Source organism: Mobula birostris, chromosome 13 (assembly GCF_030028105.1).
Source record: "Mobula birostris isolate sMobBir1 chromosome 13, sMobBir1.hap1, whole genome shotgun sequence".
Lineage (NCBI taxonomy): Eukaryota > Metazoa > Chordata > Chondrichthyes > Myliobatiformes > Myliobatidae > Mobula > Mobula birostris.
Window position 1 is genome coordinate 71,322,902 of NC_092382.1, and position 72,089 is coordinate 71,394,990.

The 72,089-nt window shown below is 45.2% G+C and overlaps 1 protein-coding gene, 1 long non-coding RNA gene and 1 pseudogene across 5 annotated transcripts; 2 read left to right on the forward strand and 1 right to left on the reverse strand.

Moving 5' to 3' along the window:
- The first annotated feature begins 7,204 nt into the window (after nucleotides 1-7,204).
- On the forward strand, nucleotides 7,205-16,217 carry LOC140207678 (uncharacterized). The gene is made up of 3 exons (XR_011888617.1): nucleotides 7,205-7,314; nucleotides 10,307-10,474; nucleotides 16,072-16,217. It is a non-coding gene; the product is annotated as an uncharacterized lncRNA (long non-coding RNA).
- Nucleotides 16,218-19,988: 3,771 nt separating this feature from the next.
- On the forward strand, nucleotides 19,989-20,207 carry LOC140208736 (U2 spliceosomal RNA; annotated as a pseudogene).
- A 248-nt stretch (nucleotides 20,208-20,455) lies between these two features.
- Nucleotides 20,456-47,789, reverse strand: LOC140206966 (NACHT, LRR and PYD domains-containing protein 3-like). Of its 4 annotated transcripts, none has more exons than XM_072275263.1 (13): nucleotides 47,517-47,789; nucleotides 36,835-36,990; nucleotides 33,094-33,195; nucleotides 28,874-29,040; nucleotides 27,089-27,260; nucleotides 26,925-26,990; nucleotides 24,116-25,871; nucleotides 23,462-23,548; nucleotides 23,136-23,306; nucleotides 22,810-22,980; nucleotides 22,480-22,650; nucleotides 22,157-22,324; nucleotides 20,456-21,992 (listed from the first exon to the last, which is right to left on the reverse strand). In XM_072275263.1, exons 3-13 carry the CDS (start codon nucleotides 33,101-33,103, stop codon nucleotides 21,905-21,907), a joined length of 3,027 nt encoding a protein of 1,008 aa, XP_072131364.1. In that variant the 5' UTR covers nucleotides 33,104-33,195; nucleotides 36,835-36,990; nucleotides 47,517-47,789; the 3' UTR covers nucleotides 20,456-21,904. The 4 variants fall into 4 exon arrangements, with proteins under 4 accessions (XP_072131364.1, XP_072131365.1, XP_072131363.1 ...); XM_072275264.1 differs by having other exon boundaries at nucleotides 47,464-47,789; XM_072275262.1 differs by lacking the exons at nucleotides 33,094-33,195; nucleotides 36,835-36,990; nucleotides 47,517-47,789 and having other exon boundaries at nucleotides 28,874-30,602.
- Nucleotides 47,790-72,089: the final 24,300 nt, after the last annotated feature.

Consider the following 72,089-nt stretch of genomic DNA (forward strand, 5'->3'; position numbering starts at 1 on the left):
CAACAGTAGTAATAGGGGCTTTATATATCATATAATCTAATTATTAAAATTAGCACCAAAACTAAATTTCTCTAAAACATTGAATAAATATTTCCACTCGACTCGGTCGAACGCTTTTTCAGCATCCAAAGATACAACGCACTGTGGAGTTTTAAAAGAGGATGAATATATAATGTTAATTAGTCTCGGAACATCTGAAAAAGAATAGCGATCCTTTATAAAGCCTATTTGATCTTTAAAAATAATTTTACTCAAAATATTCTCCAACCGATTGGCCATTGTCTTTGACAAAATCTTAGCATCGACATTTAGTAATGAAATAGGTCTATATAAAGCACAGTCAGTGGGATCTTTATCTTTTTTAAGAATTAAAGAAATAGAAGCCTCATAAAAAGTAGAGGGTAAGTCACCTTTCACAAAAGAATCCTTAAACATTTCCAACATATACGGAGAAAGCAACTTTCCCAATTTTTTATAAGGTTCTACAGGATAGCCATCAAGTCCCGGGGACTTACCAGACTGCATTGAAAAAATAGCTTTATGAATTCCGGCTTCAGTGATTTGAGCATCAAGAATTTTTTGATCCTCAGCCGAGAATTTAGGAAAAAACAATCTTTTGTAAAAAAAAACATTCATTTCAGAGGTATCTACCGGACATTGACATTTATAAAGTTCAGCATAAAAATCTTGAAAAATCTTATTAATTTCTTCATATTTCTGAGCCAAGGTACCATCTTTCCTACGAATTTTCATGATTTGCCTTTTGGCTGCAGCCATTTTTAATTGAGATGCAAGCAGTTTATTATTTTTATCTCCAAACATATCACATTGGCTCTTTAACTTAAGCAAATATCCTTCAATGGGATGAGTTAATAACAGGTTATATTGTGATTGAAGTTCCAACCTTTGTTTAAATAAATCAGTATTGGGGGAAATTGCTTAGATATTATTTAAATCTTTAATTTGTTTTGAAATTCTATCTAATTCTGTTTTCATCTGTTTTTTTTATGTTTAGCTGAATAAGAAATGATCTGACCACGTAAAAATGCTTTAAATGTATCCCATATAATTAATTTAGACATACCCCCATATCATTAAAAAGAAAAAAAAATATTTTATCTGGGTTTCAATGAAACTGACAAAGTCGGAGTTTTACAATAATGTCTGAGACGTGCGCCAGGGTGGGCGGGCAAGAGTGACATCATCAAATTCAAAAGACAAACTCAGAGGCGCATGATCAGATATAGCAATAGCGTCATATTCGCAAGTTTTAACACTAGGCAAGAAGATAGTGTTTATTTTTTATGAACAATTGAGTAGAAAGAATATTTTCTGTTATCGGAATGGAGATACCTCCGCAATGCAATCAACCCAAAATCAATCAAAAAGAAATTAATAAATGAAGCGGATAGATTTGGAAGTCGCTGATGTTTTAGCTCTTATCAATCATAGGAGCAGCAGTTAAAATCTCCACCCATTATCAGCATGTATTCATTTGAATCAGGCAGTAAAGCTAATACCTTTTTAAAAAAAGGATCATCTAAGTTAAGACCATACAAATTAACCAAAACAACTTTTCTGTTACAGATCGTTCCTTTAACAATTAAAAATCTACCATTAGAATCTGATTCAACATCCTCTTGAATAAATACATTAGGTTTCATGAAAATAGACACGCCTTTTGTTTTTCTCTGAGAAGTAGAGTGGAATTGCAAACCATTCCACCATCCAAAAAATCTATTTTGAACTCCGGCCCTGATATGTGTCTCTTGAGCAAAAATTTTATCAGGTTGGAATCGGTTAGTAATTTTAACTGTCTTTTTTCGTTTAATAGGATGATTCCAACCACGTACATTCCAACTTAATATATTAATCCGTTTAAATACCATGCTATAATTTTATTCTACTTTGTACATGCGCAGAGCACACACCAATACTGGATGATCAAAAATGGCGGTGATGAAAAATACAACCACATAAAAAACACGCATGCTCTGGAACCGCCCAATGGGAAAAAACTACTAACTCTAAACCCACCCACTCACACCCAGAAGCCCGAAAAAGGCAAGCGATCTGCAATACCGTTCAAAGCTACTGACCACTCTGTCTGTGTTTTCTTTCCCTCCCCCCAGTTAGTAAAAAAGTAGAGTGACTTTGTAAAAAAAACAATAAAGTCTCAGCAAAGAAAGGTTTTTACATTCCATCAACTAATAAACAAGAAAGAACCAAAATAATGTTATCTCTTAGCGAGAAAAAACAGCACCATCTTTAAGTTTAATACTAATTCCCTAAAAAAGCTTTCAATTCAATTGTAAAATGTTATAATAAAACAGAAGGAAAATTAATAGTGTATTTTACCCAGCTGAATTTTAAAAAAAGACTGATTAATAATATCATAAGTAATTAAACTCTCCCAAATATATATAAAGCCTTATTAGTAGGAAATAAAACTACCGATTAGCTGATTAAAAAAAGAAACAAACCAAATATTACATTAAAGGAACAAATCCCCTTATCTTCTTCTCACAGTCAAATGCTCAGATGATCATTTAGACAGTCATACTTGAGCCGTAAATCTTCTTTCCAAAGGAAAACCAACAATATGCAATAATGAACAACTCTCCTTGTCTTCTTTAATTTGTCTCGCAACAAAATATACAAATGAACTTCATAAATCTTCTTTCCAAAATGCGAATAATATACAGATAGCCAAACAGCTTTTCAGATAGTTCATTCAGCAGCGGCGTCAGTAACTGCGGCGGGGAAAGCCTGAACAAAGTCCCGTGCAGCTTTTGGATCAAAAAAAGTACGAGGAGGAGAATTAGCAGGAAAAACTTTAATTCTTGTCTGATACCTCAGAGAGGGAAAGAGTTTTTTTTTTATCATATGTCTGCTTCATTACCAGTGCAAATTTTGATCTTTGCTCCATTATCTCTCTTGGGTAATCTTCGTAAAAGCGGAGATCAGTTTCCATAAATCTAAAAACTCTCTGTTTTCTTGCCTGTCGCATTATTTGATCTTTAATTTTAAAGTGATGAAAGCAAACCAGAACAGATCTTGGTTTATGAGAATCCTTCAATTTCGAAGTAAATGCCTTGTGTGCCCTTTCTATAGCAGGCGGCTTTGTTAGAATGGTAGGAAATAAAGTGTGGAAAAGCTTACCAAAGTAAGTCGTAAATCTCCATCTTCAGCTCCTTCCTGCAGCCCAACAGTTCGTATATTCTTTCGGCGAGCCCTAGTTTCCAGGTCTATAATCTTATTTTGATATCTTTCCAAACGAGTTGTAGCTTCAGGCAACTTTTGCTTAGTTATCTTCAATTCCTCTTCATGTGTAATAACTTGAGTTTCCAGGTCTTTAAGATTTCCCAGAAATGGCTTCATTTCATTACTATTCTTTTCCAGCTGGTCTTTAAATGATCCATTCTGATTCTTAATTGAATTCAGTGTCCGAACGATATCTTCAGCCCACGATGGCATTTCATCAGATCTTTGCTTTTGCACCTTTCCTTTCCCATTACCTTTATCACTAGGTTCAGGTAAATTCTTCCCACTTCTTGCAGACATAGACATATTGTTTCCCCCTCAAGAATCAGCAAATAAAAAAATTTAAATTCAAAGTTTAAACTAGGGAGAGAGAAAGAAAACTAAGAGCAGCACAAAATTACTGCTGCTCCATTTGCAGACGGGGCGGTCATCACCTGCAGGAAATTCATGCAGGTGTACAGGATGATGAGAGGCATTGCTCGTGTGGAGAGGCTTTTCCCCAGGGCTGAAACGCCTAACACGAGGGTGCATAGGTTGAAGCTCCTTGGTAGTCGGTACAGAGGAGATGTCAGAGCTAAGTTTTTACACAAAGAGTGGTGTGTGTGTGGAAAGCACAGCCAGCGATGGTGGTAGAGGTGGATACAATAGGGTCTTTTAAGAGACTCTTAGATAGGTACATGGAGATTAGGAAAATAGAGGGTTATGCGGTAGGGTAATTCTAGAGTCTTTTAAGAGGCTCTTAGATAGGTACATAGAGATTAGGAAAATAGAGGGTTATGCGGTAGGGTAATTCTAGACAGTTTCTAGAGCAAGTTACATGGTCGTCACAACACTGTGGGCCGAAGGGCCTGTAACGTGCTGTAGATTTCTATGATTCTATGAAATTCAAGGGAAATCTCCTGTCCCACGGAGTGGTGACTAGCTGCAACCTGTCATCACAGGAAGAGTGAGAGGTGAGCGGCAGGGATAGATTTTGATATACTGATATGGAATAGAAATATGGGCAGGGACCAGATGGGCTGAGTGGCCTCTCTAGTGTACATTGTGAGTGTGGTAGAGACAGGAAGTACCTGAGACACGAGATCTGATACAGAACTGATTGATCTTTCACAGATCCACAACATTAAACACCAGTCCAGTTTAAGGCTAACATCAGCCGAACAGACTCCTCCAATGCTCAAGTGACCAGGGTTCAGTCCTGGGTGCGATGAGCAGCCGCAAGAACTGCAGAATCTGACAGTAACAGTCCCTCATGAACCTGCAGCTGCCTTCAGTCACCAGATCTATACGTTGCAACAGTACAGTGACCTGATATGCGACAAAACAATAACTGTAACAAAGCATTATGGCTGCAGAGAAAGTGCAGTGCAGATAGACATATGGTGTAGGGTCACGTCGAGTAACATTGTACGGTCGAGTCCATTTTATCATTCATTCGGCTTATAACCGCAGACAGGAGGCCGTCCTTAAGCCTGGTGATACGCGCTTTAAGGCTTTTGTATCCCTTCCCCGATGGGGGAGCGGGTTTGCAGCAAGAATGTCCGGGTTGTGAGGATCTTTGTGTACACGACCTGCTTTTCCGATGCAGGGGAAGTGCAGGAAGAGTCCATGGAGGGGAGGCCTGTTTCTCTGATGTTCTCTGCTCTCCAAAGTTCTCTGCAGTTCCTTACAGTCATGGGCAGAGCAGTAGCCATACGAAGGCGTGAAGTATCGACAAGAAGCTCAGAGACCTCGGTCTTCACCCTGCCTCGTGTAGCTGGATCCTGGACTTCCTGTCAGATCACCGGCAGGTGGTAAGAGTGGGCTCCCTCACCTCTGTATCTCTGACCCCCAGCACTCATACCCCACAGGGTTGTCTCCTTGGCTCCCTCCTTTACTCTCTGTGCACCCATGACTTGTGTCGCCACCCACAGCTCCAATCTGCTAATTAAATTCACTGACGACACTACATTGACTGGCCTAATCTCAAATAATAACGAGGCAGCCTACAGAGAAGAAATCATCACCCCGACTCAGTGGTGTCAAGAAAACAACCTCTCCCTCATGGTGACAAAAACAAAGGAGCTGGTTGTGGACTGGAGATAGGGACCAAAATTCAACATTTCGAAGTCTGTTATTGACACAAAATGCACATTTTAATATTGATTGTAACACATTGTATTTTATATATTGTTAATAACATTAAACATATTTATAGATTGTTCCTGGCAGACAACCGTATAATTTGTGTTCCGTGTGTTATCTGAATGTACTTGCCTGCGATGCTGCCACAAGTCAGTGTTTCTCTGTACCTGTACCTTCCCGTACTTGTGCACTTGGCAATAAATTCAACAGGACCTGAGAAATCTCAGTGAGATTTGATTAGTGATGATCATCTTGGCAGCTCGGTAGGTCGAATGTATGAGACGGTACACTGTTAAATGCAAAACCCTGAACAGTGTTGATGATCAGAGGGATCTTAGACTCCAATTTCAATGCTCCCTGAAAGAGACTGCACAGATTGATCGGGTGGTTATGAAGGCAAATGACGCGGTTGTCTTTATTAGTTGAAGCACTGAGTTGAAAAGTCGGGAAGTTGTGTTGCGGCTGTTGCGAGCCTGCGGTCGGACTGTGACTGTGTCTTTAAGAGCGCCGGAGTGAGGAGGCGGGACTATGACGTCAGTCACAGGCTGACGGCGCTAACTGTGGATTTAACCATGAGAGAGAGAAAGAGAGAAAGAGAGAGAGAGAGAGAGAGAGAGAGAGACAGAGAGAGAGAGAGAGAGAGAGAGAGAGAGAGAGAGAGAGAGAGAGAGAGAGAGAGAGAGAGAGAGAGAGAGAGAGAGAGAGAGAGAGAGACAGAGACAGAGACAGACACTGGAAAAGCTGATAGCTTCAGTTTGTCACAGCTGAGGCTTGGAACTCTCCTATGCCCACAAGAGTGGGTTGATCATCGGTACACGGAACCACAACGAATGTGTGTGGCTGTCACTTCATAATATCCATTGGAGTGGATTTTAGAATATCTTGAGGGACCGCTTGTGTTAACCCGTGCCTGGGTATGTTGTGTGGTAACCGCTGGAAAACGGTATTCCTGTGACAGGTCACTTTCGCTGATAACTTGTATATGTACGGATTCAACGGATAAGAACTTCGACGACGGTTATTTTGATGTAATGGTCTTTTCTCTACGTTTCACCCTGGATTACAAATATCTCTCTCCCATCATTTATTCCGTGGATTACTGAACTTTCCTACTTTACCGTCTCAAGACTCAAAGGTTTGTTCCCTCAGGCTCGATAGTTTGGGAGTTATATTTACACATATATACACATAACACTGTTAACTTTCATTTATTTCGTTAAGTTACTACATTATAAGTAGATACTAGTAAGGATAGTGGTTTTAAGATCAAAACCAGACTCCAGTGTGAACTCTATTGCTGCTGGTTCATTGCTAAAACGTTACAGTTCGTAACACAGCTCTATAAAAGTAGTTAGACCACATCTGTAGTGTTTCATACAGTTCTGGTCATCCCCATTCTCGGAAGGATGTCGGGGCTTTGGAGAAGGCGCGGAAGAGGTTTGCCAGGATACTGCCTGGATTAGAGAGCATAAACTATAACGGGAGGTTGGACAAACTTGGGTTGTTTTTTCCAGAGCGGCGCAGGCTGGGGTGAGACTTGATGGACGTTTATAAGATTACGAGAGGACTGGTAGAGTTGACAGATGATATATTTTCTCGGGGGTTAAAGTGTCGAATACATTTAAGGATTTAAGGTGAGTAGTTGGTAGCTGGAGTCCCGGTCTGGGGTGGTAGACCGAACAAGTCACATGATCCCGTTTACACCCCCCCCCCCCGTTTAACCGCAGATGGGCAGCATCTGCGCGACTGTTTCCGAGGCCTCGCCCTCCAGATGATATAATACTCACTTCGCGCAAGCTCACAGTGGCCGGGTGGGCTTCCTTTCCGTTCAGTGGTGAAGCCGCTCATTGGCGGGTTCTGGAGAGGGATCCTCGCCTCCTGGGTCGGAATCACTGTCCGCGGGCCGAACATATCACTTTCCCATCGGTGAGTATTGAGACCGATCCCGAGCGGGGAGATCTGATGTTGTCCGTGAGCCCCGAACTGAGCACCAATTAGTACGCATGCAGCCTGGTACAGCCGCTCTGAAGTATTCTTTTTCTTTCTTCTTCTTACTTTTTAATTTACGTTATTTTTGTATTTTTTTCTCACGGTAACATGTCGAAGCTGCACTCTCTCTAACATGCTGGTAGAGAGAGTTTTATTTGGGTTTTCTTTAGCGCTGGAAATGGTTACATCCCGACACGCGGGACAGAAGCAAAGTCGCATTGTGTATTCCACGGACCAGCAAACCCCGGCCGGCTGAGCGAACAGAGCGGCGGTCACCCCTGCTGAAATCCGGAGGAAAACACACAGAGGATGCAGAGGGGGATCACAAAGCCGAGGAAAGAGGACCGGGTCGAGACAACAGAGACTTTTGGAGTCGAGGATTTCGGTGGGTAATACCGTTCCGGTTGACTGGAAGTGCACTGAGAGCGGTAAGCGTGAAGGAGTTGGGTGTTTACTGTTGTGGCTAACAACGGATGGTGCAATCCGGGGCATAGTACGATTGAGGAACGAGTTTGCAGACTGGATATTGGACTTTTTACTGTTGAACTTCGGCCACATTCCACCGTGATACAGCACTTGGCGGCACAGGAGGTCGTTCCTGCCTGGGCCCATCGAACATGCAGCTCCTCCCGTAGAGGGTCAGACACCCTGAGCCAAATAGACTGGTCCTGGACTTATTTTCCATCTGGCATAGATTGCATTTTGTTGTTTGATTGTTAGGTTTTATGTATTGCTATATTTACGCTCTATTCTTGGTTGGTGCGGCTGTAACGAAACCAAATTTCCCTCGGGATTAATAAAGTATATCTATCTATCAATTACTCACTTAGTACCCAGTTATCTGGGCTTGTCAATAATGTGTCGACTTCACTGAATCTGCATTGAACGATCCAAACCAGGAGCCCAGGCTGTCTATTTCTGAAGAATTGAAATGGAACTCCCGCCAACAGATCACGTGAGGTTGTTTACGGCAGCTCTGCCCCGCCCTCTGCATTGTGACGCAAGATCACGTGGTGTGTGGTTGGTGGTGATGCTTCCTCCATGTTTTGGGGAATCAGAAGTTGGCCACTGAGTCCCGTTAACTTCCTCCAACTTGCCTCGCTTCCTGAGGCTCCTCGGATTTGTCCTCTGAGTTTATGGCTGTTGTGTTTTCTCCCTGATTTGGGTGAATGAAAAAGTAGAACATCCCAGGTTGTGGGGATCTTTGATTTCACTGCCTGCTTTACCAAGGGTCTGGGAAGTCTTGGGGGGGGGGTGCGGGGAATGGTTTCTGTGATGTGCGGATCTGTGTCCAATAGACAATAGGTGCAGGAGTAGGCCATTCAGCCTTTCGAGCCAGCACCGCCATTCACTGTGATCATGGCTGATCATCCACAATCAGTATCCAGTTCCTGCCTTATCCCCACAACCTTTGATTCCAGTATCTTTAAGAGCTCAATCCATCTCTTTCTTGAAAGCATCCAGAGACTTGGCCTCCACAGCCTTCTGGGGCAGAGCATTCCACATATCCACCACTCTCTGGGTGAAAATGTTTTTCCTCAACTCTGTTCTAAATGGCCTACCCCTTATCCAAATTTCTCTGCCATTTCTCGCAGTCACGGGCAGAGTAGTTACCATGCAAAGCGTGAAGTGTCTGGATGGGAAACTTTCTGTGTTGTGTTGATAAAAATTTGGTGAGGGTCAAAGGGCATATGCCAAAGTTCTTGTCGTTTGTTCTAACTTAGTTATTTTAGGATATTTTACGCAGTGGTATGTGCTATTCATTCAGTATCTCTGTATTGCTGGAGGACCATCAGTGATTGTCCTTGATCCCTTCTCCCAGCTGGTTCCATCTGCTCATCTCTGCCCATCTTGTTCACCCTCTGTCCAGTCTCCAAACCTCCCACCCCCCACTCCTGCTTCAATGGTGTATATCAACAACCTGGGTCAACCTCAATCCATCCTGTATCCCACCACCTCAATGTTATATATCACCAATCTTTCTTCTAACCTTTCTGTTCATTGTGAAGTGTTCTTTTGCACCTTCGGCCTCACTGAGTTATTTCCAGAATTGTTTTTTGTTAGCTGGAATGCCAGAGAGTCATCAGGTACCGGTTCTGTTGTGCATCGGTGTGGGAGTGCTAGTTTTTGAATTGTGACTGGCTGACACACTGCAGCATTTTATTGGCAGCAAAGAGTACTGGGAGAGTTGGTGCTTGGACTATAATCCTGTGATCAGCTTTCCAGGGATATGGAACTGTTGGTGTTTTGGTTTTGACTTTGGTTAGTACTCCTGCAGATGGGGCTGGATGGTCGTCCTTCTGCAATGAAGCAGAAGTTTCGAGCAGCTGGACATTGGTTGTGGGGAAATCCCGGATTGCACTACCCAGTGTGAGATGTGGGAACGATGTGTGAGTATGTCAGGATCAGTGAGTGGCAGGTTCAGCTGTGTGACTCTGTGAGTGGGGTCCTGGGATATCACAGTTTTTGACCCGGGTAAATTGGACCTGGGGATCGAGATGGCCAGGTTTATGAGGTGTTGAGCGAGTATTTCTGGTCTGGGATCAGATGTTTGTTTCTGGAGTTCCTTTGGAAGCAATGACTGCTAATCTGAGTAAAGGATGAGTAACTTCATTGTTACAGGAGGGAGGCAGGAATATGGTGTTGGAATGACACTACTCAACCATGGTTGAGTGTCGGGGCAGACCAGATGGATCGAATCACCTAATTCTGTTCCTGTATCTTATGTCTTACCATGACAGAATGATGGCTCGTTCTTATCCCACAGCGTTTTGTGACGTGTGAGAGACAATAAAAGATTGCTCACTGAGATCATTATATTTACTTTCAATGTTTAAATTTCAGCGAGTTTTGTTCTTAGAAACATGAAGCAGAAATGTTTGGTTCTCAATTTTATTGTTAATGTGCTTCATTATCTTTCATGTTAAAGTCAGATCTGCAGTGAGAGATTTATTGGAAGAAAAACCCCAACTGGAAGCAAACCGCTTGTGAAGACGAGGAAACAGCAACAAGTGAACCAGCTCGAGGATTGAGAGCATCAACTGGAGAGAACCCATCTGACTCGGAGATTCCAGTGATTCAGTCAGGAGAAAGTTTGGTGAGTCTCATTTACTCAAACACTGGTCCTTTAGACATTACATAACCGTACAAAGGAAGATAGGAAACAGTTGGAGTGAGACTGAATGTGCCCAGAAGAAGTTATGCCTCTGTCAGACCCTGTTACAATCATTCCAGGTCTGATAATGTGTTTCCAGCAGCCCAGCCCAGCCCTTTAAAACCACTCCAATTCTGTGGAAGTTGAATCCTGATAAAGTCACTCAAAGACCGTATAAGTACAAACTCTTTATTCCAAGTACCCAGGGCTTACTCAGTTAGTCACTCAAACAGCAACAGTCTATGACTGTCCTGCCCTATCCATTAACTGACTAACAATTCCCCTTACACCACAGGTATATCCGTCCAGATACCCCCCACATGAGACAGGCTGGAGCCAAAGTTATTTACTACATGACAGCCCCTAAAGACAAATTACAAAATAGTCATAATGGCTTACACACACAGAACAGACTGAAGCTGTCCTATCTCTATGCATGAGTGCAGAAGGAGATAAGCATCCTGAAACCCCAGCTAGCGACCCTCAGGAAGAAATATGGCTCAGCATGGCTCAGCACATCTGTTGATCATCAGCAGTTTCTTTCTTAACAAAGTGTTAACCCTTTTACATACTTTATCACTCCCTCCATTTGATCATTACATGATAAACAAAATAGTAATTCTTTACAGAGAACACAACTGAGTACAGCACAGACTTATCAGTGGGTAAAAGCAGTGTACATCAGTAACTATAACAATGATATGTACAACTATTAGGCCATAATGCAATATCATGCCCCACATATTACCGAACAGGCCTTCAAAGACCACCAGTTCGACCCTTCGGTGAACCCGTGTAAATCCTGCCCTACTCTCTTGGTGCTGTCAGTTTCCTTGGCAGTGTGCTCGGAGAGGGATGTAATTTTAGACTTTTCAGGGATATAGGTGCAGCATTCTGTTTCAATAATAGCACAGGTTCTGTGAATATAATGTAATTTAATATACTGTGAATGTAATGCTTGGAGAATTTTGGCCAGTTGGCCCGTAGTTATGTACAATTCCAAATGCATAATGGGAGTCTGTGTGAACGTTTGAACATTAGTCTGTTGCTGGGATACAGGCACGAGTCAGAGTCAGAGCAATGAGCTCAGCCTTCTGGGCAGAGGCAGCTGCTTCAAAAGAGGCCTGCACAACCATCTCACCGTCCGTCACTATCACATTGTGCTCTTCCAGAGGGGTGGTACTCACGGTTGGAAGCATCCTTGCTTGTCAATTTCTAAATGGGTTGTTGTCCCCACCTGTCCCTTGGTAGGTTTTTGTTCCCATTTCTGATCTCCAGATAAAGACCACTCGCGTCCTGCTTCCCACTGAACGTAATCACCCTTAATATTAGTTCCCTTCGGGGTTGATCGGGTTCGGAAGCCGGGTCCCAATAATATGTCAAAGCTCGTTGCATTCGATTTTGGTCATTGTCAGGCCAATCCATATTATTGGTTTTAATCATGTTGGCTGACTTAGTTGGTAAGCATTGGAGCAGTAAGGCGTTAAACTGGGCGGACGGATTCCCACATTAAAGGCTTGGTCTCCTGTGAAAGTGCCGTAGCAGGCCACAAATCGCTCCCAATAGTCTGGTCCCGATTCCCCAGGCTGAGGTTTCCATTCTTGTACTTTAGTGATGTTTACGAGTTGCTGGAGAGCCCTTTCCAAAGCTTGAATAATCTGGTCTGTCTGTTCATTCTCATTATGGTTTCCTGCCTGAAACTCCTGATAGGTTTGGTATCTCAATTCTGCCTTCCATTTCCACCCCTCATCAGCTGACAGAATCATGCAGCAGAGACCGAATAAATCTTGCGGGGTCGCATTAAACACCTGTAGAGTACTGCGGACATACTGAGCAAACTGTGCTGGTCTTTCTTTCCTATGTGGGGCCTGATTCATGATCATTATCATTTCTTAAAGCTTCCAGGGTGCGTACACAGGAATCACTGAATCACTCCTGCTCGTGGATTGGGCAGCATTTGGGTGGGAAATTGTCTTTGTGGAGCCATTAACTCTGGGGTTTTATTGGATTCTTCCCTCCCTGTCTTGGAATAATCCTTTGTATTCCCTTTCTGGATCTCAGGCTATAGAGACCTCCCCTCCCCTGTCGCCGCTGTCTTACCCGAGTGGCCACTGTATCTGAGTACCCCGAGGATTGGGGTTCAGGGGCACTGGGTGCACTTGGCCCCTGGTAAGGTGGGGGTGTATGATGGGTGCCCACTCCTCATCACGGTCACTGTCCTCAAATCGGGTCGGAATGCCAGACATGGGTCCGGGATCCCTTGTTTCCCTGTCAGTTCGAACTTTAGACTGACGTTCCTGCCCTTCTCTCCTATGTAGGCCAGCCTTGGTTTGCTTACGTTGTTTTTCCTGCTCTCGTTTTCAGCGCCCATCCACCATTCACACTCCGGTTTTAGTGTCTCCCAACCTTTGGCGTTCCTTCTGCAGTACATATCTCTATCCTTTTCTCACATGCATTATTCCTCCAACTTGCTAATAATAAACTGTTCCTCTTTACATCTGCCTTTTCCTTCCATTCCCTTTTCAACAATTTCCACTTCTTTCCACAGTTCTTTTTCCATATCAAATTTACTGCTTGTTCTCGTGAGGTAATATCCCACCACAGTCTGCTTGGCAGTACCTATACTGGGATCCTATTTGTGACGCCAAATGTTGAAGTTAAATCTGAGTAAAACTTGAGAGACCAGCTTCTTATCGTCACCACAGTTTATTGTGCATTCTCCTGCAGGAGTTTGAGACCCAGTTGTCAAAGGGAAGGCACGTAAGCACTGCCACCATCTGACAAGAGGAATGAGTTAGTCAGGTTACAGCCATGTATTTATACATAGTAAGCCCCATACATTACTGTTGGTAGATGTTATTTGAACTGGTACAGCCACCATGTCTGTTGGTGCAAAACTTAACTAATTAGATAAGAGAGTTCATTAAATCAAGGTTTTAGTTACAGATGGATGTACCATCCAGTCCTTATCCGTTGTTCCCTTTGCAAGGCTCTGACTTAGTTACAGACAGATGTTCATTCCTGTCCTTATCAGTGAGTCCTCCTCCCTTTACTCCCTTTACTCAAACGACGGTACAATGTATAATGTTATCAACTAATGAGGGTACAATGTATAATGTTATCATCTCTCAGTGTGTCTCTCTGCAAGCTGCAGAGAACTGGTAATGAGCCTGTCTTAGCTAACTGCTGAAGACAGAGTTTACTTCAGTTCAACATTCCTGTTCAGTCCCAATTATTCTTTTAGCCAGAGGTTGCACAGGTTCGAAATGATTTTTTTAACATATCCTCAATTCCTCAGGAGGATTCAGGGAAAATATTTATGTCCAATACAGAAACTAGTGTTACCTGTGTGTATTGTGGTGATACAAAAGTTGCTGGAGAATTCGCAAGTGGGAAGAAGTGGAATGATATTTGGAAATCTGACTTTTTTAAAGTGTAATTTAGCAAGAAAACCACAGATGGACAATGTGCAAAAGCTCTGGTGAGAAAATCCTTCATTACAGGTTACAAGCCTGCTACATAGGATGTGTGAGAGTGCAGATGAACTCGATGGAACCCAGACGAGATCAAAGTTCCTCTCGACAGTGATTTGCTAGCTGTTAAAATGAATGTCTCTCTATATAAAATTCACTGTGCACATGTCACTGGTTAAAAAAAATGCATAGTACAAGATTTATGTGCACACTGGTCATTACAAATTAAAGGGGACATTGCTGAGAAGGTGGGGAGACCTCCAGTGTCCCTGATGCCCTCACCTACAAGATGTGCATCTGAGAGGAGGCGAGAGCGGACCATGGGAGAAAAGGATGGAAAGGAGGAATCATAGGGAGATGATCGGCAGTGGGCAAGAGAGGAAGTAAGAGGGGAGACAGAACCGAGAGGGCAGGGTGTGGGTGGAAGTAAAAGTGGAGGTAGAAGTTAAAGATATCGATGTTCATGCCGTCAGCTTGGAAGCTACACAGATGTATTATGAGGTGCTGCTCCTCCAACCTGGGAATGCTATCATCGCGTCAGTCCAACAATGATCTGGCATGTTGGAATGGGAAGGGAGAGTGGACTAACCACCGGGAAATACGTTTTATTGTGGACGGAATGAATGTGCTTGACAAGGAGGTTTTCCACTGAGGTACAGAAGGCTGCACTGGGAGTGCTGGATACAGTAGATGAACCTGGCAGACCCACAGGCGAAGTGTTCCTCACCTGGACAGACTGTTGGTGATCCTGAATGGTGCTGAAGGAAGAGGTAACTAGGAACGTGTAGCACTTCCCTCGCTTTGCAAGCATACATTCCAGGAAATAGATTAGTGGGGGGAGACGAATGGACAAGGAAGGCAGAGAGTTGTGGCGGGGTGTAGGAAAAGATGTGTTTGATGATTGAAGATAAGAAAAATTGTGGAGGTGACTGGAATATGGAGTGAAGGCGGATTTTCAGGAAATAGAGCAATTGGGTGTGAGATCGGCATCAATGGTGGTGGAAGGGAAACTGTATTCTTTGAAGAAGGAGGACATCTCTGACGACCTGGAAAGGAAAACCTCATCCTGTCAACAAATGTGGCGGAGACGAAGGAACTGAGGAAAAGAAATAGCTTTTTTACAGGTGTCAAGGTGGAAGGAGGTTTAGTCAAGATATCCGTGCAAATCGGTAGGTTTATAAACAAAAAACGTGAGGGTGTTTTATGAGCCCTGCCATCCGCCGCGGGCAGTGTCTTTCTCGGGTCAGCTGTCGCCTGAATGCACCCGGGTGGATGGTGGAGGGTTTTGCAGAGATGGTGAGTGCTGTAGAGGTCGGGGGGTTTACAGAAATGGGGTGCGGTAACTAACTTCCCACTATTGCTTGGTCTGTTATATGCCTTCTTTTTGGCTCTTATGTTAGCTTTGCCTTCTCTTTGGCCACAATTGTATCATTTTGTCTTTAGAATACTTCTTCCTCTTTGGTACATATGGTTTATCCTGTGCCTTCCGGATTGCTTCCAGAAATTCCAGCCATTCTGTCATCATCCCTGCCAGTGTTCTTTTCTAAAAAAAAAGGACAATTCTTCTCTCTGTAATTCTCTTTATTCTACGGTTATTCTGACACATCTCACTTTAGCTTCTCCTTCTCACATTTCAGGATGAATTCCCATATTTTAGGATCACTTGCCCCTGTGGTTCTTCACCTTAAGTATGCTAATTAATTCTTGTTCATTGCACATCACCCAGTTGAGAATAGCTGATCCCCAGCTGGGCTCAACCAGGAGCTGCTCTAAAAAGCCATCTTGTGGGCATTCTAGGAAACCCCCTCTGGGGATCCTGCGCCGACCTGATTTTCCCAATATATCTGCATGACTATCCCCATCACTCTTGTAACATTGCTGTTTTGGCATGCACTTTCTTTCTCCCGTTCTAAGTTGCAGACAATATACTTACTACTGTTTGGGGGTCTCCAAAAAATATCAAGATCTTTTCACCCTTGCTGTTCCTTAGTTCTATCCACGATGGCTCAACACCTTCCAACACCATGTCAACTTTCTGATGATTTGATTTAACTTTTTTACCAACAGAGCCACAGCACCCTCTCTGCCTACCTGCATGTCCTTTTTGGAAACATACAAGAATATGGGACACAAGAGATACTGCAGATGCTGGAAGTCTTAAGCCATACTCACAATGTGCTGGAGGAGCTCAGCAGGTCAGGCAGCATCTATCGATGGGAATCACCGTTTTGGCCCAGGCATCTGTAATATAAACAGGCAAAGAAAACAGAAAATAGCGTGAAAACGAAAAAAAGACAAAATTATCTTCAGGGCTTAATAAGATTTCCCAAGCTGATCTCCATGGCATAGCAAATATAACAAAGGCAATATACACCATTGTTATACCCATTATTAGCGTTTTCTTTCAGCAAAATATCTTGGTCCCATTCCAATCTGGAAACTTCACAAATAAAAATAAGAACTTAAATGACAATTTTAGAAAAGACTATTCACACTGTTACGTACCCCGTAACTGGGTTGCCAAACCAGCAGAAATGGATCGCTCAGTTGGAGTCTGGATTACTAGAACTAAGAAAGTTTTATTAAAGAAACAAGCAACACAGTAATCGAAAGGATAATAAATGCAACAGTTCAGCAATGATAAACACACATGTGCACAGAATTAAGATAACAGGATCAATCAAGCTCTATTGTTGTCTAGGGGTAAATGACCAATTTCAAAGTGACACAAAGTCCAGTTCAATGTAGTTCAGTTCGCAGTAATCGTTGCCATGGCGATGGACAACGTGGGGGGAGGGAGAGAGAGAGAGAGAGAGAGAACGGGAACGACTGATCATTCAGACACGGCTTCCACTCACAGACCGGCGATATTGCTCACAAGCAGCTTTCGGGTGGGTCCTTTGTGATGTCACCTGAGGTCACCGACTGTGACCCCTCCTCCAGATGCGGTCGATCCTCTGCAGTGAACCCGGCACCCAAGCGAGGGTGGACACACACCGGGTTCCCATGATCGTACCTTTCCACCCTGTGCGTTTAAGGCTGATCCCCCGATCAGCCGTCCAAGAGTTTCCCACCGACTCGTGAGAGGCGCACCGCTTCCAGGGTCTCGTTACCTCGGGTGTCGTGTGTGTCCTGCCTTAGCGAACCTGTCCCTTTTTATCCCCCTGCTGGGGTATCGCCTGTCCATCACTTCAAACAGATCAGGGTTCAAAGGGGGAGCCGCTCTAGACAGCTCTCTCTCCCGTCCCTTCATTACACATCTCCAAATCGCCTGTCCATCACTTCAAACAGTTCAGGGTTCAAAGGGGGAGCCGATCTTGACAATACCCAGACTGATGGCTCCTTCAGTAACATCTCCAAATGCTGCTTCATTGTGTGCCTTATCTCTCCCTCCCCTGAGGACAGGTGGCAGACCAACTGCTGATGCCACTGGTGCTAGCCCAGGCCAGCAAACATCTTAATTTATGTGTATTCTCGTCACTATATATATATACAAGTTCGCGCGGTTGCCGGGATTCCCGGCGAGGGCGGAGCGCGATGTTCGCACGTGAGCGGGGCTACCTGATCAATGATGGAGAGATTTCGGTGCTCACCAGTTTCTCGAAGATGGAGTAATTAATATTGATGTCCAGCATCCGTGCCTCCCCGTCCCATTTTGGGTGAGTAGGTGTCCGGGGCTTCCCTCCCTCTGCTGGGTTACATCTCAGTGACAGTAAAGTTGTCTCCAATCACACTCCTGCACTCAGACAGTAAAGCTCCCTTTACCAGGGATTCCCAGCTTTTCTCTGCCATGGACCTCTCCCAGTAACTGAGGGATCCCTGGACCCAGGGTGGGAACTCCTGCTTCTACACAGTCCGATCACACACTCCCGAAATCAGACACACAATGAAGCTCCCTCCGCAATGTCCAATCACACACTCCTCGGGTTTAGACACGGAGTACGGCTCCCTGCACACTGTGCCATCACACACTCCTGGGGTCAGACACAGTGAAACTCTTTCTACAGGCCCCATCACACATTACCGGTGTCAGACACTGTGAAGCTGCCTCTACACAATACCATCACACACTCCCACAATTAGATATATAGTGAAGCTCCCTCCACACTCTCCCATCTCACATTTCCGGGGTCAGACAGAGTAAAGCTCCCTCTACATTGTCCATCACATACTCCTGGGGTTCGGCCCCATCCACCCCTTGTCAATCAGCTTGCTGACGTCACTAGGGTGAAGGGTTCAATGTTCAGCTTCCTTCCCATGACCTTAATAGGAGGTTGGGATCAGTGGTTGTGGTTAGAAAATAGGAGTCACAGACCAACCCCCCACTACATTTCAATGGTTTTCCCAAACTATGCTGGAAGTGTACAACGCTATGCTTCTGGCGGGTAGCAAGTCAGAGTCCATGAGGAAGGGCATCATCACCCTCATCTACAAGCAGAAGGGGGAAAGGGAGGACATTAGGAATTGGAGACCCATCTCTCTCCTCAATGTGGACTACAAGATCCTGTCCAAGGCTATCGCCAGCAGGGTCCACTCTGCTCTGGGACAGGTGATCCACCCGGACCAAACCTGTGCTGTACCGGGCAGGAAGATCTCGGACAGCTTCGCGCTGCTGAGGGACACCATCGACTACGTGCAGGACGGGGGGTGAACGCCTGCCTGGTCAGCTTGAACCAGGAGAAAGCCTTCGACAGGATATCGCACACGTACATGGCGGACATGGTCTTCAAAATGGGATTTGGGGAGGGAATCCGGAATTGGATCAGAATGCTCGACACAGACATCCGTAGTGCAGTCCAGGTCAACGGGTGGGAAACAGACAGCTTCCCCATCAGGTCTGGAGTCAGGCCGGGTTATCTCCTCTCCCCTGTCTTGTTTGTCTGCTGCATAGAACTCTTTGCGGAAGCCATCAGGAGGGATGGGGCATAAGAGGGGTGATGCTGCCAGGCAGTGGAGGGATCCAAGTGAAAACCTCCCTGTACATGGACGATGTCACCGTCTTCTGCTCTGATCCGAGGTCAGTTCACAGGTTGATTGGCACCTGCGAACAGTTCGAGCTAGCGTCGGGGGCCAGGGTCAACCGCACGAAGAGCGAAGCCATGCTCTTCGGCAACTGGCCCGACCGATCCAGCGTCCCCTTCACCATCAGGTCCGACCACGTGAAGGTGTTGGGGATCTGGTTCGGAGGGGCTGAGGCGTGCAACAAGAACTGGCAGGAGCGGACTGCCAAGGTGAAACAGAAACTGGGACTGTGGGGAGGGCGCTCCCTGTCGATAACGGGCAAGAGCCTGGTCATCAGTTGTGAGGTGCTCTCAGGGCTGCTGTACTTGTCGCAGGTGTGGCCCGTCCGCCACTCCTACAGCTCCGAAATCACCCGAGCTGCCTTCAGATTCGTCTGGGAATCCAAGATGGAGCGGGTGAGACGGACCGTCATGCATAAGTCCCTAGACAATGGGGGCAATTACTTCCCCAATGTCGCCCTCACCCTGATGACCAGCTTCGTGTGTGGCTGCATCAGGTTGTGCGTGGATCCCAGGTATGTGGGCACCAAGTACCACTATGTGCCCAGGCTCTACCTGTTGCCCTGGTTACGAAGGATGGGTCTGGCCCCACTCCCGCGCTCGCCCAGTCAGCTGGTCGTTGCCGGCATACCTGTCCTACGGAGCAAAGTTCTTCCAGGAGAACGCCTTTGACCACAGGGCCATCAGGCAGTGGTCGGCACGTAGTGTCCTGCAAGCCCTGCGGGAGAAGGACGTGATGGACACAGTGGGGTGGTTCCCTGAGCAGACCGTCCAGTTCATCTGGCAAAATGTCTCATCGCCAGACCTCACCAACAGGCACCAGGACCTCGCCTGGCTGGCGGTGAGAGGGGCCCTCCCAGTCAGAGCCCTCTTAAAGGTTTTGTTCTTGACTAAGGTTTAAGAGTCAACGCATGATTTAATGTAAATAACTTTATTTATTGTAGAAGGACTCAGAGTGAACAAATGACTTTTTTTGCAAATAATTTTATCTTGTAATATTTCTGAATGAAGTATATTGTTCCAGAAAAAAAATCACTTATCAGTTTAATATCTGATACGTCCCTTATGTGGGGACCATATATTAAATTGATTTTTGGAACAGGGAGATGGAATAGGGGCTTGCTCCGTCCACTCCGCGCATCGACCCGGTATTGCAGCTCCTCCGGGAATGATGCACCTCCCCTCGGGGAGATTAAACAACAAATAAAGAGAAGAATTCAGTTATCCGTACGCATTAAGCTTCTTAGGCTTTTTCCCTATTTCTTCGTTGTACTTTTACAGGTAGTGTTAATGGTAAGACTCTTGGCAGTGTGCAGGATCAGAGGGCTCTTGAGGTCCGAGTCCATAGGACGCTCAAAGCACCTGCGCAGGTTGACTCTGTGGTTAAGAAGGTGTGCGGTATATTGGCCTTCATCAATCGTGGGATTGAATTTAGGAGCCGAGAGGTAATGTTGCAGCTATATAGACCCTGGTCAGACCCCACTTGGAGTACCGTGCTCAGATCTGGTCGCCTCACTACAGGAAGGATGTGGAAGCCATAGAAAGTGTGCAGAGGAGATTTACAAGAATGTTGCCTGGATTGGGGAACATGCCTTATGAGAATAGGTTGAGTGAACTCGGCCTTTTCTCCTTGGAGCTACGGAGGATGAGAGGTGGCCTGATAGAGGTGTATAAGATTATGAGAGGCTTTGATTTTGAGGGTGAGAGATAGGTCGGTGTGGAGGGGGCTTCACTCAGTGTCTGATCCCGGGAGTGTGAGCTGGGACTGTGCGGAGGAAGCTTGATTCTCTCTGGCCCCGGGTTTGTTTGCCGGGTCTGTGCAGAGGGCCCTTCAGCCCGTGTTGATTGCTTCTGTTCCCTTCTGTTTGCGACCTTGGTGGACGCGGGTCCGATATTATACAGTATATGAGCTTCCAATCTCCTTTGTTGTTTTTGACTGTGAGAGCGAGAAAGCGCGCAGGAAGGTGGGGATCAGGATAGTGCGAGTATCTGGGTGAGAGGGAGTGGCGTGTCAGCCTGGATGGGGTTGGGGAGTGAAGAGATCCTGGGGACCAGACACCACCAGAATGACATCCCTCAGCCTGGAGCTGACACGCTGCTGTACCAGTGTGAGGAGCTCAGACCCATTATTGCAGTTCACCGGGTATGGGGGCAGCAGTAACCCCAGGTCACTGTTTCTCTTCGAATGAGACTCAAGTCCGACACCAAGGCGGGAAGCTACAGCGGTTTATTGATTTCATCATCACAAAGGTAAATTAAACAATGTGTGAGCTGCTGACGTGTGGGAATAAATAAGCAACTCCTGACTCACTCGCAGTCACACACAATTAACTGATCGGCGACAACGAGTGGCCGGTTGAATAGCCAGTCCCGTTTCTCACCGTCACTCTGCATCGAGGAACCGATGGTTATAAAATCACACTTCAGAGATCGCTGCAGATCCAGTGTCACTGCCGAGGTATGTGTCAATTTAACATCATTATATCGGCCAGACTGCCGAATGCAACGTGCTTAGCAAAGGGAGCAAAATGATTCACTCCCGGGATAATCCTGCTCCGTGACACCAGAGTCCAAGAGTGATCCCCAGCCCCCAGGCTCTTCCTGTGCGTGTAATTCTCCGGGGTGTCACGTGGGGGGGGGGGTCTCGAGCACTTACATCCGGCGGAAGCAGCGCCGCTGGACAGGAGGTAGAGCTATGTCTCTGCGGGAGCACAATGAACGACCCACAGCGCGAGCGTGGAGCCAGTTCCGTTAAAACTGTTTGGAATTACACCTGGCGCGCGGCGAGTTAAAGGTAAGGGCGGGAGTTAAAGGGGAGGGTGGGGAATCGGGCAAAATGTCCCCATCCCGCGGGCGGGGCTGTTCACACATTCAGATGTTCACAGGATCACTGTCAGTCCGGGTCTGACTCCCTGCAGAGGTCTCAGTTCCTTCCTCCCGGTCTCACTGAACCAATTCTGGTCCAGCCTGAAACAGACAGAAGAATAAAGATGAAATAAACAGATTACACAACAGTGTCAGTACCAGGGGACCGGGGCTAATGTTTCAAAAACACTCACAGACAAATATCAGCAGAAAACCCGCAGATCCACTGATAGTTTATCACTTTGAACATTAACACAAACACTCACCGGATCCGCTCCAGACTCGGGAGGTTTACTATGAGCCGGCGGAGGGCGGGGACGGATCGGTCTGTCAGCGAGTTGAATACCAGGTCCAGCTCCTTCAGTGATGGATTTGTAATGAGAGCGGAGACGAGATCCTCGACACCAGAATCTGTGAGACCGACACCCCACAGCCTGGAGATGAGAGAGAGTGAGGATGAAGGACACAGAGAGGGGCAGGAGACGGTACAAATCCCCAGTGTTTATCAGTAACACAATTACTGATCTCATTAATGTTCAGTGTCAGACACTCAGTGACTAAACACAACCTCCCACAGTCTGGTACTTACCCCAGTTTCTGTATTTTACACTCCGGATTCCTCAGAGCCGCAGACACCAGTTTCACTCCTGAATCTTTCAGTTCATTAACACTCAGGTTCAGCTCCCTCAGAGATCTGTTTGTACCAAGAGCAGAGGCGAGATCCTCAGCACCAGAATCTGTGAGACCGACACGGTACAGCCTGGAGATGAGAGAGAGTGAGGGTGAAGGACAGAGAGAGAGAGAGAGAAGATGGTACAAATCCCCAGTGTTTATCAGTAACACAATTACTGATCACATTAATATTCAGTGCCAGACACCCAGTGACTGTAAACACAATATCCCACAGTCTGGTACTTACTCCAGTTTCTGTATTTTACACTCTGATTTCCTCAGAGCCACAGACACCAGTTTCACTCCTGAATCTCCCAGTTTATTAGCACTCAGGTCCAGCTCCGTCAGTGATGGGTTTGTACTGAGAGTGGAGACGAGATCCTCGGCACCAGAACCTGTGAGACCGACAGCCCCCAGCCTGGAGATGAGAGAGAGTGTGGGTGAAGGACACAGAGAGACAGGAGATGGTACAAATTCCCAGTGTTTATCAGTAACACAATTACTGATCACATTAATGTTTAGTATCAGACACCCAGTGGCTGTAAACACAATCTCCTACGATCTGGTACTTACCCCAGTTTCTGTATTTTACACTCCGGGTTCCTCAGAACTGCAGACACCAGTTTCACTCCTGAATCTCCCAGTTCATTAGCACTCAGGTCCAGCTCCGTCAGTGATGGGTTTGTACTGAGAGTGGAGACGAGATCCTCGGCACCAGAACCTGTGAGACCGACCTCATCCAACCTGGAAATGAGAGAGGGTGAGGGTGAAGGACACAAAGAGACAGGAGACGGTACAAATCCCCAGTGTTTATCAGTAACACAATTACTGATCACATTAATGTTCAGTGTCAGACACCCAGTGACAGTAAACACAATCTCCCAGACTCTGGTACTTACTCCAGTTTCTGTATTTTACACTCCGGGTTCCTCAGAGCCGCAGACACCAGTTTCACTCCTGAATCTCCCAGGTCATTCTCACCAAGTCTAAACACAAACAGAAAAATCCATGAACAAAGTGATTCATACTGTGCGCTGAGCAAATTTCTCCTACTCGGATATTTCAGGAAACATTAAACCAGTCAGTAAATCACTGATCGGAGTTCCCATCATTGTCAATGTCCCTCACTGACCAGCTCCAGGGTATTCACCGAATGTCAGTAATGTAGTCTGTCCGTGTGACCCTGTAAACTCCACATACTCTGTCTCATTCCCTGCTGGTTAGAAAAGTGTTCCTGACCTGAGAGGGTCAGGAGGGACAGGGATGAAGGGTGGGAGAATGTACCACAGTGAGGAAGATCTGTGAATGGGGAAATGTCGGTGGGAAATGACACCACCCGAGGAAAAGTATGGAAAGATAGAACCTGCAGGATGGGGAAGAGAGATCCCACTGGAAAAGGGTAATAAGTAAGAGAAATCCCACAGGACGTAGGGGGATGGCATTTGTCACAGTTCTTCACAATCATATTTACGACAGTTTACCCAACTTCATTTACATTGAAACAACACAGTGGGACAATTTCACAGCTCAGAGTGAGAAATAAATAAAGTTACCTCAACTCCTGGCACTTGTGCAGCCCGGGTCCCAGCCGCTGGATTCCTTCACACTGAATGTGGCAGCCAGCCAGATTGAGGTGTTTTATTGTATCACAGAGTCTGATGACATGAGACAGGATCGCGCAGTCAATCGGGGTCAGTGTCATTCCACTGAATGAAAGTGTTTCCACAGATTCCAGTGCGGCCTGAGCCAATGCACGATTCTGAGACTCAAACAGGTAGTGCAATGTGTTCAGGAGGCTCCTTTTACCAGCTTCACTCCATGTGTTTCCACTCCGGCGTTTAACCTCCTCCTTCACCCAGTCAATCACCCGGCAGGTTGTTTCATGAGGAAATGGACCCAGAAACTCCTCCAGGCCCCGAGCTGTCATTGGGGAGGAGAGACCAGCAACAAAACGGAGAAATACCTCAAATCGCCAATCTGTTGAGTTGTGGGCTTTTGTGAGGAATTTCAGGATATCCCCTGGATGTGGATTCAGGAACTGTGCGACTGCAGCTACAAAGTCTTGGATGGTGAGGTGTGGGAATGTGTACACCACACACCGGGCAGAATCCTCTCTCTCCAAAAGCTCCTTCAGGAATCCGGACAGGAACTGGGAAGGCTGCAGACTGTAGTTGATCAAATCTCCATCTGTAAACACAATCTTCTTCTCGAATACTCCTCTGAGGGCCATCTGACCAACCCTGAGTAACACATCACGGGGGTTCTCAATCTCACGGCCATGGTTTTTCAGGATGTTGTAAATATAGTAGGAATATAATTGGGTTATGGTCTTGGGAACTCGCTGCGGGACCCTGACTCTTTGTGTGAAGAAGGGGCCCAGTGCCAGAGCGAGGATCCAGCAGTAGGAGGGGTTGTAGCTCATGGTGTACAGGATCTCGTTCTCCTCCACGTGTTTGAAAACAGCTGCCGCCACCGTCTGATCTTCAAAATGCCTGATGAAATATTCCTTCCGTTCATCACCAACAAATCCCAGGATTTCAGCCCAGACACTGATCTCTGCCCTTTCCAATAAATGTAACACAGCGGGACGGGTGGTCACCAGCACTGAACACCCTGGGAGCAGCTTGTGCTGGATTAAACTGTACACAATGTCCGACACCTTGCACTTGAATTCAGGATCTGTGCATGTGTCCTGAGTTTCTGTGTCTCCCTGACTGTCAGCAAAATTGATTCTGTGCTTGAATTCATCCAAACTATCGAATATAAACAACAGCCTCTTTGGGTTCTTCCAGACCTGTCTCAGGATATTCCCAAAGTAGGGATACTGATGCAGAATCAGTTCTTTCAGGTTTATTCTGCAGGTAATGGAGTTTAAATCTCGGAATTTGAAACTGAAGACAAAATGGAATTGTTTGTATATTTTCCCCGTGGCCCAGTCATAAACAATCTTTTGTACCATTGTTGTTTTCCCGATCCCTGGGACTCCGGCCACTGCTGCCGAAATCCCATATTTTTTTCCATAAAAAGAACTCTTCAATTTTTGAAGAAAACTCCTCTTGAATAACTGATCCACCCGGACTTTTTCCCGCTCTCTGCGGAGATGTTTGTCTCTCCACTCCTCGTGGTCTCTGCCTCTTGCCAGAAGCTCATGTTCCACCAGTGTCCGATCTCGAACAGTAGAAATGACCGTGAGCTCAGCGTGTCGATCAACCAGCTGGAAAATCTTCACCTTCTCCCTCATCAGGATCGTGTTCACTCTCAGTGTTTCAGTTTGTTCCTGCAGAGTCTCCATATGTTTCTGTCGAACATCTGAGGATGTACAGAAATAGGTTGTCAATCCCTGAAGAACACGGAACACCAAACATATTTTTCCAAATTAAAAAAAAACTTATTAAAGACATTGTTTGGGTGAAATTGGGAGCTCAGTGGTAGAGCGTCTGAAAATGAGTTATGGCCCGAAACATTTCTGATCTGATTCAGATTCGCTGTTATAGACACCACTCTCCCCTCTGTTCATAGTTTGCAGATTCCCTGGTGTTACAGCCAGCACCAAGTGCACACGTGATTCTGCAAAGGGGAGTGTTGTGTGGAGAGGCTGGTTTCACTGCTCAGACTCTGCTGAACTGTGCAACACCACAGGGGGTAAGTGTGGGGCGGGGGGGATTCACTTGCTCTTCCTGTTTTCACTTCTCTCACAATGGACCTGATGCTCCTGACACTCCTTTAGGTTTAAGCTGTCAGTACTGAGTCATGGAAAAGGAACACTATTCCTGTTTCCTGCTCTAGGTTGAGCCAGTCACGATAGAGCACCCTCCTCCTCCCCTCCCCCCCCCCACCCCCAGAGTACCAGTGCAGTCTCATCTACTCTGGTGATCCAATACATGAACATAGGCAGCACAGCCCCAGTGCACCTCTACGGTCCCCTTTGCTCTGGGGAGCTAGTACATGAAGTCAGGTAATACATCCCCATCACATCTTTACAGTCCCCTCTGCTCTGGGGAGCTGGTGCATAAACTCTGAGGTGTGAGACTTCCTCTGCCAGAGTTGGATGATCCAAATAGAACCGGCTGGTTTCAGCTTTGCTAGATCTCGGGATATTCGGGGCTGGGTAATGGGGATCACCAAGGTTTGCTGTGTTACAGACAGGCGCATCTGTTTATGAATCTCAGAGGCCTCTGGGTACACAGGCTGAGACCTGGAAGGTGCCAGATGTTGTGAAAAATGCAAATGGTTTCCTGTGTTCCAGCCACAGCAACAACAACCCTTCTCCCAGGTTCTGACAGTCTCTAAACAGGTAGCAAAAGACAGGTATTCAGACTCTCAGAATGAAACAGACTCTGAGATTTCCGTTACATCGCTTACCTTTCAGATGCATGGGCACTTCAGATAAACCCCGCTCTGTGTTCAGGTAGGCGAACTGGGCGTCACCTGTTCAAACAGATTAACCTGCATGAAGTCTGTTCTGTGTAATACTGTAAATTCATTAGCATTTACATCTGTAACACACAGTGTATTGTTCACCCTACCACGTTCCCGTATTTCATCCAATATTCTGCTCAGCTTCGGTAAATGGTGATGTAGTTTCACGAAGGATTCCCACATCACCCTCCAGGCCCCGGAGCCCTTCTCCATCACCAGATCCAGGAGGAGTTTGGAAGCACCCGCTCGGTTTCCCTTCCCTGCGAGCTCAGTCACGCTCTGTGATGAACAACGGGGAACATATTGAGGAGCGGAGGGATGGCTACAAATCTACCCTGAACATGGACTGACCCAGCACATTCTGCACGCCACAGATTCAGAGGAGTAACTGGAGTGTGCGTTGCGGGAGCAAGGCTTTAAAAGGTGAGCTGGGTCAGTCGGGACTACGGGCTAATTTTGCACTTGGTAAGGGCCAGTAAAAAAGTAGTTTGGTTTAAGCGGAGTGGCTATAGTTAAGAGTGGGGAGTTGAAGCGTTGTGTCAGAGAGGCTTTGGTGATGAGTTATGGAAGATTTAGAGATTTTTGATGATACAGACCAGTGGAATGCTTCTCCTACCGGATGAGATTAGGAGCTATACCCAAACTGCAGGACAGGGGTGTTTGGGTGACTGCCGGGCTGGGGTGAGAGGATAAGCAGCAGGTGCAGAAAACCTATGTGGTCCCTTACCTCAATAACAGGTATACCGTGTACTGTAGAGGGGGGTGGGGGGAAGTGGGTATGACCCAGCAGAGGAAAGCCATTGCAGCAGGTCTCCGGTACTGAGTCTAGCTTTTAGATTAGGAAGGGATGGGATGAGACTTGCTGAGCTGAAGTTATGGGAGCTCAATAGTTAGGACATCAGACAGAAGGGTCCGTGACTGAAAATGAAATTACCAGATGGTATGTTGCAAATGTCAGGGAAATCTTGGATCAAGTCCACAACATTCATAAGATGGAGGCTGAACAGACTTTGACCTCATCTGTACCAATGATTTACTAATGAAGGGTGATGAGGTCTTGGAAAGTGAGTTCGTGGATTTAGGTGCTACGTTAAAGGGCAGGATCTCAGGGTTGTGTTCTCGGGATTGCTACCCGTACCACGCACCAGAAATAGGATGATAATACAGTCTAACATGTGGCTGATGAGATGGTGCATGACAGAGGGCTTCAGATGTTTGGATAATTGGGCTCTGTTCCAAGGGAGATGATACCTGTGCATACATCGTTTTGCACCTGAACTGGAGGGGAACTGATACGCTTGCGGGAAGGGTTGTTAGCGCTGCATGGGGCGGGGCGGGGGAGTCAGGTTAAACTAGAATTGCAAGGGGATGAAGAACCAGAGCAGACAGTGCAGTGGTTGTTTGGGAAACATGTTGTTAAGCCGACAAAATCAGGACACTGGAGGATGAACATGGTGAAACTAATGTTCCAAGATGCATATTATTTCAATGCAAGCTGTATTGTAGGGAAGGCAGATGAGCTTAGAGCATGGATCAGCACATTGATTGTGGAATTCAAGGAAACACTGTTGTCTGGCCAGTGAGGTCAAGCATTGGAAACATGCTGGAAAGACAGACAGATTAATATATTCCCTATCCACTGGCAGTCCCCATCGCATGTCACATGACCAACAGTCAGCTGTCAATCATTGTTTGTATCCTAACCAGACTAAAAATGACTGTGTCAGATCATTGGCAAGACTCCTGTCAGAACGTGTATCTACCGCATAAAGGCTCAGTGTGGATGCAGCCCCGGGCTGCCTTGCTGACCCACACAGACCAGTTTGTTTACATCGGGTCTGTCAGTCTGTTGAAAAATCGACACTCAATCTATCGGTCTCCCTTTCACTTACGTGATACTCTCGTCCGGTGAAGTGATCCTCGCCAGTTAACATAAGGCCGAGACCCTCCACACCCTCTTCAATCGCCTGCTCCAGTCGCTCCATGTAGAATCTCGTCAACTGGAGCAGTTGGTGATCATCACAATTTGACAAGAAGGTGGAGATTGCGGAGTTCAGATCTGTGAACAGACATAGAACATGGAACAGTACAGCACAGGAACACACACTTTGTATCACTATGTCTGTGTCGACCATGATGTCAACTTGATCCACTACTATCTGCATGTTCATGGTCTCTATACCTCAAGTCCTTGCCTGTCCATTTGCCTATTTTATAATCTCTTAAATGATGCTCCCAGTGTAAAACCTGCATCGTAAATATCGTGGCACAATCACCCCTCCGACGCCCTCACATGAACTCATGCCTTTTGGTTAGGACTGTTGCACACTGAGTGAGAGACTTGAGTGTCCATGTAATCTGTGCCTCTGATAGTTTTAGATACTGCGCCACCAGTCTCCCCTTACATCTGATCCTCTAATTCACACAGCACTGTTCTGCACCTTCTCCGGAGTCTCCATATTCTTCTTTAATGTACAAACCAGAGCTCCACACAAACTGCAGTTATGCCCCAATCAAAGTTCCTTACAGCAACAGCATGTCTTTCCCACATTTGGGCTCAACTCTCGACTGATGCTACAGTTCGTTTTTACAATCGGTCGACATGTTTTGTTTCTTTCATAGAGATATGCACATGTACCCACAAATCGCTTTGTCCATCAATTCGCCTGCTATCTCTCTGTTCATAGTTATAAATGGTCAATATTCTACTGTGTCCTTTCACAAATGTTTCAAATATCCATAACTCCACCAAGTTCTGTATCTTCTGTAAATGTGTGAATCAGAGTCATTAGAGTTTGCCAGTCATTGATAATATCACAGACAGCAGACGTCACTGAAACTTGCAGAGCACCACTGCTCACAGACCTCCCGGCCTCACCGCCAATACCTGTTTTGTGTGGCCAAGACAATTTTGCACTTCTCCAAGCACCTGATGTGCATAATCATTTGAGGGATATTTTGAAAGTTTCACTAACATCTTTGTATGCAAAATTCACTGTCCTCCCTTCATCAGTCCTCCTCCTAAGTGTCAGTCAACTGTACAAAACATGACCTTGCGTGCTGACCCCATACAAGTAGCACGGTTCCCTGGGAAGTTTCTCTACAAGTTCACCGACTGATGTTTTATTGGAATTCCTCCATGGCTCTTCGGAATCTAAGGAATAATACTGACTATTCCAGTGATGGTGGAGCGAAAGTTGTTTCCTAAAAGTTTGAGTATGTGTCTTCACTCCTGTGCGTCCTCATTGATGGAAGCGAGAAGAAGGGTTGTCATAGGTGATAGGGGTCTATACAGGACGGATAGGGTCTTTTTTTTAAGGTATTGTCTTTTGAAAGTGACCTTGATGCTGGGTAGGACAGTGTGCATGATGTTTCTGACTGAGTGTGCAAAGTTATCCCCGATCCTATACAGTGGTCCTTCATACCAGATATTGATGCGACTAGTCAGAAAGGCTCTTCACAGTACATCTGTAGAAATTTGAGAGCAACTTTCCCTCCGTTTGTTTTAAACAGCTGTATTGACTGACCATTGCTCTGAGCAGAGAATGTTCACACGGCCTGAAAACTGGGCATCCTCAAATGCCTTTTAGTAGTACGAATACTGTATATATCAATGTTGAAAATTAAAAAAAAACATACTTGTGAGTTTACTTATTAATTTAAGTTTACAATGGTAAAAGTAAATTATTTTTTTATAAAACGGCATCATCGTTCAGCAGCCGACCGTGCCAGAGACCCTGGCACAGCAGATTCCACCTTGTACCCCTGAACAACAAGAGATTGTGAAGGAATTAGTAATGACCATAAAGGAATCACTAGATTCTAGCATGGTTCTGGAGGACTAAAAAGTTGCAAACATCACTTCACACTTAAAAAATGGAGAAAAGCAGAATAAAGGAAAATTTAAGTCAGTTAGCCTGACTTCCGTGCTTGGGAAGATGTTGGGAGTCGATTCTTAGGGGTGAGGTCTCAGGGTACACGGAGGCACGATATAAAATGGGTCAAAGTCATCAAAGTTTTCTAAAGCGAAAATCTTGCCTGAACAAACTGATGGAATTCTTAGAGGAAATAATAAGCAGGATAGGCAAAGAAGAATTGGTGAATGCCGTGATTTTCAGAAGGCAAGGTGCCGTGCAGGAAGCTGCTTAACAAGTTGAGCCCACAGTGTTAAATGAATTATACAGTACTAGCATGGAGAGAAGACTGGTTGATCGTGAATAAATGGGAGCTTCTCTAGCTGGCTGCCAGAGACTAGTGATGTCCCGCATGGGTCAGTGTTGGGAACACTTGTTTTTACATTATATATCAATGCTTTCGAATAGGGAATTGATGGCTTTATGGCCAAATTTGCAAATATAGGGGGACGAGGAATACTATATAAGAAGCATGGAGGCTGCAGATGGGGAAACTCTGGAGAGCTGAGAATGGTTATACACTTTTTTAAGAAGGAAGAAAAGCATGGAGTATTTTCTAAAAGGCAAAAATTACGAAAATATGCGGTGCAAATGGACTTGGAAATCGTCATGCAGGGTTCCCTAAAGTTGCAGATTGGGTCGGCCGTGAGGAAGGAAATACATTGTCAGCAATCAGGTCAAGAGGACTAAAATGTATAGGCAAGGATGCGATGAGGATTATCTATAAGGCACTGGTGCGGACTCAGTTGGAGTTTCATCAACAGTTTTATTACCCGTCTCAGAAACGATGTGCTGATATTGAAGATGACATGAGAATGACACTGTGAATAAAATTGTTATCATACCAGGATGGCTCTGGGCCAGTACTCATGGGAGCTTAGTAAAATGAGGGGTGAAGACCTATTATAGAGGAATATGGAAAGGGTATTTTCAATAGTGGTTGTCCAGGTCTAGAGGGCACAGCCTCGGAATAGAGGCAAGTCAATTTAGAACGGATATGGAGAGGAATTTCTTTAGACAAGGGGTTGTTAATCGGATGAATTTATTGTCACAGGCACTTGTGAAGGCCAGGCCAGTAAGTATATTTAAAGCAGATTGTGATGGATTCTTCATTAGTCAGGGAGAAAGCAGGATTTGGGAGGGAAAATGGATCAGCCAGGATCAAGTGACGGAGAAGCCCCGACAGGGTGATTGCCCAAATTCTGCGCTGATCTCTTATGGTCTCATCCAGCCCTCAGTATACAGGTCTTATAAGTCCTGTATGCACTCCTCCATTTCCCTTGACCATGCTTGCCTGGTCCTCACCACTTGCACTGTACTGTTTTGCCTGTGCCCATACACTGGGAGTAGATTTACAGCCAGATTCAATGAACTATCCAAGGTGGATGAGAACTTCATGACCTTCATGAGAACTGACTTTCCTTGGCCAGTCCTTTGAAAGAGTTTCGGCTCAAAACGCAGAGTTCTATTCATTTCAATGGATGCTGCCTGACCAGCTGCATTTCTCCAGCTTTTTGAGTGTGACTGTTGTTCTGAATTTCCAGCATCAGAATATTGTTTGTGTTTATTCATGCATTAAAGCATTATAACAGACCGTATATCTGTAAGCATGGTTTATCTGCAATGAGCTCTTTCGTGGGTCATTTGCCATTGGAAGTATTTTCTAACTTGGCCACAGAAAACAGACTACCCGAAGCTCTCCACATCGCCACTGTGCAACTATGAAAATCCACAGGAAAGGGACCTTCAAAAATACAGACTGTATTCATATCGCTTGATCCCAGAACTCTTGAAAATACTCCAATCATCTGGTGCCAGATTTACGAAATGAGATTTGGGATTGTCTTCCACATCAGGGCTTGTATGGTGAAGAAACAGACGGGCTATTCCTTGGACTGTTACCTGAAGAACAACAGCTATACTCTTGTCTGTGTTTCACTCACATTCATCTGATTCAGGATCTCCTGCTACTTTCACTCAGGTGAAGCTTTGCATGGTGAGCGGAGTCATTCGACTATTATAGGTGTCAGTTCCTGAGCTTGAACCAATGGATTGATTCATTACTCAAAGATACTTTATCAATGGGATCAATGAGGACACTTCTGTGAGCATTGTTTGCACCTGTATACACTTCTTCATCTGAACTATTTTGTACCAATGGGACAGAAGTTTAATTATAAAGATCCTAGTGATCATACCTGTAGCCATTCCGATTCTGACCGACGACTGTTGATGGTCACTTGCCGCCTTCTTGTCTAATCTTCGGTCCTGGTACAGCAAACCCTCACTTGCTGGTGATGCTATGAATTACACAACAAGCAGAGAGTGACAGTACACTTATTTTGCAAATATGACAACATCTCTTGCATTATTGCAGTAGTTGGCTTAGGGTGCCAGCATTCCCCAATAATATCAACTTCCACACCACGTTCCTATGCCTGTCCAGTGCCTTCTGGTACATCCTACTGATAGTCATGGAGCGATGGAGCCGATACAGACACTCCAACCTAAGGAGACCACGTCGAACACAGTGAGGACCGTTATGGTCCCAATTTCCTGTGATGGGTCAATATCCCTCCAAGTCCCTTCACTCCATCTGCCCATCTGCACTGCATCTTAAATGATACTATTGTGTCTGCCTCATCCACATCCCCTGGTAGCTCACTCCACATAATCACGTGCCTTGCATGAAAACGTTGCTTTTCATGCCCATTTTAAACTTTTCCCCATATCCTTAATCTGTTACCCTAGTTGTGGTCTCACCTGAAATCGGGAAAAGATTTAATGTTGACCTTATCTCTGTCTCTCATATTTTTAAGCATGTATCTAAAGTTTCTATTCATTTCCTGGTCTTCCAAGAAGTAAAGACCCAGCCTGGTTATCCTCTTCCTGTAACTCAGGCCTTTAGTCTTAGCAACATCATCGTAAATCTTCTCTACACTCTTTCCAGTTTAACCACAACTTTTCCGTAAATGTATTCCAAGCGCAGCTTCACAAAACTCAACTGCACAAGATGTCCTAGACTCTCTTCTCAATCCTGACCACTGAATGCCAGTAAGCCAAACATCTTTCTCTGTACCCTGTACTGCTAGGGCCCTCTGTTCCCTTACGCTACCTTATGCCCTACAACACACATCATCGGTACTACATTGCTTCATTTTCCAAAACTTCCAATAAGTATTTTTAATTCAATCTTTTTTTCTGTTCTCTGCCTATTTCCCAAACTGAGCAACATTCCCTGCAATCTATGATAATGTTCACTATTAGTAGCATTCCTAATTTTGTTTCAACTGTAAACCTACTGTTAAGGACACATGATATTACAGGAATGTTACTGGCATATTTAGAGCATTGGTTGATTGGTAGAAGGGAGTGAATGGGAATAAAGGGATCCTTTTTCTAGTGGGCTCCCTGTGAGTAGTGGTGTTCTGCACGGAGTCAATATTGGCACCACTTCTTTTTATGCTGTATATCAATGATTTAGATGATGGAGTAGATGGCTTTGTTGCCAAGTTTGCAGATGGTACAAAGAGTAGTGGAGGGGGAGGTGGCGTTAAGGAAGCATGTAGGATGCAGAAGGGCTTAGACAGATTACCAGAATGGGAGAATAGGCAAGACAGCGGCAAATAAAATACAATGTTGGAAATGCAAGATCATGCGCTTTGGTAGTAGATATAAACGAGGAGAAAATCCAAAAATCTGAGATGCAAAGGAACTTCTTGTCATCGTGCAGAACAACCTGAAGGCTAACTTAAAGGTACAGTCATTGGTGAGGAAACCAAATGCAATGTTAGCATTCGTTTGAAGAGGTCTAGGATACAAGAGCAGGGATATGATGCTGAGACATTAAAAGGCACTGGTAAGACCTCACCTTGAGTATGAATACAGTTTTGGACTCCTCCTGTAAAATATGTGCTGACATTGGAAAGGGTTCAGAGGAGGTTCACAAGAATGATGCTGGGAATGAAAAGGTTATCAGGGTTTGTTAGCTCTGGGTTTTTACTCGCTGTAATTTAGAAGAATGAGGGGGGATCTCATCGAAACCTTTCAAATGCTGAAAGGCCCAGACAGAGTCGATGTGGAAGGAATGATGGAGGGAGTCTCCGACAATGGTGTGGAGTCTCAGACAAGAGAGCACAGACTCTAGATAGAGGGGTGTCCACTTCAAACAAAAGCGCAGAGTAATTTATTTAACTGGAGTAAATTTGTGGAATTTGATACCACTGGAGGCAGGGTCCTGGTAGGTTCCTGATTGAACAATGCATCAGTGCTTACTGAGAGAAGGCGAGAAGGCTGGGGAGTGGCTCTGAAGATGGAAAGGAAAGGATTAGCCATGATTGAATTGGGGAGCAGACTCGACGGGCCAAATGGCTAAATTCTGTTCCTATGCCTAATGGTCTTATGGTCTTTGCTATGTGGCACCCTATTCTGAGGAGAAGCCTTCAACCACCACGTTTTGCTTCATTCCTTCAAGCTAATTTCAAATACCCCTAACGAGCTCCCTCTGGACTTCATAGGGCCTAATCTTCTGGACAAATCTGCCATGATGCCCCTTGTCAAAGACTTTGCTGAAGTCCAATGACCCATATTCCCAGCGTACCCTCATTCATACTTTTACTTAGCTTTTCCAACACAACTTTCCATGCACTACACCATGCTGATTCCTTATCAGACTGTCGATCCAAATCTTGGTAGATCCTGTCCATCAGAACATCATCCAGTGACTCTCCACCTCTGACTGTCTGTCTGACTGTTCTGTCCTGGCTGCACTTCTCTAACTACAAAGTGAAATTAGACCCCTGCCAGCTACGGAGAATCTCCGGAGTCTAACGGTGAAGCAATTATCTTCATAGGGGCTTCTGCTGGTTCTTCTCTACCGTCAAATTGTAGGAAAGCTTATGTTGGCTGAATTCACAAATTTTACATGTCTTCTGTCTGAAATTACTTGCAGTACGCAACAGCAGGGTGCTCCTGAAAGTTCACCGAGAGAATACTCAGGGAAACGAAGAAATATTATTCTACAGGTCAATACTGCAGTATCAAATTACTTTCTGCTTTACGGGACCACACCAATCCGATTTTCCAGGGAACTGTCAGGAGTTCCACATGATCATGCTGGTAAGTTAAGAATGTCTGTGCTCGCAATCACAAGTCCAGAGGCAATAACTTGATTTAATGAAACCCCATAACACCTTACAGCATGGTCTGGTGCTGGGGTCTGGCAGCAGAGTCAGTCCACGTACCAACAGCTCAAGTCAGTAAACATCTCCATCCAGGCAGTGGGAAAACACACCAAAGCGCAATATACTTACACTCCACCCAGTATCATTCCTTCACCTGATCCCTGACACAGGCCTGCTCTGAATCACATTCAACCTCACTTAAAACATGAGTGTCCCCAAAACAGGTTAATTTTAAACAATACAATACGTTGGGCGTAGGAACAGATGACAACAGAAATTGCAATGTTCTATCATATTGAAATCATGTATTGCATCTTACATTCAGACAAAGCAAATTTAACCTTAGAAAATCTGAAATTCCAAGTAAAGGTTAACATTTGAAGAATGTAAATAGCTTTCATGTACGTAAATGTTTCAACCAGAGAACAGAGAACATTACAGGACAGTACTACTACATCTCTGGTAGTTTGAGATGATTATGATGTAACACAGTCAGACAAGGTAACAATAGAACTGACTAAAACCTTCTTAGAGGATGCAAGACATTGAAATGAGGAAACACAGGAGACGTCAGTGGCTTTGAAGAGCTGGCCTGCTAACAGCACATTATCGAATCTGCAGTGATAACAGGAGAATTGACAAGAGGCGTCACTGTACCTCTGGGCATATTCAGCCTCACTCCAACTATTTCATATCCTCCTTTGTTCAGATATACGTCATGTCTAAAGGACAAGAGTTTGAGTAAATGAGACTCACCAAACTCTGTCCTGGCTGAATCAATTGAAACTCCGAGTCAGAAGGGGTCTCTCCAGTTGATGCTCTCAGTCCTCGGCCTGGTTCGCTTGTTGCTGTTCCCTCATCTGCAGTTATGGTTTGCTTCCCGTTGTGCGCTTTTCTTCACTGCAGGGATCACTTTATTCAGAGAGATATTGAAGCACATTAATAATACAAAGGTGAAAAAAAAACAGTTCTGTTCAAAATTTCCAAAAACAAAACTCAAGACTTATACAGTGAATGGTAGGGGCCTGCGATGTGTGACAAAGCAAACTGACATGGGAATACAGATCCATAATTCCTTGAAAGAGTCGTAAAGAGAGTTTTAGGCATCTTGGCCTTAATAAATCAGGGTATTGAGAAGAGGAATTGGAATGTTAATACTAAAGTTGTAAAAAATACTGTGAATCGAAATTTGCAGAATGTTGATGGTATTTCAGGAAATGAGTTTCAGGGGTAAGTTTAACAGACTAGAAATTGATTTCCTGGAGCATAGGAGAATACAGAGCGGTCCTAGCAGGGATTCACAATCTTTCCAATGCCATGGAACTCACGTTGGAGACACCTGCTGGAGATATACAAAATATTGATGTTATAAATAGGGTGAATGCAGGTTGGGTGAGGTCATGAATTTAGGGTGAAAATTGAAATATTTAAGGGGAATCTGAGGGGGAAGCACTTCACTCAGACGGTGGTGTGAAACATGAACCAGCTCCCAGTACAACGGGTAGATGCAGCTTTAATTGCAACATTTAAGTTTGTTTGGGTACACGGATGAGAGAGGTATGGAGGGCTATGGTTTGAGTGTAGGTAGATGGGGCCAGAACAGCGTGAAGTAGATGGGCTGAAATCCCTGTTGGGGTCAATGCATCTGAATTGAATGTTCCACAAATCCTTTCTCCAGGAATGTACCAAAAATGTCAAATACAAGAAATACTGAACAGATAAAGAACGCCTGCAGAGAGAGGAAGAGAGTTTATTTTCTCAGGTCCAACACCCTGAATCGAATGGCTTCGAAATATTTCTGATTTTATTTAAGTTCTCTAGCAACTTGAGTGTTTCTTTAATTTCCACCTGCTCACAGACAGGCGACAGTGAGTGGAAATTTCCAAACCGTGACATTACTGAACCCGAGCTGGATAACCAACAATCCAAACACTGATCTGCTCTTTCCAGGTACTCAGTACTCTTGCATATTGAGATTATCTCTCAGGTCTCTAAAATCTCCCCACTTTTCTGCATATGGGCCCTTCAGCTTTCAACTCCTCAGCCTTGGGAAATAAGACCAAGGGTGTTACAGACTTCGCAAGGTAAATGTAACGTTGACTGTACCAGTGGCAGCACCTTCCCTGGCATTCTAAACCACGCCTTGAGTCATGTAACACAAACCAGCAATGAAAGCTACTGCCCACAGGTAAGCAGCAACTGCCTGTAACAACAGCAGACAAGAGAAGGACTCCACAGAGATTCAACCCCTGTTAGGACAGAAAACATACTAGACCAAGTACTCAGGCCGCTGATGTCTTGACGTGCATCTTAACAAGGAGAGCTTCATGGGCATTCGGACATTCCAGAGGCCCAGTCAGCGGAGGGAGCAGAGCACTGTGAATTAAATAAGAGTACAGAAAGGACAAGAGCCATTGTTGGGAGCAGACCAGCAGTGAGACAAGGATCATCATGCTTTGGCCCAAGAGGCTTGATGAGAAGAGACTGAGGCCAAAGAAACAGGTCAGAAAGATTTTCCTTTCATTATTGCTGATTTGGTCTTGGTTGCCCATTGTATAGTTCAGGCAGGATGGCTGATATGGCTGCGGAATGCTCCTGTAGGACATGGGAATTCATGGAACCTAATGGCCTCCCTAATGACCTCATCTGTGGGAGGTGCAGCCAACTCCAGCTCCTGAAGGACAGAATTAAGGAGCTGGAGCTGGATGAACTAAAGATCATGCGGGAAGCAGAGCAACCGATAGATATGACATTTAAGCAGGCGGTTACACACAGAGTGCAGAATTCGGAGAGTAGATGGGTGAACACCGTGAGAGGTAAAGGGAGAAGGAAGTAAGTATAGGGTCACCCTGTGGACATTCCCCTCAGCAACCTTGCCCCTGCTAAGTGGGATGACCTATCTGGGCAAGGCAGCAGCAGCCAGACCAATAACCCTGTGGTCAGCTCTGAGCCTCAGAAGGGCAGGGTGTAGTCTGGGGGAGCAATCGTCATAGGGGACTCGATATTTAGGGGAACAGATAAGAGATTATGTGGCAGTATAGGGGCGCCAGGATAGTGTGTTGCCTCCCAAGTGCTAGGGTCCAAGATGTCTCTGAGCGGTTGCAGAATATCCTTGCAGCGGATGGTGAGCCAGCCGGAGCTCATGGTGACTGTTGAAGCCAATGACATAGACAGGAGAGTAGTAGAGACCCTGCGCAGGAAGTTTAGGGAGTTAGGAAGGAGGCTAAAGAGCAGGACCTCCAAGGTAGTAAACTCCAGATTAGAACATAGAATAGTACAGCACAGTACAGGCCCTTTGGCCCACAATGTTGTGCCGACCCTCAAACCCTGCCTCCCATATAAACTCCCACCTTAAATTCCTCGATATACCTGTCTAGTAGTCTCTTAAACTTCACTAGTGTATCTGCCTCCACCACTGACTCAGGCAGTGCATTCCACGCACCAACCACTCACTGAGTAAAAAACCTTCCTCTAATATCCCCCTTGAACTTCCCACCCCTTACCTTAAAGCCACGTCCTCTTGTATTGAGCAGTGGTGCCCTGGGGAAGAGGCGCTGGCTATCCACTCTATCTATTCCTCTTATTATCTTGTACACCTCTATCACGTCTCCTTTCATCCTCCTTCTCTCCAGAGTAAAGCCCTAGCTCCCTTAATCTCTGATCATAATGCATACTCTCTAAACCAGACAGCATCCTGGTAAATCTCCTCTGTACCATTTCCAATGTTTCCACATCCTTCCTATAGTGAGGCGACCAGAACTGGACACAATACTCCAAGTGAGGCCTAACCAGAGTTTTATAGAGCTGCAGTATTACATCGCGACTCTTAAACTCTATCCCTCGACTTATGAAAGCTAACACTCCATAAGCTTTCTTAACTACCCTATCCACCTGTGAGGCAACTTTCAGGGATCTGTGGACATGTACCCCTAGATCACTCTGCTCCTCCACACTTCCAAGTATCCTGCCATTTACTCTGTACTCTGCCTTGGAGTTTGTCGTTCCAAAGAGTACCACCTCACACTTCTCCGGGTTGAACTCCATCTGCCACTTCTCAGCCCATTTTTGTATCTTATCAATGTGTCTCTGTAATCTGCGACAATCCTCTACACTATCCACAACACCACCAACCTTTGTGTCGTCTGCAAATTTGCCAACCCACCCTTCTACCCCCACATCCAGGTCGTTAATAAAAATCACGAAAAGTAGAGGTCACAGAACAGATCCTTGTGGGACACCACTAGTCACAATCCTCCAATCTGAATGTACTCCCTCCAGCACCACCCTCTGCCTTCTGCAGGCAAGCCAATTCTGAATCCACCTGGCCAAACTTCTCCGGATCCCATGCCTCCTGACTATCTGAATAAGCCTACTGTGTGGAACCTAGTCAAATACCTTAGTAAAATCCATGTGGATCACATCCACTGCACGACTCCCGGTGCCATGAGCGAGAGTAGGTCAGATCAGGAAGACAGCGAAGATGACTGGGTGGCCGAGGAGATCGTGCAGGGGGCATGGTTTCAGTTTCTTGGATCATTAGAACCTTTACTGGGAGGTAGTGACCTGTACAAGTGGGACGGGTTGCACCTGAACGGGAGGGTAACTAATATCCTGGGAGGAAGTGATAAAGTTGAACGAAATGGGGGATTCTGAGATTCCTGTCAACAATGGATTAAGTACTGACTATGTCTGTGACTGCAGTGAGGTTGAATAATGTCTCACAGCTGCTTTCTTTGGGGCGAGATAAGGGTTAAAGTTCACCCAGATCCACATAAGATGTCTTCTGTCTTTTCACACCTTTTGATTTTGACAAAAGGCGGTACTTGATGGATATCAGACAGAACATTCCTTTCTTAATTAAAGCATAAATTTGACGGATGTTTTTATCTTTGTAGTTAAGTTGTACCTCCAAGAAACCAGGTAGGACATTCCTTTCTCTAATTAAGGTGGTTGGAGTGTCTATGAAACTGACTGTTCTTTTCTATCAACAGTCCATTAACTTGACTGGGGTGCTTATCAAACTGATTGTTCTTTTGTATCGGAGGCCTTATAACTTGTAACAATTCTGACATCAGGCAGTGAACTTGTAGAACCGCTGGGGAGATGAGAACTTTCTCTCCCTGATGTCGGGTCGAAGTTCACTCACCGGCTGAGCTTGAAGACATAAACGGGTGAAAAGATAAGTAACGATCTTTTTGAACTGTCATTATTTTTATCCAGCAAACTTACGTTTACAGGAGGTTTGCTCCTGCTATTGGGGATGGTTTAAACTAGACTTGCGGGGGCTGGAAACACACGTGAAGAGACAGAGGACGGGGCGGTTGGTGCACAAGTAGAGACAGCTTGTAGGGAGTTTGTGAGGAAGGATAGGCAGATGACAGAACAAAATGTACTCAGGCTGATAGTTTGAGATGTAAGCAACACACATAAAAGTTGCTGGTGAACGCAGCATCTCTAGGAAGAGGAGCGGTCGACGTTTCAGGCCGAGACCCTTCGTCAGGACTAACTGAAGGAAGAGTGAGTAAGGGATTTGAAAGTTGGAGGGGGAGGGGGAGATCTAAAATGATAGGAGAAGACAGGAGGGGGAGGGATGGAGCCAAGAGCTGGACAGGTGATAGGCAAAAGGGATACGAGAGGATCATGGGACAGGAGGTCCGGGAAGAAAGACAAGGGGGGGGGGGGACCCAGAGGATGGGCAAGGGGTATATTCAGAGGGACAGAGGGAGAAAAAGGAGAGTGAGACAAAGAATGTGTGTATAAAAATAAGTAACAGATGGGGTCCGAGGGGGAAGTGGGGCATTAGCGGAAGTTAGAGAAGTCGATGTTCATGCCATCAGGTTGGAGGCTACCCAGACGGAATATAAGGTGTTGTTCCTCCAACCTGAGTGTGGCTTCACCTTTACAGTAAAGGAGGCCGTGGATAGACATGTCAGAATGGGAATGGGATGTGGAATTAAAATGTGTGGCCACTGGGAGATCCTGCTTTCTCTGGCGGACAGAGCGTAGGTGTTCAGCAAAGTGGTCTCCCAGTCTGCGTCGGGTCTCGCCAATATATAAAAGGCCACATCGGGAGCACCGGACGCAGTATATCACCCCGGCTGACTCACAGGTGAAGTGTTGCCTCACCTGGAAGGACTGTTTGGGGCCCTGAATGGTGGTAATTATTCAGGAGTTATTCAGAAATTAGGAGAGCTAGAAGAGGCCATGAGAAGGCCTTGCCGAGTAGGATTAAGAAAACACCCAAGGCATTCTAGAAGTATGTGAAGAGCATGAGGATGAGCCATGTGAAAATAGGACCAATCAGGTGAGATTGTGGAAACATGTTCATGGAGTTGAAGGAAGTAGCGGAGGTAGTTAATGACTACCTTGCTTCAGTATTCACCAGTGAAAAGGACCTTGGGATTTGTGGGGATGACTTAGAGCAGACTGAAACGTTTGCGTGTAGAGACATTAAGAAAGGATGTGCTGGAGCTTTTTAAAAGGTATTAAGCTAGACAAGATGCTGGAGCTGGACGAGGTATGACCCAGGTTACTGTGGGAAATGAGGGAGAAGATTGCTGAGTCTCTGCATCATCAAGTCATCAATAGGGACAGGAGAAGTACCAGAGGACTGGATGTTTGCAAATGTTGTTCCCTTGTTCAAGAAAGGGAGTAGAAATATCTGAGGAAATTATCGACCAGTGAGTGGACAAATTGTTGGAGACGATCCTGAAGCAGGATTTATGAGCATTTCGTGACATAATCTGATTAGGGATAGTCAGCATGGTTTTGTCAAGGCCTGACTGAATTCTATGAAGATGTAAAAAAACACATTGATGAAGGTAGAGCAGTAGATGTAGTATATATGGATTTCAGTAAAGCATTTGATAAGATTCCCTATACAAGGCTCATTCTGAAAGGAAGGAGACATGGGATACAAAAGGCCTGACTTTGTGGATCCAGGATTGGCTTGCCCACAGAAGGCAAAGGGTGGTTGTAGATGGTTTGTATTCTTCATGCAGGACGGTGCCCAGTGGTGTTCTGCAGGGATCTATTCTGGGATCACTCCTCTTTGTGATTTTTATAAATGTCCTGAATGTGGAAGTAGAAGTAAGTTTGTACCTTCTCAGGGTTAGTAAGTTTACTGATGACAGAACAGTTGGGAGTGTTGTGGATAGCCTGGAGTGTTGTGAGAGGTTACAGCGGGACAACGATAGGGTGCAGAACTAGTCTGAGAAGTAGCAGATGGACCTCAACCCAGATAGTGAGAGTAGTTCATTTTGGTAGGTCCAATTTAAAGACAGAATATTATATTATTGGTAAGATTCTTGGCAGTGTGGAGGATCAGCAAGATCTTGGGGTCCATGTTTAATGGGCACTCAAAGCTGCTGTGCAGGTTGACAGTGTTAAGAAGGCGTATGGTGTGATGGCCTTCATCAACCGTGGGATTGAGTTCAAGAGCAGTGAGGTAATGTTAAAGATATTTAAGACCTTAGTGAGACTCCACTTGGAATATTGCATTCAATTCTGGTCACCTCACTAGAGCAAGGATGTGGATACTATAGAGAGAGTGCAGAAGAGATTTACAAAGGATGTTGCCTACGTTGTAGAGCATGTCTTTTGGGATTATGTTAAGTGAACTTTGTCCTTTCTCCTTGCAGTGATAGAGGATGAGAAGTGACCTGTTAAGAGGTGTATAGGATGATGAGAGGCATTGATCATGTACATAGTCAGAGTCTGTTTCACAGGGGTGAAATGGCTAACATGAGGGGGACACAGTGTTAGGTGCTTGGAAATCGGTACAAGGGGTAAGAGGTAAGCTTTTCCACACAGAGAGCAGTGGGTGCGTGGAACGCACTGCCAGGGACAGTGGTAGAGGCAGATACCAATAGGGTATTTTAAGATACTCTTTGATCCGTTCATGCTCAGAAAAATACAAGGCTATGCGGTCAGGAATTTGTAGGCACTTTCTAGAATAGGTTACAGGGTTAGCACAACGTTGTGGGCTGAATGGTCTTTAATGTGTTGTAGATTTCTATGTTGTATCTTCTAATGCCGTCATCCAGGCTGCTGTCCCCACATGGTTCCAATCAGCCACCATAATCCCTGTACCAAAGAACTCTACACCTTAGAATGAAATGACGACCATCTAGAAGTCTGGCACCAATCATGATGAGGTTTCAACAGTGATTATGGCATGTAACAAAAACCTCAAATCCTTGCTTACTGGTCATTCACCATTATGTTTACTGAACGAATCGCTCTACAACAGATGCTATGGCATATGACACTCAACTTGGCCTGACACACCTAGAAAACTAATGTTAAATGTTGTTTCTGGATTTCAGTTCAGCATTCAGCACAGACCTTGGTGAACAAATTCCCACGCCTCCTTCTAGACACACCACTGTACCAGGGGATACTGGACTTCCTCACCAACAGTCCTTAGACAGCCAGGATATACAACCGCTCTTCCTTCCCCATCATCCTCTACATAGGCTGAGCTGATCCAGTTGCTGTACACCCTCATGGATGACTGCATGGACAAACACCTGTGTGATCACGTTGTCATTTTCGCCGAAGACAATGCAGTGGCGGGATACATCACAAATATCAATGAGATGGCATACAGAGAGAAGACCTGTTTCCAGGCAAATAGCCCCTTCCTCAATGTCAGCAAGATAAAGGAGATGGTCATCGACTTCAGGAGAACTCACATCTCTCATACACATCTTTACATCGGCAGCAGAACTGTGGAAACTAAGTAGTTTCATACTCCTGGGCATGCATAGCTTACAAAACCACTCATGCTCCCAGGACACATTTAACAGAATTAGGAAAACTCACCAACTTTATGAGGAGGCTGAAGAGAGCTGGACAGTGTATGAACTGTATGTACTTTCGTCCTTCTGCAGATGTGCAGAGGAAAGCATCCTAACCTGCTGGATCACTACATGGTTTAGAAACTGCACTGTGGCGGACAGGAAGCTTTCACAAAGTGTAGTGACACTGCCCAATGCATCACCAGCACACCCGCCATCAAGGACATATATACATGATTAGAGACACGATTAAAGCCCTACCTTCTACCCTTTACACTTGCTGTCCACTTTCAGTAAACTGTACACTTGACTCCCAGGTGGATCTGTTCCTCAACATTTGGCACCCTCCTATTCACTACACAAGTGCTACCATGGTCTGTCTGTCCAAAATGCACCATTTCACACTTGTGCAAGTTGAGAACTATTTGCCATTTCTCAGCCCATCTCCATAACTGAAGAAGATGTTTTTAAATCTCATTGTTGCAATATCAAGCAGACTCCTGAATTTAATATTAAACTTTGTACATTCAAATACAAATCAACGGCATGAATAATGAATTACAGAGGTCTCAATACTGACACACATATCCCACTCATCACAGGCCTCCGTTTCCTAAATCCTCCTTCAGTCATTACCCTTTTGTTTCCTGTCATGAAGCCTCAGTAATCTCCTCAATGAATTCGACAGGTTCGTCAGGCAGGATTTTCCTTGAAGTAAACCACATGGACTTTGTGCTATCTTGTCCTGTGTCCCCAAGTACTCCATCATCTCCTCCTTAACAATTGCATCTAACATCTTCACAACCACTGAGTTCAGGCTAACTGGTCTATAATTTCCTTTCTGCTGCCTTCTTATGCTGTTTGGGGCTTCAGCTTGCCTCTAGCAGCTAAACGGATCACATTTGATCACTATCTTATCGCTGTGTGGGATCTTGCCCTGCACAGTTGGCTTTCATGTTTCCCACAGTGTAGCAGGAACAGAATTTAAAATTATAAAGTAGAAAATGCTGGAAACGCAGTACACCAGGCTACGTCTATGAAAGGACAAATGATGGCAGACCCAGTTTCAGAAGTGGGACTGCCCAAGATACTGCCGATCTGCTGAATGTTTCCAATATTTTCTCCCTTCTTTAAATTTCTTACAACTGTACTCCCCCCCCACACTTCAATTTAATGCACAGATAGTAACTGACTGCAAAATGTCAGCAACACACTCCACCCCCACCAGTTTGTAAGTTCATTCTGACCCTGGTGTAACTCATTCCATGCAGTCAATGCTCACAGCATCCTTTCCTCCCGCTTTCATTCTGTTACATTTGGTCCCGAGGCCACTGTCTCCACGCTGAGCGGCAGTGACCACAGCGCGATAAAAAAGTGCAACAATTGCTGCAGCTCTGACGAGCTGTTACTCTGGAAACAGAGGATGTGGCTCACAAAAATAACCGAGAAAGGAAACAACAAATTCACCGTATGCTACAAGTCTCATTATGACAAAGGTTAACACTGCAACCATTTTGTAACGGTGAAACTAAAATTGTAATGGCTGCTTCGTACCCTGCTAAATGCTGTGCTCAATTAAACCTCTGGTAGCTCCAGCTATCAAAAACCTATTCCTGGAAAACTCTGAGGTGCAAAACAACAGTTCACAATGAAGGCAAAGGTTAGAGGAAAGATTGCTGAAATATATCATTGAGACGATGGGATACAGTCTGAACAAAGACTGTATAAGATGGGTAGGGAAAGACCAGATAGAACCAGGTGGGAAAAGGGATCAAGGACAATCTCTGATGGTCCTCCAGCAATACATAGATTCTGAATTAATACTACATACTAGTAGATAACAGATTGTAAATTAACAAAGCTAGAACAAACATTAAGAATTTTGGTATATGCCCTTTTCCACTCAACAAGCTTTACAAACGCACCACAGAAAGTATCCATCCAGATATACTTCACGTCTTCTTCCAAGAAACCCAGATAAATGAACAAGACTTAATTCTCACATTAATAGGGCAATATATCGGGAAACATTGTTAGCATTTCGGCGAGTCGTAGCCATGAAAAAAAAAAGATGGAAATAAACTTCCCAGTCCCCCGAGAGTACGTGAGAGATCTGGATCTCACTGTCCTGTCTGAACGGGGAAAGATGAAACTACTCATACACGTGGAGCTGCGTTCCGAGGCTGCGATTACTCTGTTTAACCCTCGTGTCTGCAAGAATACAACAGGCCGAACGGTCGCTTCCAGTGTGTTGGAAATATGTAAAACAATTATCGACCCCAGGCATCGATCTAGGTGAAGTTTGGATCTGTTACCGGGCCGAGTGACGGAGGCAAAGTTTCCCAGGTAAAACTCAACGGAAAGGGTTAGTCCCAGAATCGCCACCTCATCCTGTTCCTAGGACCAAAGTAACAAGGACTGAGGGGCAGCTCATCTCAGGCGGTTCGGTGTGAATGTCCCACAACCGGGACCGACCCCGGCAGGTTATATCCTGGAAGCGGGACGAGGCCTCCAGTTCGGGGGAAGTTAACGGAACTCACCGCCCAACATCAGGTCATTCCTCGGGTTCGGCCTCAGTACTCACCGAAGGGAAATTGTCGGTCTCGTCCTTCGCTCAGGACCGGCCTCAATACTCACCGATGATCTCTTTGCCCCGCAGACAGCGATCCGTCCCCCGACTCTCCGCCGCCGATCCGATTCAACAAACAATCGAAAGAAAACCACCGCCCATCCGGCGACTGCGAGTATTTGAAAAGTGATCGCGTCTCAGAACGGGGGCGGGGCCTCGGAAGCAAAACCCGCAAATGCTACAGAAACACGAGGAATTCCGCAGATGCTGGAAATTCAAGCAGCACACATCAAAGTTGCTGGTGAACGCAGCAGGCCAAGCAGCATCTCTTGGAAGATTTAATCTCTTACTAGCTTTTCGTTCAGTTAGTCCTGACGAAGGGTCTCGGCCCGAAACGTCGACTGAACCTCTTCCTAGAGCTGCTGTCTAGCCTGCTGCGTTCACCAGCAACTTTGAGATGCTACAGATCTGCGTTCAAATGGGAGCGAGGAATTGGATCACGTGACGGGTGGAGGGTCTCCCACCTGAATCGATGACCCTGTTCTTCGCCCCTCACACGCTGCCCGACTCACCTGCGGTATTTTCCACATCATTTCATCTTTACACGAGCTAACATTTTAATATTTGCTCCGTATCTTCCCCGTCCCCATTGCTCCACCCCCCCCCCGCCCCCCGCCGGGTCTCAGAATTATAGTTTGAATTCCATCCCGGTCCGACACACAATTCAGACCCAAACGCGAATTGTGCAAGCTTAATTCAAATCACTTGTATGCTTATAAGCACTCATTTCCATTCACCCTACTCTGGCCTCACAGGAAGGGAACACTGAACCATCAAGTGAGAAACAGCAGGAGGTGGCCATTCAGTTCCTCAAACCAACAACTTAATGACGACAGCTCTTGCATCGCAGCCACGTGTTCCTGCCTGATCCTCATTTCCTCGATCCCTTCGGTCTCCGCACACCTGCTGACCTCTGTTTTACGTGAAGACGATAACTGAGACTTCATCATCTTCCGGGGATCAGACTGGTGAATCTCCATAACAAATACTCTCTAACCTCTTTGTTAATCCTCTATGGAATTAGTTTCCATCTTCTGCAGCCCCGTGTTGTCCCAACCACTCACCTCCCACCCCTGTCACTATTTCCATCTTCCCACCTCCCCCTCACCTGGATCCACCTCTCACTCCCCAACTCTTGCCCCATCCCCACCCCTCACCTCTTTTCTCGGACTATTTCCCGTCCACTCTCAGTCCAGAGGGAGGGTCTCGGCCCGAAATGTTGACGGTCCATTTCCCTCCACAGATGCTGCCCGACCCACTGAGTTCCTCCGGCAGTTTGTTCTTTGGTCTGTATAACCCGTGTTAGTGTGGGGAGCGGGATTTTACACCATATTCCAGGTACAATCTCAGCAAAACCCAAGTAATTGTTTTGATAATTACCACACAAACATGAGAAAGCCTGCAAATGCTGAAATCCAAAGCAACCACTACAAAATGCTGGTGAGGACGGCATCAATAGTGAAAGGAGGACAGCCACATCCTGGGAATAGATGCAGTGGAAGCGAAGAAACTGAAAAAAGGGAACAGCATTTTAAAGGAGATAAATTGGGAAGAGCTATGGTCGAGATTATCATGGGAATCGTTCAGCTTAAGATGGAGGCAGAGAGAGATCAGGAAAGGGCACGGAAGTGTTAGAGATGGACCAACTTATACTAAATAGCTCTTGCAATAAATTCAATGTACCTTTGAATTCCCCCCCCCCTACCCACTGCACCTCAATCCCTCACCATTTAAGCACACTCTGCATTTCTGTTTCTCTGACAGAGATGGGTGATCTCACGTTTCCCACATTGGGCTCCAGCTGATCTGTTGTTCCCACTACTCCTTTTGCCTCCATTACCCCGAAACTTCAGGCGATACAGATCATAGAACAGTACAGCACAGGAACAGGCCCTTCGGCCCACAATGCTGTGTCGAACCAATTAAATTAGTAATCATCTGTCCAACTAAACTAATTATTTCTGCCTGCACAATGTCCACAATCCTTGAATTTCCCTCACATTCACGAGCCAATCTAAACATCTCTTACAAGTTCCCAATATACCTGCCTCTAACACCGCCCCCCCCCCCACCGACAGAGAGCACATTACACTCACACCACTCCCCGTGGAAAAAAAAACTTGCCTATCACACCTCCGATGAAAAAACTCTATCGCATTTTAAATGCTTTCCATCCGGCATTAGATATTTCTACGCTGGGGGAAAGATGCTGTCAATCTACACTACCTGTGCCTCTTTACAAACCTCTATCAAACCTCACCACAGTCTGCATCACTCTAGAGAAACAACCCTGGTTTTATATTGGAATGATCAGGTTCCTGGGAAATGGGTTTGTCAATTTAAATTCATTCTCCTACAGCACAGAGCTTGTCCAACCTCTCATTATAGCTCATGCCCTACAACCTATATCCACCCACCTGACTAGAAACTCTGCTTCATTGCAGAAGGAGGAACATCCAGCCTCATCTACAGAAGCACAAACCTAGGCCAAAGACAAAGCCGAAAGCCAGTTCCGCATTCCAAGACCCCATCACAGGATTATAACCAAAGCACCAACACTCCAGGACTCTTTCCAGTCCGCAATATGCTGCAGTGCCTTGGCTATTTCCAGTTCTAAAATTAACACCCTCTTCCATCCCACAATGCAATTGGAGCCTGATGATGCCTTAACTGGGCAGAGAACCTGCGCCGTGGTCACCAGCAACTGGGAATATATTTTAACGTCCAGAGCAGCTAAACATTTTTCCATTATCTTATTGCTGAGCGGGAGCTGGAGCAGCACAATTCGCCGCCACATTTCCCGTAGTGTTGCAAAAACAAAATGCTTTTAATATAAAATTGAAAATGAATCACTGGAAACTCAGTTCAGGTTTCTTTTTGATGCAAAAAAGCTTGACTGACTGCAGGATGTTTGCGATATCCTAGGCAGATTTGTATAAATACAATCCCTACCTACAGTCATTAGTTATCTCTTCATTCCAACACAAACATCATATATTCCGTACAGTGAATGATCAAGGCATCCTGGCATCCACACCGGCTTCTGTGGCCACCGAGGGGCAGTGAGCAGAGGGCGATATAAATATGTTCAACACTCCTTGCAGCTCTGGTGGGCTGTTACTCTGGTGATGGAGGAAGTGGCTCAGCAGAACTAACTGAACATAGGAAATAAGAAACTTAACCTCACGTGCTCTGAGTTCCATTGTGAGAAAGATGAACAGTGAACACTCAGCTATTTTGTAACAGGGAAGCTAAATTCCCATAGGTTCTTTTAACCCTTCCTTGCGGTGCATCCAGTACATATGTTGGCAATTCCATTTCTGCAGAACTTTCAGCAGAAGCTGGAAAAAAATCAAAACACATTGTTAGATGCGGCCTGTCTTCTCCAAATGGCAACTCTGGGATATTTACAAAAGACATCACACAATGCATTGTGGTGATAACCATGAAGTTTCCTTCTTCGTTCAATTAAGTGGTTAAACATCGCATCATATTCTTGTGTCTGCAAATAACAGACAGCTACGGTCAACCCCAGGCACTGATACAGGTGCAATTCAGATCCTGCTGCTGGACTGAGTGATGGAAGGGAAGATCCCCAGATACAATCCAATGGATTGAGATTGTGATCCCCTATTCCCCTACTGTTGAAAACATCTTGTCCCCAATCAATCTATCCAGAGCTCAGGATTTCATTGAGGTTCCTGTTCCCAGAGTCACAGGCCCAGAGACACCAAATAGTCCCCATACATAAAACGTTTCATTCCAGAATCACTCTTGTGAACTTTGTAAACAGCAACTGTAATGAGCACATTTCCATGTGTAACAGACAATTTGGTGGCCAGATAATTTATTGAGAAAACCTGTGGTTTCCTTACTGCCCCAATAACTGTCTCAAAATATCTGCCGATGATCAGCGTGCTCATCTGTGTATGGAGCCAAAAGAGATGGGAGAGATCTTCAATGATTTCTTTGTGCTTAAATTTACTTGGGAGTCAGAGATAGAAACGAGGGAAGTTAATCAAGTCATGGATTTCATACTGATGATACAACAGGTGCTTATGTCTTGAGGTGAATTAGGATAGATAAATCCCCAGGTCTAGTGTGGAGACTGCAGGAACCCTGGTAGACACGGTTGTTGCTGCTATTTAAGGAACTGAGTTGAACAGGTTGGAAATTAATTCCCTGGAGCACAGGAAAATGAGGAGAGATGCTAGCAGGGGTTCCCAGCCTTTTTATGCTACACCAGTTGGGAACAGCTGCTGGAGGTATACAAACTATGATGGTAGAATTAGGGTGAATGCATGTAGGCTACTGCCCCTCAGGTTGGGTGAAGGCATGGGTTTAGGGTGAAATGTTACATACTTAATGGGAATTTGTGTGGGAAGTATTTCACTCCGAAGTTGGCACGAATGTTGGATGCAGATTTCAATTGCAGTACTTAGGAGAAGTTTGTACGGGTAAGTGGAAGAGGAAGTTATTAAGGGCTATGGTCTGGATGCATGTGGACGGGTCCTGGCAGAGAATGGCACAGACTTTTTAGTGCTATAAGAGAATGAATTCAGATTGAGCGCCCTACACAAGTACCTTTCCCAGCAGGTTTAAAACATGGAGTCCTGTGCTCAGTTCTGGTTGCCTCACTACAAGAAGGACGTGGGAACCATAGAAACGGCGCAGAGGAGATTTACAAGGATGTTGCCTGGATTGGGGAGCATGCTTTATGAGAATAGGTTGAATGAACTCAGTCTTTTCTCCTTGGAGCGACGGAGGATGAGAGGTGACCTCATAGATGTGTATAAGATGATGAGAGGCATTGATCGTGTGGATAATCAGAGGCTTTTCCCCAGGTCTGGAATAGCTAGCACGAGAGGACATAGTTTTAATGTGATTGGAAGTAGATACAGAGCAGATGTCAGGGATATTTTTTTTTATGCAGAGAGTGGTGAGTGTGTGGAATGGGCTGCCGGCGGCGGTGGTGGAGGCGGAAACGACAGAGTATTTTAAGAGACTCTTAGATGGCTACATGCAGCTCAGAGAAACAGAGGGCCATGGGTAAAGTCTAGGTAGTTCCAAGGTAGGGACATGTTCGGCACAGCTTTGTGGGCCAAAGGGCCTTTATTGTGCTGTAGGTTTACTATGTTTCTATGTTTCCATTCCAACGTAATGTTATATATATAAAAAAAAACTGCAAATTCAAGAAACACTCAACAGTTAAAGAATATCTGTGGAAAGGAAACAAAGTTAATGCTTCAGCTCCAACACCCTGCGTCAAAATGGCTTCAAAGAACTTCTGATCTGCTCCAGCATCTAGAGTGTTGCTTTAATTTCCAGCTGCTCACAGACAGGCGACAGTGAGTGGGAATTTCCAAATCTGGTGAGAATACTGAAACCGAGGTAGATAACCAACGATGGAAACACTGAACAGCTCGTTCCAGATACTCACTAGCTCTGTGTATTGAGATTACCTCTCAGGTGTCTCTGAGCTCTCTGCTCTTTTGTATCTGTGCCCATTCACTTTGGACTCCCCAACCATGGGGAACAATCCTTGGCATATTCGGCTGGGCATCAAGGACATTACAAAATAAGTTAGGAAAAATAGCTTTGACTCTACCAGTGATGACCCCCACGTGCTCCAAACAATGCTTCGAGGCGCGAAACACAAACCAGCCACGAAAGCTACCCCCTCCTAAGTTTGAATAGATTTCAACAGGTACATTTAACGTCAGAGAAATGTATACAATATACATCCTGCATATTTTTTTCTTCATAAACATCCATGGAAACAGAGGAGTGCCCTAAATCATGAATGACAGTTAAATGTTAGAACCCCAAATCCCCGCAAGATCCCCCTCCCATATATAAGCAGCAGCAAAGCAACACCCGCCCCCCCAACCAGCAAAAAGCATCGGCAATCCCCACCGAATACTCAAACATGTGTCAAAGCATCAGTAATGACACAGACTTGCAATACCCCGAAGACTACTCGTTCACCCGGTATTCGACAGATCACAGGCTCTCCCTCTCTCCCTAATAAGGGAAAAAAAGAGGTTTTCCCATTTCACAGGTGCGCAGCCACTCTTTGTAACAAGAGCAGATGAATGGACTCTGCAGAGGTTAAACCCCTGTGAGGCTGCCGGGACAGAAAGCATACCAAGCCGAGTGCTCCGGCAGTACGCACACCAGCTCACTGGTGACTTCACGGCCACCGTCAACACTTCACTCATCCTGGCTTCAAATCAACCAGCATCATCCCTGTACTAAAGATCTCTACACCTTCAGAACCAAATGACTACCGCCCGGTGAAACTGCCACCAATCATCACAAAGAGAGTTAAACGGCTGATAATGGCACATACCAAAAACTCCAATCCTACCACACTGGTCACTCACCAATATACTTACTGACAGAACAACTATTTGACAAATTCCAGCTATTCTGTCTAAACACACACCTGTGCTACTGGGTGTTGGGCTTCTTAACCAAGAGGCATCGGACAGTCAGGATGTACATCCGCTTCTCACTGCCCAGCATTCTCAACACAGACTGTGTGCTGAGCCCAGTACTGTACACTCTGCTCACACAGGACTGCACGGCCAAATACCCAAGCAATCACATTGTCAAGTTCGCCAATAACACGACAGTGGTGGGGTCCATCACTAATATCAATGAGATGACATACAGAGAGAAGGGCTGAGGGGCTGGTGCCAGGCAAATAACCTCTTCCTCAGTGTCAACGAGATAAAGCAGGTGGTTCTCGACTTCAGGAGAACTTTCACCGCTCGCACACATCTTTACATCAGCAGCATAGCCGTGGAAACTGGAAACAGTTTCAAAGTAATGGCCATGCACATCTCACACAACCTCTCATGGTCCCAGAAGACATCCCATACATTCAGGAAAGCTCCCGAACATCTCAACTTTCCGAGGAGGCTGAAAAGAGATGGACTCTGTATAGTACATGTAGACGCACGTTCTTCAACAGATGTACAGTAGAGAACATCCTAAGAAGCTGCACCACTGTACTGTGGCAAACAGGAAGGCTCTACAATGGTTAGTCAAACTGCCCAACACATCACTGTCATCAGCCAACCCACCATCAAGGTCGTAGATGCAGACTGGTGCCGGAAAAAGGCCAATAAGATCATAAAGTCTCCCACCCACCTTGCTCATAAATTGCATGTCCTACTCCCACCAGTGACGAGGCCACATAACATCCACACCAGGACCAGCAAACTCAAAAATAGTTATTTTCCACAAGCATTAAGCCTGATCAACACCTCAATTCCCTAAACCACCCTCCACATTTCCTCGCAGTCACCGTATATCCAGACACTCCTCTGCCTAGCGTCATTTTATGGACATACAATCAATGCTTTAAGGAGCTATCATATATTATGCGTTTTTTTAAAAATTATTATTGTGGTCTTTATCTTATTGTGTTTTGTTTTCTGCATTTGCTCCAGGGTAACAATTATTTCGTTCTCCTTTACACATGTATGGGAACGACGTTAAACAATCCTGAATCTTGAAACCTGAGGAAAATACCACAATCTACCACATCGTCTATACTCCCTCTTGATCTTATAAACTCCTACAATGTCACCCTCATTCTCCCGTGGCATAAAGATCCATCTCTCCCAACCTCTCCCTATAACTCGGCCCTCTAGTCCAGACACATCCTCATCAATCTCCCCTGATCCCAGTGAGCTTGATCATGTCTTTCCTACAATAGGGTGAACAGAATTGTACATAATTCTCTGTGTATCCTCACCCACAATTTATATAACTACAATGTCCATAATCCAAACGCAATTTCCTAACTGATGAAGGCCAGCATCATTAAAGCCTTCTTTCCCACCATCTATATTTGCCCGTCCACTTTCAGTGAACTGTACCCTTGTACTCCCAGGTCACTCTGTTCCACAACACTCCGTGCCCTCCCATTCAGTATACCAGTCCCACCCGGTTGGACTGTCCAAAATGCACCATCTCCCACTTGTTCAAGTTGAAAACCATTTGCCATTCCTCAGCCTATCTCCATAACTGACCAAGATCTCTTGGAAATTCATTGTAACCTGCTGCATTATCAACCAGACTCCTGAATTTCGTATCAAACCTGCTAATCGTGCCATGTACATTAATGTACAAATCTATGGCATGAATAATGAATTACAGAGGTCTCAATAGTGACTCGTACATTCCAATTGGCACAAGCCTGCATTCGCTAAATCCATCTTCAATCATCACCCACTGCTTCTTGTTCTTGACCCCGGTGTGAATCCTTCTCGTAAGCTCCCCGTGAATCCCACGTAACCTAACCTTCCAGATCAGCTGTCATGCAGGATCTTGTTAAAGTCCTTACCAAAGTCATTTCAAACAACATCACTGCCCAACTTCGTCTATCCCTAATTACCTCTTTAGAAAACTCCGAAACATTTGGCATTCATGACATCCTACTGGGTAGTGTAGTCTGTGATTTCCCCATAAGCAATGTCTAACCACCCGAGACTGCAACTTCAACTGCAGTCTGAGAAAATTCCAATCCCAGTTGCAGAATTACCATCCTGGACTGAAGCCCTTGTAGTGCCAGTCCTATATTCTGAGAGACTCGCCACCTGAATATTATAATCCACATACAGACGCTTCATTGCCGGCGATTTGCCGTGATATTCCTGCCATTTTCGACTCACAACCTGACGTAGAACTGGAACCTAAGGACCCTCTGTCTGTGGCAATGCTCAAGCTGGTTAACCATGCTGTTAACCAGATTGTGAGAGGATGCAGAAACACTTAGATTATAAGACCATAAAACATAGGTGGAAAATTAGGCCATCTGGCCCATCGAGACTGCCCCGCCATTCAATCATGGCTGATCATTATCTTTTTTCTCCTCAACCCCTGTTCCCGGCCTTCTCCCCGCAATCTTTGATGCCATATCCAATCAAAAACCTATCAATCTCTGACTTAAATACACCCAACGACTTGGCTTCCAAGTAGCTCGTGGCAACCAATTGCACAGATTTACCACCTTTTGGCTTTTTTTTTAATTAAATGCAATCGTGAACAATAGCCAGATCAGAAATGCTGATCAAGTCAGCTAGTTCTCAAAGAGATCTCTGCTAGGCCAATCAGATGGCTCACTGCTGCTCAGCTAGAAACAAACCCAAGCAGTGCGGCGGAGGTATGTGCTAAGCATGACCTGATCTGAAAGCAGAACTTTTCTGCTGAAGAAAGTTCTCCTCATCTCTGTTTTGAAAGGGCACCCCTCTATCTTGAGGCTGTGCCCTCTGGTCCTAGACTCTCCCACTATGGGAAACATCCTTTCCACATCTACTCTGTCTAGGACTTCCAACATTTCAACAAGGTTTCAATGCGATATCCCCTCATCCTTTAATTCCAGTGAGTACAGACCCAGAGCCATCAAACGCTCCTCGTATGATAACTCTTTCATTCCTGGAATCATCTTTGTGAATCTCCTCTCGACCCTCCCTAATGCCAGCACATTTTTTCTAAGGCGAGGGGTCCAAAATTGTTCACCATACTCAAGGTGAGGCCTCACCGTTGCCTTATAAAGCCTCAGCATCACATCCTTGCTCTTGTATTCCAGAGCTCTTAAAATTAATGCTAACGTGGCACTTGCCTTCCTCGCCACAGATTCAACCTACAAGTCAAATTCCAGGGTGTTCTCAACAAGGACTCCCAAGTCCCTCTGCATCTCAGATTCCTGCATCTTCTCCCAGTTTAGAAAATATTCTGCACATTTATTTCTACTACTAAAGTGCATGACCATGCATTTTCCGACATTGTATTTCATTTGCCACTTTCCCGTCCATTCTCCGAATCTGTCGAAGTCCTTCTGCATCCTACCTGTTTCCTCAACACTACCTGCGTATCCACTGATCTTCGTATCATTTGCAAACTTGGCAACAAAGCCACCTATTGCACATCAAAATCATTTATATACAGAATAAAAAAAGTGGTCCCAACACCGACCCCTGCAGAACACCAGTAGTCACTTGCAGCCAACTAGAAAATGATCCTTTTATTCCCAGTCGCTGCCTCCGACCAACCAGCCAATGCTCGAAACATGTTAGTAATATTCCTGTAATACCATGGGCTCTTATCTTGGCAAGTATCCTTATGTGTGGTACCTTGTCAAAGGCCTTCAGAAAGTCTAAATATACAACATCCACTGCATCCCCTTTGTTTATCCTACTTGTAATCTCCTCAATGAATTCCAACAGGTTCGTCAGGCAGGATTTTCCTTGAAGGAAACCACATGGACTTTGTGCTATCTTGTTCTGTGTCCCCAAGTACTCCATCACCTCATCCTTAACAATTGAATGTAACATCTTCACAACCACTGAGTTCAGGCTAACTGGTCTATAATTTCCTTTCTGCTGCCTTCTTATGCTGTTTGGGGCTTCAGCTTGCCTCTAGCAGCTAAACGGAGCACATTTGATCACTATCTTATCGCTGTGTGGGATCTTGCCCTGCACAGTTGGCTTTCATGTTTCCCACAGTGTAGCAGGAACAAAACGCAACATTATAAAGTGGAAAATGCTGGGAACTCAGTACATCAGGCTACATCTGTGAAAGGACAAATGGTGGAAGACCCAGTTTCAGAAGTGGGATCGCCCAAGATGCTGCCGATCGGTTGAGCGTTTCCTGTATCTTCTTCTTCTTGCATTTAATTTCCTGCAACCGTAGTTCTTTTTTTCCTCTTCATTTTAATGCACCGATCGTAACTGATAGCAAAATATCAACAACACCCCAAACTGTGTAAATGTCACCTCATTCCACCAGTTTGTTAGTTTGAGTTCATTCTGACCCTGGTGTATACAGTCAATGCTCACAGCACCCTTTCCTCACACAATCATTCTGTTGCATTTGCTCCCGAGTACACTGTCTCTGCGCTGAGGTGCAGTGACCACAGAGCGATTAAAGAAAAAAAAATGTGGAACACTTCTTGCAGCCCTGGTGGGCTGTTACCTTGGAAACGGAGGAAGTGGCTCACCAAAAATAACCGAAAAGGTAAATAACAAACTCAACATCTTATGCTGCCAGTTTCATTGTGACAAATATTAACACTGCAGCCATTTTGAAATGACAAATCTAAAATTATAAAGGCTGTTTTTAACCATGCCTCGTGCTGTATTGAATTAAACCTCTCGTAGTTCTGGCTAACAAAAAATGATTCATACTTCACGATCAATAATATATTGCCATAAATATACCCAATGACAGCCTCAACCACCATCTGTTGCAAAAAACTCCTCAGATCGACCACTCTTTGGCTGAAGAAGTTTCTCTCATCTCAGTTTAAAAGGGAAGCTTGTTTACTCTGCGGCTGTCCTCTCATTCCCCAGACTCCCCGTCTGATGGAAACATTCTCCTCACGTCCACTGTATCCAGGCTGTTCGGCATTCTGTGGGTTTAAATAAGATCCCGTCCACCTCTATACTTCTGAACTCCGTGGAGTAGAGGCCCAGAGACATCAAATGCTTGTCGAACAAAAACCCTGTCAGTCCTGAGATTTTTCTTGCGAACCTTGTGAGCAACAATTGTACTGAACACATTTTCAGGAATAACTGGGAAATTGGTAGCAGGATGATTTACAGGGAAAACACGATGTTTTTTTTTACTGTTCCACTAAGTATCACAAAGCAAAAGCCGGTGCACAGGTCCATTTTCAGAAGAACACAGTTAGCGATTTGGGCTCACAACCATTTGTTAGAATGGCTTCAAATATTTCCCATTTTTAGTGCAGATTTCCAGCATCTTGAGAGTCTGCCTGATTTCCACCAATTAATAATTTTTCAAAACTCGTTAGATTCTGGACTAGTTCCTGAGGATTGGAGGGTGGCTAATGTAACTCCACTTTTTAAAAAAGGAGGGAGAGAGAAACCGGGGAATTATAGACCGGTTAGCCTAACGTCGGTGGTGGGGAAACTGCTGGAGTCAGTTATCAAGGATGTGATAACAGCGCATTTGGAAAGCGGTGAAATCATCGGACAAAGTCAGCATGCATTTGTGAAAGGAAAATCATGTCTGACGAATCTCATAGAATTTTTTGAGGATGTAGCTAGTAGAGTGGATAGGGGAGAACCTGTGGATGTGGTATATTTGGATTTTCAGAAGGCTTTTGACAAGGTCCCACACAGGAGATTAGTGTGCAAACTTAAAGCACACGGTATTCGGGGTAAGGTATTGGTGTGGGTGGAGAGTTGGTTAGCAGACAGGAAGCAAAGAGTGGGAATAAACTGGACCTTTTCAGAATGGCAGGCGGTGACTAGTGGGGTACCGCAAGGCTCAGTGCTGGGACCCCAGTTGTTTACAATATATATTAATGACTTGGATGAGGGAATTAAATGCAGCATCTCCAAGTTTGCGGATGACACGAAGCTGGGGGGCAGTGTTAGCTGTGAGGAGGATGCTAAGAGGATGCAGGGTGACTTGGATAGGTTGGGAGAGTGGGCAAATTCATGGCAGATGCAATTTAATGTGGATAAATGTGAAGTTATCCACTTTGGTGGCAAAAAAGGAAAACAGATTATTATCTGAATGGTGGCCGTTTAGGAAAAGGGGAGGTGCAACGAGACCTGGGTGTCATTATACACCAGTCATTGAAAGTGGGCATGCAGGTACGGCAGGCGGTGAAAAAGGCGAATGGTATGCTGGCATTTATAGCGAGAGGATTCAAGTACAGGAGCAGGGAGGTACTACTGCAGTTGTACAAGGCCTTGGTGAGACCACACCTGGAGTATTGTGTGCAGTTTTGGTCCCCTAATCTGAGGAAAGACATCCTTGCCATAGAGGGAGTACAAAGAAGGTTCACCAGATTGATTCCTGGGATGGCAGGACTTTCATATGAAGAAAGACTGAATGAACTGGGCTTGTACTCGTTGGAATTTAGAAGATTGAGGGGGGATCTGATTGAAACGTATAAAATCCTAAAGGGATTGGACAGGGTAGATGCAGGGAAATTGTTCCTGATGTTGGGGAAGTCCAGAACGAGGGGCCACAGTTTGAGGATAGAGTTGAAGCCTTTTAGGACCGAGATTAGGAAAAATTTCTTCACACAGAGAGTGGTGAATCTGTGGAATTCTCTGCCACAGGAAGCAGTTGAGGCCAGTTCATTGGCTATATTTAAGAGGGAGTTAGATATGGCCCTTGTGGCTACGGGGGTCAGGGGATATGGAGGGAAGGCTGGGGCGGGGTTCTGAGTTGGATGATTAGCCATGATCATAATAAATGGCGGTTCAGGCTCCAAGGGCCGAATGGCCTACTCCTGCACCTATTTTCTATGTTTCTAATATACGGGTGACAGTGAGGGGGGATTTCCAAACACAGTTTGAACACCAAACTCACGGGTCTATATCTACTGTTGCAAACACGGAACAGCCCATTTACTCACAGCCTCTCTCTGTGAGGGATGGGATGGTAACTCATCCTCTCCTCAGATTAGCAGTCATTGCTTCCAAAGGAACTCCAGAAACAAACATCTGAGCGCATAGCAGAAATACTCGCTCAACACCTCATAAACCTGGGCAGCTCGATCCCCGACTCTATTGTACTTAGATCTAAATCTGTGAAATGCCAGGACCCAAACTCACAGGGTCACACAGCTATATCTGCCACCCAGCGACCCCGAAATCCTCGCACATCGGCCCACATCTCACAGTGAGTGGTGTAATCAGCGATTGCCCCACAACCAATGTCCAGCTGCCCGTGACTTCTGATTCATTGTGGATGGAGGAACATCCAGCCCCGTCTGTATAACTACTGACCTAGGCCAAATCCCAAATGCTGCGAGCTCCATATGCCCGGTGTTTCCCAGGAATGCAACCCAAGCACTGATTTTCCAAGGACTCCTTGTTGCCGGTAATATGCTGCAAGTTTCTCGGATATTCAGAGTTCAAAAAACTAACACTCCTGTGTCAACCTGTGTCAGAACGGGAATCTGATGATCCTCTGACTGGGCCAGAGATCGGTCTAGAAAACCTGGGCGTGGGTCACTAGATACTGGGTTACGTTTCACCGAGCACTCATTCCACAGAGACGCAACACAGGGCGTCATAGGAAGTCATTCCTGCCTGTGGCCATCAAACTTTACAACTCTGCCCTTGGAGGGTCAGACCCCCTGAGCCAATAGGCTTGTCCTGGACTTATTTCCTGGCATAATTTACATATTACTATTTAACTATTTATGGTTTTATTACTATTTATTTTTTTATGGTGCAACTGTAACGAAAACCAATCTCCCCCGGGATCAATAAGGTATGACTTAAAAACTTCTTCGAGTACAAGAAGGACGAGACTGCGCAGATGCGTGACGTCACAGGACAGCGCGGAGAGTTTAAAAAGGCAGGTTGCTGCCAACGGCTATCTTTTGGATCGGGACTACAGAGCGTCGTGGGAGCTGAATTCTGAAGGAAGGCAGTTTTTTTAAAAACTTCTTCGAGGGCAAGAAGGATGAGACTGCGCAGGCGCGTGACGTCACAGGAGAGCGCGGAGAGTTTAAAAAGGAGACCACCCTATACAGCGGGCAGCGGAGTCAGTGGGAGCAGAGTGTAGGGCTTTGAGTTCAACGGGCTTCGGCGGTAAACGGGAAGAGGCGAGAGCGAAGCACCAACTCTTTTTTTCTCTCCCCCTCCCACCCTTTTCGCGAATCGGCCCGGGCAGACAGGAACAGCAGTGCTCTCACAGCTAACGGGTACGAGCTAACTGTTTGAAGTTCGTCTGTTTGGCGAGGTATGTGGGTGAGCAGACTTATTTTTCCTGTTTCATTCCTGTAGAATTAGATAGCATGCCTGCAGGGTTAGTGCTTTGTTCAGGGTGTCAGATGTGGGAATCCTGGGAGACCTCCAGCCTCCCTGATGGCTACATCTGCGCCAGGTGCACCGAGATGCAGCTCCTCAGAGACCGTGTTCGGGATCTGGAGCTGCAGCTTGATGACCTACTGCTTATCAGGGAAAGTGAAGATGTGATAGACAGGAGCTACAGGGAGGTAGTCATCCTAGGCTACAGGGGTCAGAACTAGGTCACTGTCAAGAGAGGGAAGGGGAATGCCCGGATAGTGGAGAGCACACCTGTGGCTGCCCCCTCAGCAACAAATATATTGTTCTGGATGCTGTTGAGGAGGATGACCTGACAGGGGACGCCCACGGTGATCGGTTCTCTGGCACTGAGCCTGGTGCTGTTGTGCAGGACAGACGGAGGGAAAAGAGGAATGTGGTAGTCGCAGAGGATTTCATAGTCAGGGGAACAGACAGGAGATTCTGTGAGCCTGACAGAGATACCCGCATGGTGTGTTGCCTCCCAGGTGCCAGGGTACGGGATGTCTCGAATCGGGTCCTGAATATTCCGAAGGGGCAGGGTGAGCAGCCAGTTGTCTTGGTATATATTGGTACCAATGACATAGATTGGACAAAGGAGGAGGTCCCGAAGAGAGATTTCCAGGAGTTAGGAAGGAAGCTGAGAAGCAGGACCTCCAGGGTAGTAATCTCGGGATTGCTACCTGTGCCACGTGCTAGCGAGGGCAAGAATAGTAGGATCAGGCTGATGAATGCGTGGCTGAGAGACTGGTGCAGGGGGCAGGGCTTCAGATTCTTGGATAATTCGGATCTCTTCTGGGTGAGTGTGAGCTCTTCCAAAAGTACCAGTTACACCTGAACCCGAAGGGGACCAGTATCCTGGCAGGAAGGTTTAATGGACCTGTTAGGGAGGGTTTAAACTAATTTGGCAGTGGGATGGGAACCGCCACGATAGAATGGAGGAAGGGGAAAAACGAAATAAATCCAGGAGAGTGAGCAGTAAAGATGTCAGGAAAGACAGGCAGGTGATGGGGCAAATTTGCAGCCATTGGGATGAGTTACAGTGCAATAAACTTGCCGTGCAATCAAAGCCAAAGCAGAAAATACCAAATGCTGGTCTTAAGATGCTATACTGAAATGCACGCAACATAAGGAATAAGGTGGATGATCTTGTCGTACAGCTGCAGATTGGCAGGTATGATATTGTGACCATCACTGAGACGTGGTTAAAGGATGCATGTCTCTGGGAACTGAACGTCCAAGGATACACGGTGTATCGGAAAGATAGGCAGGTAGGCCGAGGGGCTGGCGTGGCTTTATTAGTAAGAAATGATATTAAATCATTAGAAAGAGGTGACATAGGATCGGGAGGTGCAGAATCTTTATGGGTTGAGCTAAGAAATCGCAGGGGTAAAAGGACCCTGATGGGAGTTATATACAGACCTCCAAACAGCTGCAGCGATGTGGACTACAAATTACAACAGGAAATGGAAAAGGCTTGTCCGAAGGGCAGTGTTATGATAATTGTGGGGGATTTTAACATGCACGTGGATTGGGAAAATCAGGTCGGCACTGGATCTCAAGAGAGAGAATTTGTAGAATGTCTGCGAGATGGCTTTTTAGAGCAACTTGTTGTTGAGCCCACTTGGGGATCGGCTGTACTGGATTGGGTATTGTGTAATGAACCGGAGGTCATTGGAGAGATTGAGGTGAAGGAACCCTTAGGAGGCAGTGATCATAACATGATTGAGTTCACTGTGAAATTTGAAAAAGAGAAGCTGAAATCTGATGTGTCAGTATTTCAGTGGAGTAAAGGAAATTACAGTGGCATGAGAGAGGAACTGGCCAAAGTTGACTGGAAAGGGACACTGCCTGGAAAGACGGCAGAGCAGCAGTGGCTGGAGTTTATGCGAGAAGTGAGGAATGTGCAAGACAGGTATATTCCAAAAAAAGAAGACATTTTCGAATGGAAAAAGGATGCAATCGTGGTTGACAAGAGAAGTCAAAGCCAAAGTTAAAGCAATGGAGAGGGCATACAAGGAAGCAAAAATTAGTGGGAAGACAGAGGACTGGGAAGTTTTTAAATCCTTAAAAAAGGAAACTAAGAAGTCATTAAGAGGGAAAAGATTAACAATGAAAGGAGGCTAACAAATAATATCAAAGAGGATACTGAAAGCTTTTTCAAGTATATAAAGAGTAAAATGCAGGTGAGAGTAGATATAGGACCGATAGAAAATGATGCTGGAGAAATTGTAATGGGAGATCAGGAGATGGCAGACGAACTGAACAAGTATTTTCCATCAGTCTTCACTGAGGAAGACAGCAGTATACCGGACACTTAAGGGTGGCAGGGAAGAGAAATGTGCGCATCACAATTACGGCAGAGAAAGTACTCAGGAAGCTGAATAGTCTCAAGGTAGGCAAACCTCCCGGACCAGATGGAATGCACCTTCATGTTCTGAAGGATGTAGCTGTGGAGATTGCGGAGATATTAGCAATGATCTTTCAAAAGTCAATAGATTCTGACATGGTCAGGAGGACTGGAAGATTACAAATATCACTCCGCTATTTAAGAAGGGGGAAAGGAGGCAAAAAAAGGAAATTATAGACCTGTTAGCTTGACATCAGTGCTTGGGAAGTTGTTGGAGTCGATTGTTAAGTACGACGTTACGGAGTACCTGGAGGCATATCAAAAGATAGGCAGATCTCAACGTGGTTTCCTTAAAGGAAAATCCTGTTTGACAAACCTATTGCAATTTTTTGAGGAAATTACAAGTAGTCTGGACAAGGGAGATGCAGTGGATGTTGGATATTTTAGAGTTTCAGAAGGCTTTTGACAAGGTGCCACACATGAGGCTGGTTAACAAGATAAGAGCCCATGGAATTACAGGAAAGTTATATACGTGTATGGAGGTTGGCTGATTGGCAGGAAATACAGAGTGGGAATAAAGGGATCCCATTCTTCTTGGCTGCCGGTTACCAGTGGTGTTCCACAGTGGTCCATGATGGGTCTGCTTCTTTTTACGTTGTACATCAAAGATTTGAATTATGGAATAGATAGCTTTGTGGCTAAGTTTACTGATGATACAAAGATAGGTGGAGGGACCGGTAGTGCGGAGGAAACAGAGAGTCTGCAGAGAGTCGTAGATTGGGAGAATGGGCAAAGAAGTGGCAAATGAAGTACAGTGTTGGGAAGTGTATGGTTATGCACTTTTGCAGAAGAAATAAACGGGCAGACTATTATTTAAATGGGGAAAGAATTCAAAGTTCTGAGATGCAACAGGAGTTGGGAGTCCTCGTACAGGATACCCTTAAAGTTAACCTCCAGGTTGAGTCGGTAGTGAAGAAGGCGAATGCAATGTTGGCATTCATTTCTAGAGGAATATGGTACAGGAACAGGGATGTGATGTTGAGGGTGTATGAGGCACGGGAAAGACCTCATTTGGAGTACTATGTGCAGCTTTGGTCTCCTTATTCAAGAAAGGATGTGCTGACATTGGAGAGGGTACAGAGAAGATTCACTAGAATGATTCCGGGAATGAGAGGGTTAACATATGAGGAACGTTTGTCCGCTCTTGGACTGTATTCCTTGGAGTTTAGAAGAATGAGGAGAGACCTCAGAAACATTTCGAATGTTAAAAGGCATGGACAGAGTGGATGTGGCAAAGTTGTTTCCCATGATGGGGGAGTCTAGTACGAGAGGGCATGACTTAAGGATTGAAGGGTGCCCTTTCAGAACAGAAATGCGAAGAAATTTTTTTAGTCAGAGGGTGGTGAATCTGTGGAATTCGTTGCCCCATGCGGCAGTGGAGGCCAAGTCATTGGATGTATTTAAGGCAGAGATTGATAGGTATCTGAGTAGCCAGGGCATCAAAGGTTATGGTGAGAAGGCGGGGACTGGGACTAAATGGGAGAATGGATCAGCTCATGATAAAATGGCGGAGCAGACTCGATGGGCCGAATGGCTGACGTCTGCTCCTTTGCCTTATGGTCTTATAAAGAATGCAACAATTGAAAATCAAAATGAGTCTTCGGCTTGAAAAATGGGACACTCCAATTGAGGATGCGTTCGGTGTTGATGTAAAAGTACAAGACTGCAGAGGGAGAGGCTGGGATGGGAGTAAATTGTTGAAATCAGATGACATTCAAAATGAACACTGGGGCGATCCACATGCATCAGGCACAGGCTATTCACAAAGAGATCTGTGGATCTGTGTTTGACTTCTCCTATATAGAGGAGGCAAAGTAGTGAACAGAACGCAGTGTATAACTTTGCAAGTTTAAAGGTCAAAGAAATTTTATCCAAGTACATATATGTCACCATATACAACGGTGAGATTTGTTTTCGTGTGGGCATGCACAGTAAATACAAGAAACACGACAAAATCACTGGAATCCTTCACTGAACAGGACAAAACACACACACACACACACACACACAATGTGCAAAAAGCAGCAAGCCATGCAAATACAAAACAGAAAAAAAATATTAATCATAATTATCTTCACCATCATCACCATTAAGGAATAAGCAATAAATATTGAGTACGTGAGATGTAGAGTCCTTGAAAGCGAGTCCATATGTCGCGGGAATAATTCAGTGATGGGGAGAGGGAAGTTGAGTGAATAAATACTCGAATATGGTGGTGTGAGTCTTGGGCTTCTGTACCTTCTGCTTGATGGCAACAGTGAGAATAAAGCATGACCTGGGTGGCTGTCGTGTTTTGTTTCTAATGACACTAACATGCGCTGCCCAGGACAAATCCTCTGAAATAATAAGACCGAGGAAAATAAAGTTGCAGACCATCTCCATTCCTGATCTGAGGATGAGAACTGGGTAAAGGACCACCGGTATTCTCCTCATAATACCGTAAACCGCTTCTTGGTCTTGCTGACACTGAGTGAGAGGGTGCTGCTGGGGCAAAACTCAGCCAGATAATCAGTCTCTCTCCATTAGGCCGATTCGTCACCTCCTTTGTTTCGGACAAAGACAATGAACACCATGGCTGGGTGAAGTGTAACCAATGTCTGAATGATCTGTAATGACAGTTTCGGTCCATGGATAATGAGAAGTTAAGAATTGATAGGAGAAGTGTTGCAGCTTCCTCAGCTGAGGACGAAATATCACAGGACGAAACCAACAAATATTTCGACGACTAAACAAAATAACGAGGCAAATAAGCAAGTTCCCGAATCAATGCGGAACTGCTGCAAACTGCTTCACTTCTAAGTAATTAATTAATAATCTGGAGATTTTGTTTACGAAGAATTTCTGTTTAAACTATTTGGCTTAAAAGACGTGATTTATTTAGGAATAATTGCAGCTGTGCAGTGCGGGGCGAAGTCTGGGCTCCCAAATTCGCTATTGTCGTTATTATAAAATTATTTAATAAAAACACACAATTTGATGACCAAAGTAAATGCACCGCAGAACTGACTGCGGGCGCTAATGTTGCGAGCATGAAAACTTTTCTTATTCATAACCCATTCCCCGTGACTGATGTTGCTGACTACCAAACTTATTAATATCACTACTGAGCCGGTACAGCAACGAACCAATTAATTCCATTTGCTTAGAGTGTTTCTTCTTCAATACTTCGAATTCGCTCAAACCACAGTCTTGAGTTTATGAAATGTTGACGACATTAATGAAACCTTCGGAATATTTGTTTGCAATTTCAACCAAGTTCTAGTCGGATATTACTTCTGCAATCTATTTAACGTCAACACATACTTCATCCCATTTTTGAGCTCCTCTCTGAACTTCCTTTGCGTCAGCCCATAGATGCAAGTGTTGGTGCAGGTACTCAGATACATTAGCATAATAGAACACTTTTGAAAGATGTATATCGTAGTATTCAAATGTTTGTCAGTGAAGGAATGATTCACCGCTTGCCAGTTCATAGAGTGTATTATATAAGGCATCCACAGTACAATGAAATTGCCTGACAGAGCGAACAACAAAATAATAGACTTTCTCCGGTTCTCCACTTCAGGGTCTTTTTGATTTTCAGTGTTGCTCCGGAGTCCCTTACGGACTCTATTTGCCGCTATAATGTGTCTCGCTGTTAAACCGTTACATAAAAGGATTAAACCAATTGGTAATAAAGGTGTTTTGATGCTGTCAAATAGCTCGTAGGCCTTCCACACTGGTGAAGTGAAGTACTCTGGTATGAAGACGCAACGCCACGGTACTTTGTTGATTACTACATGAGGCTCCACTACAAAGTAAAACGGGATGCACCTGACAAAGCCCACGATGCTCACTGTTACTATCATCACGGTCGCCACTCTCTTGGTGCAGTAGCGTTTCCGAAGATTCTGACAGCAAATCGCAACGTACCGATCGATTGTGAAAGCAACTGTGAGCCAAACGGAGCAGTCGAAGCCTGCAATTTTAAGCACAAATGTCAAAGCGCAAACCGGATTGATGTGCAAGAAGGTTGCGTACATGTAGAGATTATTGATATCCTCAACTATAACTACAATGGCAACGACAATGAGATCTGCCGTAGCCACTCCCACCAGGTAGCCAGTGATACATTTGGAGAGTCCACATTTTCCTCGGGACAGGATCACAATCGCCGTTAAATTCACTGCAATATAAAGAGAAAATAGAGGTTAACTTTAAAGAAGTTCAATCGAATCATTTCCCCCGGTTAACCAATGAGAATAATGCCGATTGCAATGAGCATACACCGGTAAGGCTACAGTCATCTGTGTTAGCGGCGTACTTGCGCTTAAAAAGACAGGTTGTAAATAATAGACTTGACAGTGCTTCATAAAGTAAGATGAAATCACTGAGAGGAATATGCCTCCCGAAAATGTTGCAGACGTCCGATGAGAGAGAGAGAAAAATAATGCAAAAAGTTCTACTGGTCAGGAGACAGATGTCGAAACAAATGGTTAATGTTTCAGGCCAATGAATTCTTAATCAAAATTAGTAATAAAGGAAAATCCGCTGCTGTTGTATTGCAGCGGGACTGGAGTGAGATGGAGAGAAGAAATAGGCTTTGTTCGACACCGTAACTCCTCCAGTGTAGTAGCTATAGACAGAGTTGTCTGGTGTATACAATCGACTGTCAATTTGATCCTAAAACAAGTTGCGTTGAAATCCTGTGAAAACAATATTTTAAAAAAAGCAGACTGCCAGAGCCTCAGGGCGCAGATCTGCCAACTCACCTGTTGCTGAGATTGCGGCAGTAGATAAAGAAAAACGGGTTCAATGTCATCGAACGAACGGGGTAGGGCGCTACAAGCGGGAGTGAGAGATACACTAAATTAGAGATTAGATATTCATTCTTGAAGACTGTCGTGTTCCTGGTGCGGAAGAGCAGCTGTGGTTCAAGTTTGCGCTGAACTTCGTTTAAACAGACAGATTATCAGAAATGGAATGGGACCGAATGTAATACCGAAAAGGTTATTACTATCGAGCTTCTTCTCGAAACGCTCATCCAATGTTCTTTAGTCACTACTCTGCAGCAAGTTTTCTTTTTTCCATTCTCCATCTGTTGTAATGACCAGTACAGTAATCTATCCGTGACACTCACTCAGTCAGTATATAGCCTCACTTCCAGTCACCCTGGTGTTTTCCGAATGCAGATATACAATTTGATATATCTTTACCTCCGGGAAGCAAGTTTCTCACTTGAGCAGTGATGATGCAGAGTTTACGATCCCAAGCAGTCGGAAAGAAAAATATTAGAATTACCAGGAACAAAAGTATTAAAATTGAGGACTGGACAGCAACCAGATTAGTTTGCTGTTAGCGCCACGTGCAGTAGGAAGACGAATACACACAAACAGCAACCAGACGTAGTGCCCTACCTGGAATGCCGGCCGCTGCAAGGATCGGATAATAGATGCGTGCCACATCGTAAATAGTTACATACGGCATTTTCCGTAAGTTGTTCTAAGTTGTTACAAATGCCCCACGTGCTGGCAAAGTGTTTATCCGGGTTTTATATAGTAGAAGGGAGATCCACTGGGGAAACCCGGCGAGCGAATCAACACTCCAATCAGATACAACCCACTGAGCAAACAAAATTCATTTTGTTTTTGCTCGTTCAGTCATTATGAAATAAATTTTAATCCTCGATGAGAATGGACATTTCTTTATGCAACGTTCAATATTTTTTTCCTTGACATGTGGTTTCTGTTCTTGAATAAAGTTTTTTTTTTCATCAATGTAACTTGGAAATCGCCCTTTGTGGCCAGAATCATTACAGCAGAGCAGTTCGTAGACTTGTAAAATGAGCGAACAGGTTTAATACATAATCTGGCCGATTCACGCCACGGACTCTCTTCACGGGCTATTTCAGTCCTGAATGTTATTACCGCAAATGTTGTGTAGCATAGAAACATTTCTCCAGCAATTACCCATCGCTGCTGGCATAAATCCAGCCAAATGGCTAATTTGAATGACTTTAATGACACGCATGCGTGGAGTGATATGTAACTCATAATAAGATGAAATGCATTATATCCCCGCACGGTAGAGCCAACGAACACAGACACACGGACTGTCACTGCTAAACAAGGGAGTTAAGGAGAGAGATTAGCAGACTTCACAGGGGCAAGGCGGTCAATCTGGACGGCATCGGCCGGAGGGTAGGAACGTATTTGCTACTCATCTGGGTGCAGTCTTTTGGATTCAACTGTCACAGTCACCATCAGACACGCTGCCGGCGGCGTCCTCGTTGGGTGCGGCCTTTGCCTGAAGAGCAACAACCTACAAAGTAGCACATGCAAGCTTATCTCCTTGACTTAGCTAGCCGCGATCCTACTACTAGAGCTAGTCTGGTAGTATAGCGATGGGACATCACCTTCACGGCTAGGTTAGAACGAATCTCCGCCCTACTTCGCTGATGTTCGGCCAGCGTCCCTCCTACGTCACACTGCGCTGCGAAGACATGCCCAAGCGCCGTATGAAGAACACTGACATGAGTGTCAACACCTGGGAGAAAGATGCTTTGGACAGAAGAAGTTGGCGCTGCATTGTCAAGAAGTCAATCCCACCTATCGAGGAGAAAAGGCAGAAGAAACATGAAGCAGGTCATTCACGCAAACATTCGGTTCTGGATCAGTCAAATCACAAATGAAACAGATGTGGGAGACAGTGCCGATGCAACGCTGGTTTTGTGGCACATAAACGTGTCTGCAGCGACTAAACTCTCAGCACAGCCAACCTCGAAATCGATGGACAGCAGAAGGAGATGAAGGGTGCAGTCTTTCAATTCATATTTAATTTGACCCTGAGCCTGGAGAGAGTCCCACCGCCTTGGAAAACACCCTGCCTAGTTCCAGGACCCACGCCCTACCACGCCCAGAGACTACAGACCAGTGGCACTGATTTCACTTGTTATGAAATTAAGAGGAAGAATGCTCCCAACATACAACCAGACCATCGTAAATCCATTTACGATTTACTTACCAATCACATATTGGAATCAAGTATACAATTTTCTCCCTGCTTCAACGGGACCGATCTAGACGAACCAGGCAACACTGCGAATTATGTTCCTGGATTTTTCCAGTGTTTTAATATTATTCAGCCTGCTTTACTAGGATATAAGCTCACGGAAATGCAGGTGGATACTTCATTATTCTCCTGGTTTACAGACTACCTGTCCAAATGGCCTCAGTATGTGAGATTGCAGAGCTGTGCATGAGTTACTGTGCTTACAGGCACAGGGGGTACCTCAGTGGACTGTCCAGTCCTTCATCCTGTTCACCGCCTACCGCGGACATCCCTATAAAACTCGGAGT

Excerpts from the sequence above, each read along its gene's own strand:
- LOC140206966 (XM_072275262.1), bottom strand. The coding sequence starts at position 29,152 with ATGAACATGCAGATAGTAGTGGATCAAGTTGACATCATGGTCGACACA. Across the intron at positions 26,991-27,088 it reads GGATGAAATACGGGAACGTG|GTGACGCCCAGTTCGCCTAC; the intron begins GTAGGGTGAACA and ends CTGTTTGAACAG. Across the intron at positions 22,981-23,135 it reads TGTAAAATACAGAAACTGGG|GCTGGGGGCTGTCGGTCTCA; the intron begins GTAAGTACCAGA and ends TCTCATCTCCAG.